The 72,089-nt window shown below is 43.2% G+C and overlaps 1 protein-coding gene across 2 annotated transcripts; it reads right to left on the minus strand.

Annotated features, from left to right (window-relative positions):
- Positions 1–2,494: 2,494 nt before the first annotated feature.
- fra10ac1 (FRA10A associated CGG repeat 1) lies at positions 2,495–55,856 on the minus strand. Of its 2 annotated transcripts, XR_015079228.1 has the most exons (16): positions 55,753–55,856; positions 50,894–50,967; positions 49,371–49,466; positions 46,278–46,323; positions 37,879–37,955; positions 34,150–34,233; positions 31,369–31,453; positions 30,503–30,548; positions 27,854–27,967; positions 26,354–26,396; positions 17,314–17,423; positions 16,403–16,453; positions 13,477–13,561; positions 10,268–10,336; positions 3,221–3,302; positions 2,495–2,657 (listed from the first exon to the last, which is right to left on the minus strand). XR_015079228.1 is itself a non-coding variant. In XM_085994804.1 (14 exons), exons 1-14 carry the CDS (start codon positions 55,786–55,788, stop codon positions 10,294–10,296), a joined length of 990 nt encoding a protein of 329 aa, XP_085850930.1. In that variant the 5' UTR covers positions 55,789–55,856; the 3' UTR covers positions 9,542–10,293. The 2 variants fall into 2 exon arrangements, 1 of the variants encoding a protein (XP_085850930.1); XM_085994804.1 differs by lacking the exons at positions 2,495–2,657; positions 3,221–3,302 and having other exon boundaries at positions 9,542–10,336.
- Positions 55,857–72,089: the final 16,233 nt, after the last annotated feature.

The raw sequence follows: 72,089 nt of genomic DNA on the forward strand, positions 1-72,089 counted from the left end.
TTCAGGTGAAACAGCGATTTACTTGTACTTCTTGCAATTTAGTATACTGTATTCGCTGCTCACGATGCGATCTCCTCTACATTGGGGAGGCCATACACAGATTGGGTGACCGCTTTGCAGAACACCTCCGTTCAGTCCATAAGAGTGTCCCTGAGCTTCTGGTCGCCTGTCACTTTAATTCTCCGCTCCACTCCCACTCTGACCTCTCCGTCCTTGGCCTCTTACACTGTTCCAGTGAAGCTCAACGTAAGCTCGAGGAATAGCACATCTTTCGATTAGGCACTTTACAGCCTTCTGGACTCAACATCAAGTTCAACAATTTCAGACCATAACCTCGGCCCCTATCATTTTTTTTCTCTCTCTCACATGGCAGCTGTCGATCATTCTGCCAGTGCCATTTACACTTCATCTAGAGTCATCTTTTGTTTCTTAACTTGTCCCATTACCATCTCCTTTTGCCTTGCACCATCATCTCTTTTGTCTCTTAATCACTCCTGCCTTCCATCTTATCACAGATCTTCCCTTTTGTTCTTTCCTCCCCTCCCCCTGCCCCTATACTTGCTTAAAAACCTGTTACATCTCCAACTTGTTCCAGTTCTGACAAAAATCATCGACCTGAAATGTGAACTGTTCCTCTCTCTACAGATGCTGCCTGACATGCTGAGTATTTCCAGCATTTTCTGTTTTTATTTCAGATTTCCAGCATCCGCAGTATTTTGCTTTTGTACCAATGTAATAATGACGGAGTGTAGATCTGTTAGATTAAAATAGCATTGACTTCATCCCTCTGATTTGATGACACTATTAGTATTGCTGCTTAGATATTGTAATTTTGCAAGTGTGGACAATACAGAGGAATATGATGTTGCAAAGCCATTGAGACACACATGCGTGGGTATAAGCAGATTGCTTTGAATTGGATTGGGAATTTAACCAAGCTTTAAAGATGGACTTAGATTTAACTTTTAAATCTTCTGCTTATCCAAAGTATACTATATATGGTTGGTGATATTTATTCTTCAAGGATATTTGCGAAAACACGTTTCACAGTTGTCACAAAATTCTAACTATTAAAGAGTTCAATGAATGTTTGGCTTATATATTTCATGCCACACTCCCTAATGAAGTATATGGCAAGAGATTAATTCCAAGAGATTGCTTCATTCTAAGAGACTGTTCGAAGGAACAGAGAGGAATGCGATCTAATGGATATTCTGTGAAGCATGTAGTTTAAAATACTGTTTGGGCTTTATAGTATATGTCTGGTAATTTTGTTGTTATATATTAAAGTGCAAATACATGTGATTTATGATTTTAGCCTGAATTAATCTAGTTTGCTTGCTGGTATTTTCTTATATAGGAAACTTTGTTATATCCGGCACCGATGGGACCGAGCTGTTGCCGATCTATCAAAACTGCCGGACATACAAAGTTAATGTTAAAGCATACGGAGGTTTTCATCTCCGTATCTGACAACAAACACTGTTGCTTAGCAACAGCTTCTAAACAGTCGGCTGCAGCTGCAAGCGTCTCTAGCTGAAGTTGTTGCTATAGCTACAGACCTTGCAGTGCCTGACTGGGGAAAAAAAGCAACGAGAACTAAAAAAACTTATAGAAAACGGCTCCTGATTTTTGCCGTTAGATCGAGTATTCCGGACATATAACCTCCGGATAAACCAAAGTTTCCTGTAAAGTGAAGACAATTTGGGAACCTTGCGTAAATTACAGTACACAATTTACAGCTGTCAGAGTTAATTACTACACCTGGCCTACTTTACTGTATGGAAGGACAGAAATACACGGATACCGTTATCAGATCATAAGGGGCACAGCACACTTTCAGAAATGGTCATTAGCATTTGAACAGGAAAAGTGAGAGTCTGAACAATAACAACTGTACGCTTCTGATGTTCTAGCTTTTGTTGGTAACGCATGACAACTGTATTATTTTATAACTGTATTTGAAACCCAATGAAGCAGTGTTAATTTTGGCTAGAAAGGCAGGGTTAATTTTCTTTTTTTTTAAGTTTATGTTCCCAGTCTAAAATGTGCATAAATAAAAAGATCAGCAGTGCAGTAGAACATGGGTCATCATGATTACACTTGGGTCCCGAAGAATGTTTACGTAGAGGAAAGAAGTTAGTACCGATCCCAACAGCCAGCACATTGGATTGCTGAGATTTTATAGTCTCACTGTTTTAAATTACAACATATATGAGCAAATTGATATGATTGCTCTAATTTATGATTATTCTGAGTTCAAGACATGCAGTCCAAGTTTACTTATAAGATGCAAAACTGAGGTGCTACAGTACCACCGGTGGCAGGAAAGAGTAATTACAGCATAACAAATTTATATTGTTATTAGTTTCCTTTATAAATGTAGAAATAGGAATTTATAATGGAAGTTGTCAGAAAGTGCGCAGAAATGTAATATTTTTTGAATATATTACTAGTCAATCTCCCATGGCATTTTAGACTTTGTCAGAATATGGTCTCTCTCTTACCTGTCTCTGCTGTCTTGCTATTTCTCTGTCTCATCTCTTCTGCTTCTCTGTTTTTCTTCTCTCTCTCCATAACTTTCATTTTTGCATCCATTTGTATTTTTCTTATTTTATTCCTTTTTGGGTGGGGAATGATGGATAGCATGACATGGTCTGGTGATTAAAGAAGCCACCAATGGCTACAGGTTACAACTGAGGTGGGTGTTGCTGGGAAAATATGGTCTTCAGTGACTCCCTTCCCATCTCACCTCAAGCATCCCAACCCCTTCGCCTCATCACCAACGCCTCTCACTGCCAGCAATTCCCCTACCTAATGCCCTTTCAACTACGTGTTCTACTCCTGTATTCTCCCCTTCCTCTGCTGTCCTTCACCTCAACCTTAACCCTCCATCCACTTCTCCACTCAATCCTCATCAAAGACAGGTGACAAGTGGCTAAAGGTCCCCTTATCCTTAACACGTTTCCCTTCCTCCTCCTATCCTCATTTTCTACATATTTTCCTCAAAGAGGCTTTGTTTGCTTTCGAAATTCAACTTGTGCTTACAAGGAAAGACTTGTTTGCCTCTTTCTATCTGCATCTAACACATAAGGTGTTAGAAGTTAAAATGTCTGTCTCACAGGTGTAAACAATTAGCATTTATCTGTCCTAAGTTTCACAGACAGGAATTTTAAGTCGATCTAGATAGATAATAGTTTGATTTTATATTAGTACTTACAGTTAAGAAGCAAAACTTTTGACAATTTGGGAAGCAGAGCTGGTTGGAGCATAGATGTTTCTCTGTAGTACGGGTTCAGGAGCTGGGAGATCCAATATTAGCGGGACGTGTAAATACAGTGTCACAAATTTACATAGGCAGTTTCTATTCTAAATGGGAACAGAGGAATTTGTAATGGAAAAAGTTGACGGGAAGTGTTCGCAGTCTAGGATTTCTAATATATTAGATATATAAAAAAACTGTTGAATGAATCATTGTATTTTGATGACTTCAATTTTATTACTTCAATACAATTTGCTCTTCAGAAATATATTTTATTTACTCAGTACTTTTTTTAGGGCTGCTGGATGGTTGCATTCAATTAATAAATGTGTTCCTTCTGATGTCAATCTTCTAGATAGGTTTATGAGGAAAATCCTATTAAGGAAACCAGTTCTCCAACTTGCTCTCCTTTAATTAAACATTTGGTGCATTCTTCACCTTAACAGACATAGAAATAAACCTAATCAAAGTAACTTTCTGAAAACCTGTCTAGTGACAATTCTACTCAATCTATACTAGTGAACACTGGGCCACACACCAAGGAATTCCAAAGGCTTGCAGTTACTGCAGAAACATGGCAATACTGTACCACAGCATGTTGTGCTTTTATGCTGCCTCTTCCACAATAGGATTACATTTTAAGAAGGGCCTAGTGAATTAGATTTACCTTTTTGTGCTAAGATGATCAGAAATCTTACAGCTGAGTATTAAGCCACATGCATTTTTACAGAACTTGTGGTCCAACAAGACGATAAAATATTGGGCCGGATTTTGCGACCCCTACGGGTGCACACAAGGTGTGTACGCGCCCGTAGGGGCTGCGCAAGTGCCGGTTTCAGGCATGCGAAGCGCATGCGCTGAAAACCGGCACTTGCGCTCATCCGCATGGCCAAAAAAAGTGCCTCTGCGGGTGGAGAGTTGCGCTTTTCCTGCTGAAAGGCCATAGAATTCTTACACCTGGTAAAAACAGGCATAAGGCCTGCATTTACCAGCATAAGAGTTTAAAATAACATTAAAATAATTTTTTTCAATCAGTTCAACATTAAAAAAATCTGTGCAATAAGGTAAGGTTATTTTCAGTCCCTTTACATTTATTTATTCAAAAAATTAAATTTTTGTTTAGAATATTTAATTAAATGGCATTTTAATTAATTTTAATTATGTAATTAAAAAAAAATTATTTAATGTTTTAGTGTGTTTTTAAATGTGATCCCCATTCATACTTCTGACAGTTCTGTTCGTACAGAACTGTCAAATGTATGAAGGGGGATTCCCTTCTTTCACTGGTTCGCTCAGCCCACGTGATCCCAGGGGTGCTTGCGAACCGCATGCATCCCTGGGATACCTGGGCCTCTGCGCATTTTGAAGTGGAGAGGCCCACGATCGTAAGCCTCGGGATCTACAGAACCAGAAGGTAAGTTCGTAGATTTTTTTTCGATCGGAGGCATCCGCCCGCAGGAAGCCTCCAATTGGAAATTCAGGGTCATTATTTAGAGAAGAAAATCTACAGGTTAGAATCAATTATCACTAACCATAATTAACTATTATGTTGGCAATAAAAGGTTATGGAAGACAGCACACGGACAGTAAAGTATAGACCAAGATTTGCATTATTTAACTGAATGATCAATTCAATTCAATTTTATTTGTCATATATGCAGCAGACGTGTGTACTGCACAATGAAATGTTGATTTTTACGAGTCCTCCCAACATTGGAATAAATATGGCATAACAATGATAAAAATACTAATAGAAATGCTAATAGAAAGACAGTAATAATAAATAAAACAGTAATAAATAATAAATTAATCGTTCATGAGTCTTATGGCCTGGGGGTAGAAGCTGTTTCGAAACCTGTTGGTACGAGACCGAATGCTTCGGCCATATGGCAGGTATTGACTTAAAAATTAGGCAATGCTTAGCACTTGTGTTATCATAAGTGGATTACAATTACTAAGTATTCCTAATTTTGAAAATATATATATTTTAATGTTCACTGAAAAATTAATGTGTATTTCTAATTGGTAATTTAAGCAGAACCAGAGAAATGTACAGAACTACATTACATCAATTTTTTTTCTTTTCAAGTGTTTATCGAATTCCCTCTTAAATGCCTTTGACAGCCATATGTAGTAAAGCATCCCATACCCCAACAACCGTGTGAAAATAGTCCTTCTAATACTCTTATGTATCTATACTAATACTGAATTTATGCTCCCTTGCTACCGATTCACCGACCCTATTTACCCTTTCAGAATTTTGAACACTTCTATTCAATCTCCCTTGCTGTAGTGAATACAGGAAACTTTGTGCTATCCGGAGGTCAGGAATCCAGCATTCTCGAGCTACCGGCAAAACCGCGCTCCGAAAACTGCACCTCAGTAACCGGCAATGTTGCCGGTTACGAGTCCGAGTCTCCAACAGTTGCCGAGTTCGTCAGTGGGGGTAGTTCTCCAAACTGCCACTACTCAGCCTCTTGGCGCTATCGGAAGTCGGAACACCTCAGAAACCCTGCATGTGGAGTCTCACTCTCCCATGCTGCCAGATAGCCTCTTCTGATCAGTCATTTTTCAGGGTTCCAGTACTGTTTCTCCAACGTTGTTACAACTCATTGGGTTGAATTATGGAAATCCCAAAAGATCATCCAACCAAAAGGAAGAGAGTGGTGTTAACTTTAAAGCAGAAAATCGATATATGTAAACAACTGGAATTGGGAGCGAAGCGTGCGCACATTATGAATGAATTCAAAATCGGTTCGTCAACAATGTACGACATCAAAGCGCAGAAGGATAAGCTGCTCAAGTTTTATGCAAGCTCGGAAACACCTAACAGTGTAGAGAAACGGCACACGCTTCATAAGCCTAAGCTTGAAGAGCTGGATACCGTGCTTCATGAGTGGTTTTGTCTGAAGCGTTCAGAGGGTGTTCCGATTTCCGGACCCATGCTAATCGAGGAAGGGAAGGATTTCTATGCAAAGATGGAGCTCACTGAGAAGTGTGCTTTCTCTGATGGATGGCTATCGTGCTTCAAGACACGGCATGGGATACGACGACTCGATGTTTCTGGGGAGAAATCAGCTGATCACGACGCCACAGAAGAATACTGCGAATATTTCAATCGGATTGTGAAGCAACATAATTTGTCGCCAGCACAGATATATAATGCCGATGAAACTGGCTTATTTTGGAGGTGTTTGCCAGAATCAACACTTGCTGGGGCTAGTGAGGCTAATGCTGCAGGTTACAAGAAAAATAAGGATCGTGTAACTGTGCTAACATGTGCGAACGCTGCAGGATCACACCGGGTTAAACTGCTCGTCATTGGGAAGTATAAAAATCCCCGTGCATTTAAGAATGTGAAGCACTTACCTGCGGAGTACAAATCTCAAATGAATGCTTGGATGGATAAAGAAATCTTTTCAAATTGGTTCCATCATACTTTTGTTCCATCTGTGAGGGGACATTTCCATAGAATAGGGAAACCTGAAGATAGCAAATGCATTTTATTGCTTGATAATTGTAGAGCCCATCCGCATGAATCAAAGTTGGTTTCGGGAAATATTTTCACCATTTATTTGCCACCAAATGTAACTTCTCTCATACAAGCCATGGACCAGGGCATTATCCAAATAATGAAGTGTCATTACAAGAAAGACTTCCTACGTAGACTGATAAACCAAGATGACAGTACAGGTATACAAGCATTTCAGAAGGCATACAATCTTAAAGATGCCATCTTTAATGTTGCATGTTCCTGGAAATTGGTGAAAGGTCACACTTTGAGACAAGCCTGGTGCAAATTGTTGCCTTCTGTAATGTTTGCTGAAGGTTCTTCTGCAGAGGAGGAATTTCATGGGTTCAATGTTCATCCGCGGAAGACTGCAGCAATGGAAATGGCTGGCATGCTGAAAAATGTAGGCCCAGCAAACCCTCTACGTTACCTCAGTGAATGTGATGTTCAGCAGTGGGTTGATGCAGATAGAGAAGTTGCTGTTGTGCATTTGCTAAGTGATGATGAAGTAATGGATAATGTTTTGAATCCAAAGAAAAAAAAGGAACGTGTGATGGAAACTGACGAGGATGAGATTTATGAAGTGAGGTTTCTTGGGCTAAAGCTGCAGAATATTTTGAAGGATTACTTATATTTGCTGAAAGCCATTCTTGCTATTCTGCCCAAGAACTTATGCAGCTCCATGTTCTGCATTCCAACTTTCTACAAAAAAGGCAAGCGTCCACAAAGCAAGCAGACATCCGGGACATGTTTAAGAAACCTTCCAAAAGAGTTGGAGCAGTGGAAGTGCCTGAAGAATCTGTTGAAGTGCATGATCCTGATGACCCAGCTGGCATGGATATTCCTGATGAAATAGTTCACAGAATCACAGAAACCCCACAGTGCAGATAGAGGCCATTTCGGCCCATCGAGCCTGCACCGACACATATCCCACCCAATCCCTGTAACCCCCACATATCCCACCCTATCCCCGTAACCCCACGTATTTAATCCCCCTAACACTAAGGGTCAATTTATCATAGCCAATCAACCTAACCCGCACATCTTTGGACTGTGGGAGGAAACCGGAGCACCCGGAGGAAACCCACGCAAACACGGGGAGAATGTGCAAACTCCACACAGACAGTCACCCGAGGCCGGATTCGAACCTGGGTCCCTGGCTGTGAGGCAACAGTGCTAACCACTATGCCACCGTGCCGCCCTGTTGTCTTGGAATAAGTATACAGTCAACCACCGTACAGTACTTTATACTGTACTGTACAGTCGTTTAAGTTTTGGTGCACTGCAGTCATTTATAAGTTTTGTTTTACAGTACTGTTAACAGTAAAACAAAACTTATAAACGACTTAAGTTAATAAAGAGTTATGGATTACCATCAACTGGCAGTACTGTACTTAATCAAGCATCTTTCACCATCCATTTAACACAACATTCTGTAGGTGAGTACAGTCCCCAATTACTGTATATTGCACATTTCTTGAATTTTACATTTTTCTTTGTTAAAAATAGCCTGGGTAGATAACCCCCGCTCAGGCATCCGGAGCTTTTCAAAAAAATGGCAGTAGCTCAGTCCCGTCGGTGCCGGATAGCACAAAGTTTCCTGCACAACACTTTTTAATTGGAAAAAAGTTTCTCATCAAAATGATATAATTTCCTGCCTGGCTTCATCCTATGTTGTTGCTCTTCCATGGCACCCACATCCTATCGTTAATGAGGTGCCCAAACTGCACACAATACTTCAAAACTGCGGCCTAATATCTCGTACAAATTCATTTTAACCTCCTTGTTGCAATATATGTAAGCTCCAGAATTACAAGTGCCCTTTTACACCTGTGTAATGAAACCCGTTTGTCTTGCCTGTATTCGTTTTGCACTCATGTATATTACCCTCCCCCACACGGTGTATAGTTTCACTTCCTCTTTCCTGACTAACCTGGAAGATTCCAGGTCTTGGCTCTGCCCCTGACTTCTCTTACATAAAGATCCCAGGATCTGTATAACTCATTCCTGCGAGCCAGTCGGTGTGTTGAGATGTTAGCTCTGATCTTAGTGATTAAAAGCCAACTTGTTAAAGTCTATAACTTCTAGTTTTGTGGTTATTGAAGGCACATCAACCTGCAATCCTGCTTTTAAAGATCTAATTCCACCCCCTTGATTACTCTGGTCCTCCACTACAATAAGAACAGTAGAACTCACGACACATTTTCATTCTATGCTCTTTTTCCCCAAAGCGTACTGCTTCACATTTGTCTATGTTTGAACTGCATTTGCCACATATTTGCCAAATCGTTTAAATTGTATGTATTCTGCTGAAATCTTCTGCATTTTGCCATGCCCTAATTTGGTACAGGAAACTTTGTGCTATCTGGAGGTGAGCTATCCGGCAATAATCAGCCGCCGTTTTTAATTCTTTGTTTGTTTTTTTTGCTTTGTTTGAACAGTCAAGCTGTGCAAGGTCTGTAGCTATAGCAACAGCTTCAGCTACAGAGCTTTAGGGCCACACCCGAGTGTTTAGAAGCTGTTGCTAAGCAACAGTGTTTGTTGTCAAATACGGAGATAAGAATCTCCGTATCTCTCAACATTAACTCTGGAGAGTACGGCACTTTTTAGGCAACGGCAGCAGCTCGGTCCCGTGGGTGCCGGATAGCACAAAAAGTTTCCTGTACTCAGTATTTCCCTCTATGATGCTCAAATCATCTGTGTATATAGAGAACAAAACAGTTTCGCCTCATGAGATTGTGGACAACAAATGAGAAAAAGATTAGCTATACCCTATGAAAAACTCATTTAATTAAAAAACTTAAATGTGCAGTTTATTTGAGGAAAATACAACAGCATAATAAAGGACATACTGTTCAAATCAAAAAGTTACAAAAGAAACAGAATTCTTGTATCTGAACAATTGGTTCTTCATTTATAAAACAGAAAATCTAATTTAATGCTACCTTCATACAATAAGCTGACAAGTCACTGGTTATATTATAGGATTTCATTGATAAATAATTCCCTTACCCACACACACCAGAACAACTAAAAACAGTAAATAAGTTAATAAGTAAAGCTTTGTGGTCTTGTTGCTGTGTTTAAGGAACAAATCTACCTTGAGTTATTAAAAGATATTTTCTGTTCATTTGGAGTATTCTTACCATTGAAACTTAACAATTCAAAATGGATTATTGAGAAGTTGGAGATGTTAGTGATTCCCCAAGATGATCCCAACATATTACTGTACATAGCAGGTAGCAGCTCTTCTGTGAAAATTACTGTGAAGTTAACTTCAGCAAAACATTTCTAGTTATGTTCACAACTCAGTGTTTTGGATTCTCAGTTTTCAAACTTAATTATATTCTGGGCTTTTCAATCTTTAGATTTAAATGTGAAAAATAAAATTTGTTGCCTGTAAAAAATTAAGTTTGAGTCCTAAAAGGTAAATTAAATATTTAAGTAATGATTGAGGAAGCTGCTTCTGGAATAAACTGAATGAAGCAATTAACCTTTGATATCCTCTTCAAAGCACATATCACAGAAACATGTCTTCAAAATATTCGTCAAATTCGTCCTCCCTGCAGATGAAGAACAGGGTTTAGTATAGTTTTCACTTCATAACTTCACCTCCTGTGGCATTGCTCACAAACAAGGAAACAGTCCCTCTCTTCCCGCAATTGTCGCTACTCACCTCCACTTTCTATTTCTGTCTCCAACTGCTTTTTTCTTGTCTTCTAATCTTTGACTGCCTTTTTCCATGCTTCTCTCACACTCTAGTCATCATGGCTGTACCTCTCTCCAACTCTTTTTCATGCTCTTTGAGGTTTCTCTTTCCTTTGGTCACCTCTCAGTCTCCAACTATCTGTTATATACTCTGTCTGCATGCCTCTCCTTTCCCATATTCCACTTTTTCTCTATATATATTTGCAGTCCCAGCCATTCTTTGCTCCTTTTTGAAAAACATTGAAAAATTCCTTGCACTTTCAGGGAGATCTGGAACCAGATTCACGTTTTGACTCGAATAGGTGCAGAAGTCATTTAATCTGTCCATAAGTAAGAGGAAGGGGAGCAAGAGGGCCAGGGTCTGTGATTGGGATGGAGGGGTAGCTCAGACAGGGAGAGCTGATGTGACACATCACCTCAGATTGGATGCTCTTCCGCTAGATATCATGCTGGATCTGGAGTCTTGGACCTGATCAGTATTAAGAGTGCTCAAAAAAAAAATGGTGTGAATACACAGATGAGGAAGAAACTGGTGGGTTGGGGTTGGCCTGGGTCTGCTACTGGATGTGGGAGGGATATGGTGGGGAGAAATAGAACCCATTCATCCACACCGACAAGGCTTGAAGGGAGAGGTCAGCGTCTGGAACTGCTGCGGACTCAAATATTGCTTTTGCCACCTTGCATCCACTTGAGGAACATGTGGCTTCACACTGAGACTGTCACTGCATTAGGACGGAGGTTGGCTCCATAAGCTGGCTGGGACTGCGAAGAAGCTGTATTTGTGCAAGGAGCGGCAGTACATAAGGCTCCTAGGCCAGCTACATGGGGAGAGGCTGACAGCAGAGACATTGGGCTGGCTTTTCTCAATGGGGGTGCATTGGGGGCAGGACTGCTGGTTATTGGGTTTCAGTCCCGCCCCCAACAATGTCCGGCCAACCCACGCTATTTTCCCTTGATTGACCTTGTTAAGCCCGCCCTGCGGGCTTAGCCAGCCAATTAAGGGAAAGCCGGTGACAGGACGTCAGCGTATGACATTTCATCTGTCGAGAATTTTTGACAGATGAATTGTCAGCGTTTGACAGCTTTGAGAAGCTGTCAAACACTGACAATCTCTGTTCTAAGGTGAGCCCTTGCACAAAGACTCACCAAAACCTCTTTCCTCAGCAGAAATCAGATGACTGTTGCATCGGAGAATGCAGCAGCCATTCTGTCATCTCTGCCGTTGAGATGAGGCACCTCTGGATCCCCAAGGGTTGAAGCCTGCAGGATGAAGCAAAGTAAATTTTTTCTAACACTTTACACTCGCCTCTCATACTTACCTCTCCACATTTGCACCCATCACTCACCTCCACAGCGGACTTTTCAATCCCGCTTACCCCGCAGACCCACTGCTCGCCTCGCTGACCCTGGTGAGGTACACAAGTGTCGGGAAGCCTGCACTTGCAGGGGTAAAATGGGGATAAGCCTCTTAACTGCCTGTTAGGCTGTAATCCCCTTCCCGCCTCGAGGAGACAGGTCCCTGTGAGAGTCGGGACCCGCCTCCCGGGAAGATGGCACAGAGGCGGGTTCGGTACCCGCTCCCAGTTTCTGCCATTTTCCCGACAGTCCCGCCTCCCAGGGCTGGGAAAATTCCCCCCACTGACCGCGAGTGGGAAATTCGCCCCAGTAACCACATGACCGATAATACATTAACAGTCGCATGGTTCCCACGATTCAATGTTTGGATGCAAAACACAATCTTTTTTAAGATGGGTACATATCAACTACAACAGTTTTCATTCAGTTTATTTTATTAATTTGTTTAGTAGGGATCAATGGGTTGATTCCTGTGGTTGGGATGGAGGGGGTGTAGAAAAATGTTGACTATGTTTTCGCCATTCATTACAATTTGCATACCTGGCTAGATCACCTACCAAACAGGAAGAAATTATAATTAAGCCTGTCTTTTGAAGACTTCTAAGGCAGAATTGCATGATTGTTGCCTTTCTGCACTATGCGTGTCCCTGGTCGGTTATTCTCAGTTTTTCTATCTCTCACTGATGTTAACAGTACATTGGGTGTTCTCTCCATCAGGACACATGCCTTTTTCAGCTAAAATAACAATTTTGATGTTTTTGGCACAAGTTACTCTCTGGACATGTTTTAAAATAAAAAGCATGGCAGGAATAAAACAGATGGCAATTATTTAAAAAAAAACTACAATCCTCACAGAAAAACAGTTAACAATTAGCAACAAAAAGTCTAAATGTCAAAGATTAATACAAGTTTTGCTACAGAAGGAGGATATTCAGCCCGCTGTGCCTGTGTCGATGGCAGCTATGCCACTAGAGTTATCTACTTCTGCTGGAACACAGACTCATTAAAACCAAGTGCAGTGAAGAAAACAAACAAGATCTCGGTGTATAACTAGGGAGTTAGAACACAAGTCCCAGTGAGTTAATAGTGTGCTTGTATACAAGCACCATTTCAGCTGCACATAAAGGACTGTGTACAATTCTGGTCACCATATTATAGTGGGGACTTCCTGGTTTGGGAGAAGATACAGAACAAAGTAGCTAAACTGATACCAGGGGTTGGGCATCTAGCTACATGAGACAAAGGAAACTGAAAATATTTACAGAAAAAGCAAGATCTTATTAACATTTTTAAGATTCAGTGGTAGATACAAGCTGAACCCTAATAAATCATTTGGCATAACCAAAAACTCCAAAGAGGGAAGATAAACAGACAGTTTAGATTTAATTCCTTCCTATACAGGGTGGTGAATGAGGGGAATAGAATGCCATGGGAGGCAGTGGAGACAGACAGTTTTGGTAAATTCATGCTTGTGTGATGATTCTGAATTGTTGTGCAGCTTACATCCTTTTTAATGATCATTGCCACTGGGCTTTTTGCATCAGCATTATTTTGCGTATACGCCATAGCAAAATCTAGAATGCTAGGCTAGTGCTAGTTCCTGGCTTTTTAAATATATAACTTAAATAGGAAAACATACCTGGTCTTATCTTCAACAACCTGAGCTGGCCCTTTCCAGTATTCAGCCTCTGAGGGATTATCTGCATCCGGTTTATCTTCTGACTCTGATTTAACAATTATATTTCAGAAATAAGTGCCATAACACTGAGCAATTACATTTCAAAAGTACATCATGACAGAAATACAAAATAAGCAAATAGTGACAGAATTTCACTAAACTGGCAGATTAATTTACGATTTTTTTTTTTTTTTTTTTTTTTTTTAAGTAACCCAGTAGCTGAAGTAAGAGCACCTGACTACATCCATTTGCTTAGCAGAGGTAAGGTGCTGAACTGTAACTGTGGTCTGACTCACTTCTGGGTACAATTGGTAAACACAGCTGAAGAACCTATTCATTGCGGAAGCACAGCTCACACAAGTTGCTGACTAGGCCAAGTTACTTAAAGAAAAGCACAACAATAGACATGCAATCAAGTGAATTACTCAAGCCAAGGAACAGAGTGACGTTGCAATGAAACTTGTTTGAAATTATATCTAGTCCACTGTAAAGAATTGTTAAAGTTCTTTATTAACATGAGAATTTTACTCAGCAGCAATTGGTTTAAATATCAATGGTCTATTTCTAACAGAATGTTTACTGTTCCAATCTTTGCTAAAAATTGTAGTGAGTCACAACATTCCATTTCAAAATGGACTGAAAACATTGTAAAAGGAGCAACATCTGCCTGCAGTACCAGTCCTGCCCATAGGTAGCGCTGTAAACAGATTTCCATTTTAAATCCGTCACAGTATCGTTAGTTGGAACTGCTGGTTTCAATATTGTAAACCGACTTTTGTAAAATGTCCTGAACTTCCACACAGTAGCCACCTGATGGTGCTGTAACAGCCTCTTCCAGTAACTTATCTCGGGAAAGCTGAATAGCAGCCACTCCCCTCGTCCGGACTTCAGAAAGCCAAATGGAGAATCTCTGCAAAGTTAAAAGACTTTCAACAACCCGTCTGAAAGAACCACCAACTCCAGAAAAATGTGAAGTAGATGTGCTTTATCTCTTTGTCCTTCCTAACCCCAATATTTCTTTCTTTTCAACTTTTGTAATGCCCTTGTCTAGCTGCCTCCACCGATGTGGCACATTGCAATTACTGTAGTTGAAAGAAACTTCACTCAGTGATCGGTATAACTATCGTCGATTGAACCTTGTGCTCAGTGCCAAGGACCACTCCCATAAGCAAGGCTTGCTCGAAATGAACAAAGTGTGATCCTATATGCACAATATCTGGCAACAGAGAGTTGCTCAGGGTCCAAACAGAACACTAATACAAAAGCAAAATACTGCGGATGCTGGAAATCTGAAATAAAAACAGAAAATGCTGGAAATACTCAGCAGGTCAGGCAGCATCTGTGGAAAGAGAAACAGAGTTAACGTTTCAGGTCGATGACCCTTCGTCAGAACTGAACAAAACACATTGGTTACTGTAATTTGCTTATTGGAAACAATACAGTTCTCCTTGTCTTCAGACAGATGAATAATCACTACCAGACCGTGTAAATTAGGCTATAATCTATGAATCAGCTTAATTTAGAAGTAAACAATAGCAAAAGAACGAAAGTGGATTTTATTTAAAGAATGTTGATCCATTGAACTTGTTACAAAACAAAAACAATTTTAAAATCCAGCAGGCTTTAAAAATAAAAACTGTAAAGGCTGAACATCGGAAAGAAAAATAGAAAATGTTGCCAATACATAAAAGGCCAGTAGGCATCTGTACAGACGAAAAACATTTCAGGTGTAAGACCCTTTGTCAGATTGAAAGTAAAGGTTTTCAAGCCCTTTTGTAGGGTGGGAGAGAGCAAAAATTGAAGGAGGGGGGAAGGAAGAATAGACAATAGAAGGCGAGGGGGAGAGAAGAGGAGAAGGAGGGGAAAGAGGAGGAGAAGGAGGGAAAAGAGGGGGAGGGAAAAGAGGAGGGGAAGAGGAGAAGGAGGGTAAGAGGAAGAGAAGGAGGAGCAGGAAAGAAAAGGGGAGGAGGAATGAGGAGGAGCGGCAGGAGAAAAGAGAACAGATACGCCAATCACAGAGAACTTAGTAAGTTGAACAGAAGAGCAGGAACCTATGAGATTGGATAAAATATCATCTCAGTGAATTACTGAAAATAAAATAAAAATATGTATAAATAGATGATGGAAAAAAGCAGGGGACAGGCCCATACATAAAATGCTAGAAGATAGGAGAAAAAAAATGCAGGAGGAAAAAAAGAGAAAGGATGTAGGAGATAAATTGCACTGATTTAAACATGGTACAAGAATTTTAACTGTAGATTTTCAAAGCTGCTTATGCATTGTGACTGGATTTAAAAGGCAAACCACCAAACCAAAACTGCACAAGCAAAAATACTTCAGTTCTGTCACACATCTGCGACAGTTTTTTGTAAAAATAAGATGCCAATGGGTAGAAAGTGACGGAAAGAAAGGGCTTGTATTTATATAGCTTCCATCATGTCCTCAGGTTTTCCCAAAGTGCTTTACAGCCAATCAAGCACTTATGAAGTGTAGTCACTGTTATATAAGCAAACATGGCAGCCAGTTTGTGCACAGCAAGGACCCACAAACAGCAGTGATATGAAGGACCACTTCATATGTTTTTGGAGATGTTGTTTCAGGAATAAATGCTAGCCAGAACACCAGGAGAAATCCCGCAAGATTTTGTGCTCAAGTCCTGCGGTGGGGCTTCAACTCATGACCTTCCGACTCAGAAGCGAGTGTGCTACCACTGAGCCAAAGCTGACATCCTATATACAAGTTAATTTAACAGATTAAACCTTTACAGGGTTCCATATAAGCAGGTAGGAACCATGAAATGCCAACTAAACAAAGATATGTAACACTAAAAGCAAAAAAATCCACAGAAACTATTGCTGCATAGCAGGCACTGTTTATGAAAAACTACCTTGGTCAGAATCATCATCACAGTTTTCTGTTCTGCTGCTGGAAGATTTGCCTGCATAAATAGAAAAAAAAATTTGTATCAATTGGTAATCAGTTAAATATAAGACTCAGTTAAATAATTTTAAACTGACAGATGGCAAAGCCTCTACCTATATAAATGGGGCACTGTGGGCACTTAACCAAGAAACCAGATCTTTAATCCCACTCTGAACTGCTGTTCATACTCAAGCTTCCCCTGAAGGAGATGCTTCAGTAGTCTTATGCTCTATAATAATCCTGGTAACTGCATGGACCTTGCTATATCTGTACTCTGCTCTCGTCAGTGACTGCTGTAAGAGAAGAGTAGCCTTGATCTCCTTGCAGTCTGCCTTTGTCTTCGAATAAGCTGGGCACAGTCCTAAAATGAAAGTATCTTGACTGCTGCCTGGGAACCAGGCATTGACCTGTATGATAGTGTTACTGGTCGATAACAAGTTTCAGATTGATGGAATGGACCCCCATTCTGCTCACATAGACCACAGCACTGTGCCTGGGGGCCCAGGTGGCCACATGGATATCAATGGTTCCTGGACTCTTAGAAATCCAACAATGTGGTAAAATTGCACAGCCCCATCAAACTGCTGTTGCTCGTGTATGGAAAAGGAGATGAAAGTGCTGGCTCTGCTGGACAATGAATCAGTCACCTGTTTGATACATTTTTGGACAGCAAATTACCTAATATTGCAAGGATCCAGAGGTCAGAGCCATGACTGCCACTGGCAGTTCCGTGTCCAGGGTGGGAATCGTCTGCAAATGGCACAGCTCAATAAATTGGAACCTCCAGCTCAGATATAAAATTCCAACCACTCTGCTTTTGTACAAAATTACCTTCAATTAAAATTGCTGACTCAGTATAATTTTCTTGTCACCTACCCTTGCTTTTAGAACTGTGCTTCTCTGTGGTCTTGGATCTTTTTTCTGCTGGGGCATCATGGTGGTGTTCCTCGCTGTGCTTCCTCTTTACGGCTTTCACTTCTTTCCTCCTTCATCAATTTTTAGTAATAATAGTACAATGTAAAAATACTGATTTCTGCAAACATCGCACTGTCTATATTTTACACATATAAATGGAACCCTTATTACCTCAGAGATGAGCCATGGTGGTAGCCCTCTCACCCGAGTCAAAAGGTCACGAGTTCAAGCCCCACTCCAGAGACTCGAGTGTATAATCTAGGCCAGCACTTTAGTTCAGTACTGTTGGAGGTGCCATCTTTTGGATGAGTCAATAAACCGCAGCCCCTTCTGCCCTCTCAGGTGGACAGAAATGATCCCCTGGCACTATTCCAAGAAGAGCAAGGGAGTTATCCCCAGTGTCCTGGCCAACATTTAACCCTCATAAAATTTATTATAACAAATTATCTGGTCATTTGTCTCATTGATGTTTGTGGGACCCTTGCTGTTTGCAAATTGCTCGACAAGTTTCCCTACAGTGACCACATTTCAAAAATTAATTAGCAGGCAGTGAAGCATTTTGAGAGAATGGCAGTGACTTTGCAGCACTAAGGAAGGGTGGTCCTGAAGTTTGGCAGTAGATTGGTGGGGCTTCAGTGATCTTGAAGCACCATGACGATGCTGGGATTTAGCAACAAGAGGGAGAGTTGTGTGCTTTGGCAGTATGGAGAAGATTTTTACCACTCTTAAGGGACAATCTGAAGTTCAGCAGAATATGTGTAACGTCCGTGTGTAATTGAGACACGGACTGCAGGAGTTGGTTATAACAGGTGTTTACTGAACGGAGACAAAACTGGAACTACTATGCAAGGTTACCGCACAGGCTTATATACCGGGGTGGTCACTACTGGTACTGCAGTATACAGGGGCTGCAGAATATAGTTCCTTCTTCAGGTTACATACACTACAATTCCTCCCCTTTTAGCTAAACAGTACATAACATTCGATTAATAATTAAATAACATATTTACAATTACAGTTGCTATATACATTAGCTGAAGTTAATCAATTATAAATTCAGTCTTTGAGGAGGCTTCCTGATTCTGTCCGGATAACGCCTCTTTGGGGCATCAGGTTCTTCTGGCAGTGTTGATTCGGGATCAACGTCGTTGTTTGGTTCGTCTGCTTCCAATATCGCCGATTATGAGGTAGATGCAATTGGTACTTTGGTTTCATCACCAGGTGTATAGGATCGCGGTGTAGATTTGACGTTTTCCAGTGACTCTAGAATCTGGTCAGCATGGCGTCTTACAATGCTCTCTCCAACGTCCACAGTATACATTAGAGGTCCTTGCCGTGTGCAGATCGTTCCTGGCTGCCATTTCTCTGTGCGGTAGTCCCGGGCCAAAACCGGTTGACCTATCTTGAAACCCCTGGTTGGCCTTCCATTCATATTCTGAAACTGCCTGTTCTCCACATCTCTTCTGATGTTTGGCTTAACCAAATCCAAGCGGCATCTTAGTCTTCGATTGAAGAACATCATGGCTGGAGTTTGGTTGGTAACCGCATGTGTCGCATTCCGGTAGGCAAACAAGAAGTTATCCACCTTGTGTTGTAGGGGTATGTCTTCATTACACATTGCCTTGATAGCCTTCTTGAATGTTTGAACGAACCTCTCAGCCAATCCATTGGTGGCTGGATGATATGGGGCGGATGTGTAATGCTTAACACCATTGTTCTTTAAGAAGCTCCGGAACTCTTCAGACACAAACTGTGGTCCATTGTCGGAGCAAATCTGTTCAGGCAGCCCATTTCTGGCGAATATGGTTTGTAAGACTGTGATAGTTTTTTCTGTGGTGGTTGAGGACATTTTTATTACCTCTGGCCACTTTGAATGTGCATCCACCGCAATTAAAAACATCGAGTCCATAAATGGACCAGCAAAATCAATGTGCACCCTTTGCCATGGAGATGAGGGCCACTCCCATGGATGTAGAGGGGCTTGTGGTGGGGCATTTTGGACCTTCTGGCATCCTGTACAGCTCTTGGTCATCTCTTCGATTTCTCTATCGATTCCCGGCCACCACACAAACGCTCTGGCTAAGTTCTTCATTTTTACCCCTCCCAGATGACCCTCATGAAGCTCATTGAGCACTCTATCCTTCAATTTGGGTGGAATTACTACTCTGGATCCACACAGCAAGGATCCTCGGCACACTGACAGCTGTTCTCTTCTCGGCAAGAATGCTGGCAACGGTGGTTCGCCATGTGCTGGCCATCCCTTCACCGTTAAATCATAGACCCTGGAGAGTGTCGGGTCATTTCGTGTTTCCTTTTCTATGTTTGCATTCATCACAGGTAGACATTTGACTATGGTCGAGTGGAATATCTCCACAGGATCCACTGCAGGTGCTTCTTCCACCGTCGGCAACGGTAGGCGCGACAATCCATCAGCATTCCCATACAGTTTAGTTCCTTTGTACTCGATGTCATATTGGTGTGCCCCTAGGAAAAGGGACCACCTCTAGCCGTTGTGCTGCCATTATCGGGACGCCCTTCTGAGGGTTGAAAATGGAGACAAGAGGTTGATGATCAGTTAGTAGAGTAAATTTCTGTCCGTGCAGGTAGTGATTGAACTTCTTCACCCCCCACACCAGGCGGAGGGCCTCTCTGTCAATCTGGGCGTAGTTACGCTCGGCTGAAGTTAACGAGCGTGATGCAAAAGCTATCGGCCTCTCTGAACCATCAAGGAATTTATGTGACAGTACCACTCCAATGCCGTAGGGAGACGCATCACACGCCAGTCTTATCGGTAGTGATGGGTTGTAGTGAGCCAATACTTCTCTTGAAGTGATCAGGTCTTTACAATTCTGAAAGACCCGCTTACATTCATCGCTCCATTTCCATGCTACTCCAGTTTGTAGTAGGGCGTTCAGTGGGTGCAGAATTGTGGACAAATTCAGCAAAAACTTATGGTAGTAATTCACCAATCCGAGGAATTACCTCAGTTGCGACACATTTTCAGGCGCTGGAGCCTTAACTACTGCTTCAATTTTGTCAGGGGACTTATGTAACCCCTCATCATCAATCACGTGGCCACAATACGGTATCGGTTTCTTAAAAAACTCGCACTTGGGGTGATTGGCTCGTAGCCCATGTTCTCTTAGTCTACTGAGCACCTGCTCTAGGTTGGCAAGGTGTTCACTGTCATTTTCACCTGTCACTAGGATGTCGTCCAAGTAACACCGAGTCCCCGGGATCCCTTGCAGGACTTGTTCCATCGCTCTTTGCCATATCGCCAGAGCTGATGCTACTCCGAATACCAGTCGATTATACTGGTAAAGACCTTTGTGAGTGTTTTTCATGAGATATTTCCTAGAGGATTCTTCAACCTCCATCTGCAAATATGCTTGTGCTAGGTCAATTTTTGTAAAATGCTTCCCTCCAGATAGTGAGGCGAAAATATCTTCTATCCTCGGAAGAGGATACTGTACTGTGTGAAGGACTGGGTTCACAGTCACCTTGAAGTCCCCACAGATGCGAACCTTCCTTGGCTCCTCAGACTTATTGTTTAACGTTTTCTTCATGACAGGAATGATGGGTGTCGCCCACTCGCTCCAGTCTACCTTAGATAACACGCCTGCATTCTCCAGATTCTCCAGCTCTGCCACGACGGCTGGGCGAATTGCATACGGTACCGGTCTTGCTTTGAAAAACTTGGGAATTGCATTCTCTTCTATTTTTATCGAGGCGGTTACGCCTTTAAGAGTTCCCAGTCCTTGTTGAAATACCTCTTTAGCGTTAGCTAAGATTTTTGACAATCGTCCAGGTGGGACGTCGTCATCCTTTTTACCAGCCACAGTCAGTGCCTGAATGGAGTGCCAGTCTAAACTTATCTTTCTGATCCATTCACGTCCCAATAACGGTGGTCCACCATCTTGCAGTATGTACGGATACAATTTCTGTATTTCCTTGCCATTGTATTCGACAGGCACCCTTATTTTCCCTCTGGGGTATACTTTCTGCCCCGTATACGTCTTCAAGACAATGGATGTGTCTTTCAAGGGTATGTGTGAGAATAGCCGCTCGTAGTCTCGTCGATTCATGACGGTCAGGGCTGATCCTGTATCCAATTCCATTTTGACTTGGGACCCTGCTATCGTGAGGGTGACCCAAATGGTTCGGTGATCCTCTTTTGCGATTACGTTGTGTAGTTTGAGACAGCTTAGTCTCTTGTTCCCGGATTCACTATCGCTCTTCTGGTCTTCGGAACTACTGTCCGTCATCTTTTGTACTTTCCTGTACTGTTCCTTAGTAGCCTTTTTGTTGTCGTTAGTCTTCTTCCCGGACCTGCAAACTCGTGCAATGTGTCCCATCTTTCCGCATTGCCTGCATATTTTGTCCTTGGACCAGCAGTCCTTCTGGTCATGGGTTGTTCTGCCGCAGCGATAACATTTTTCAAATTCCCGTGTCATTTCATGGGTGCCGTATTCCTGTGGCTTTTGCTGTATTTCCACAGCTCCCCTTGCTGCTGCTTCGTACGATACTGCCACGCTGAAAGCCTTATCTAGCGTCAGCTCTTTCTCTGAGAGTAACCTCTTCTGGGTTCCTTCACTCAGGAGTCCACAGACAAATTTGTCCCGTAGGGTATCTGCCAGTCCTGCTCCGAACTGGCAGTGCTTTGATAGCTTGCGTAGTTCCGTAAGGTAATCAGCATTGCTCTCATCTTTATGCTGATTTCTCTTGTGGAATTTAAATCTTTCTGCTATCAGCAGCGGTGTAGGATTTAGGTGTTCCTGTAGGATATCAACAATTTCGTTAAAACTCTTCGCCATCGGTTTGACTGGAGTGGTCAGGTTCCGCAATAGGCCGTACGTTCTTGCGCCCATTAAGTTTAGTAGTACCGATGCCTTTTTCTCATCGGCTACTTCATTTGCCTCGCAGTATACTTCGACTCTTTCCACATACGTGGTCCAGTCTTCTATTGCATTATCGAAGGCAGTGATATTGCCAGTCTTCGGCATCTTGGAGATCTAAGATGGCGCCTCCCGCGCTTTGCCTTCTTCCCCGCTGGATTAAGATGGCGCCTCCGGCGCTTTCTGCCTTCCCGCTGCTGCTAGCGCTGTTGCTGGCGTTTTTATGCCTTGATGGCGACGCCCTATGGTCTTCACGCGCTTCCCCCCGCGCTGCTGCCAACGCCGCTCTCCGTGGCAAACTGCAGCTCCTCGCGGCTTTCTGCGCTTCTAATTTCTTTTATTTTAATTACTGTTCCCGTCGTCAGAGCAGACCCTATGGGACACTTCCCTCCCACTTCTCGGGTCTGTACGCTGCCCGGCTTCGTAGCACCGGCCGCGCCCTGTGTGCTCCACCCTCTCTCTCTCTCTCTCTCTCTCTCTCCTCTTCCCGACAACGCTGCTCGGCCCCGTTGAAAAGCCACCCAATCGAGCTCTAGCCTGCCGCAGCCCAGGAAGGATCAGTGTACTACCTGCCACCAGCCCGATTAGCTGGAACACCATAGACTGGATAACCAAGCCCCGCTCTCGACAGCCTCCTACAAATCTTCTAATTCGATGAATCAGAGGGCGGTTGCCCACGGTCAACGCCTGATTCTGCTGTTTGTTTTTTTTTTTCTTTTTGGATTTCTTCCTTCTGGCCTCGACCTCCAATAACTTCGCTTCAGGGATGGATCCCCGTGAGGTGGTGCAGAACTGTAGGTAAGTTCGGATCTGTTCGTCGCCAGTGTAACGTCCGTGTGTAATTGAGACACGGACTGCAGGAGTTGGTTATAACAGGTGTTTACTGAACGGAGACAAAACTGGAACTACTATGCAAGGTTACTACACAGGCTTATATACCGGGGTGGTCACTACTGGTACTGCAGTATACAGGGGCTGCAGAATATAGTTCCTTCTTCAGGTTACATACACTACAATATGGAGTTGGAATGTGGGGTTTAGCTGACTCAGAGGTCCCTGGGTTTGGAAGTACTGGGGTAGGGTCCAAATGTGGTAGGGCTATCATGGCACGGTACCATAAGAACATAAGAAATAGGAACAGGAGTACGCTATACGGCCCCTCGAGCCTGCTCTGCCATTCAATAAGATCATGGCTGATCTTCAACGTCAACTCCACTTTCCCGCCTGATCCCCATATCCCTTGATTCCCTTAGAGTCCAAAAATCTATCAATCTCAGCCTTAAATATACTCAACAATTTGGCATCCACAGCCCTTTGAAGAATTCCAAAGATTCACAACCCTGAGTGAAGAAATTTCTCATCTCAGTCCTAAATGGCTGACCCCTTTATCCTGAGACTATGCCCCCTAGTTCTAGACACTCCAGCCAGGGGAAACAACCTCTCAGCATCTACCCTGTCAATCCCCTTCAGAATCTTGCAGGTTTCAATGAGATCACCTCTCATTCTTCTAAACTCCAGAGAGTATAGGCCCATTCTACACAATCTCTCATCATAGGTCAGCCCGCTCATCCCAGGAATCAATCTAGTGAACCTTCGTTGCACTGACTCCAAGGTAAGTATATCCTTCCTTAGACAAGGAGACAAAAACTGTACACCGTACTCCAGGTGTGGTCTCACCAAGGCCCTGTACAATTGTAGCAAGACTTCCTTACTCTTATACTCCAACCACCTTACAATAAAGGCCAACATGTAATTTGCCTTCCTTATTGCTAAGGTTACTTAGATTGTGACAGAATGGTGAGAGCTCAGGTTCTGGTATCACTGGGGAGAGTCATGGGGGGTGGTTGAATTGACGAGGGTGGTCTGAAGGCCTAGTGGTACTGGGAGAGGGGCCAGAAATTTGGTGGCACTGGAAAGTTCCTAGGGTATGATTAACTTGGCAGAGGGGTCTCAGAATTCAGCAGTACTTAGAAGGAGATCTCAGGATAAGCATGGGGTAGGGGAGGTATCTGGGGTCTGTCAGAATTGTTGAGAAGGGCCTCAGGATCTGGTAGTTCTAGGAGGACATTCCTGAAATTTGGCAACAATTCTTACCCTATAATTAGTACTGGACTGTGAGAATGTATTTTAAGGATATTAGGAAAATCAATAAGTTGTTGAGCGTATTTTTCTGGAACACATTTTACTTTACCCTTTCCAAAAGTGATGATTTATGGAGTTACAAATATGGATTAAAACCACAAATTGGCAAGATACGGATGCTTTAACGTATAACATGCCAGCACTGAATATACAAGTACTGGAAGAATGTGCTAACAGATGGGTGGGCTTGTTTTCTTTGTCTGTAGATTACTAACTTCATTTCTAAAGAATTCAGCCTACATAGGCTCTGGCAGTTTCTCAACATGACCTAGGTCCAAAGAAACAGAAGGTCTGTGATTTGGGGCATGTCAGTGTTTTAACTTTTGATGAATATTTCACTGCAAGGCAGGAGGGGAAAGCTTTAGGCAGTGGACTCGCGTGTGCTAGGGTTAGGTTTATCACTGTAATTTCTTAAGCTTGTGCCCACATTTGTTCCATGCCTTTAAACTAGATTTCAGTTTTACTTTGCAATCAACCTCACAATTACAGTAATCCTCTATTTGGGATATTCTCTTTAATGGCTATTTATGTGTTTAACATATGTGAAACCAGTTAGTTTCTCCTCCGCCACTTCAAAATGCATCTTTTGCCTGTAATGGGAAGAACATTAAACTCGGAGCAGGACCGGAGAGATTGGGCTTGGAATACAGCTGCAGGTAGTGGTCTGGGTTGGGGTCAGGGCCCAGGGCTTGGTTGGGAGGCAGAACTTTAAGAGGACATTTCCAGCCTTAACAGGAAAATGACAACTGGGAGCACAGTAAGTGAGTGGACTGGGCCAAGAGAGATGGGTCTGGGCTGGTATTGGAATGGGCTGGGAACAGAGATGTGGGTTGGAGTCTGCTTTGAGATTGAGTCCAGCGTTGAAACTTCAAGGCGGCATTTTTACCTTCAGTGGGGAGACTGCGCAGCTGGGAGGGCAGCAGGGGAGTGTGTGGGATGGAAACAGAAATGCGTGTCAGCATAGTGACCGGAAATTCAAGAGAGCACTTTCACCCTCAATAGGAAGAATGGACAGCCCGAAGCAGTGGGCGATAGTTGGCATTACAGGTTGCGGGATAAGAGGAACAGGACAGGAGAGAGCAGGCCTTACAGGCAGCTTTTCTTTAAATAATTTTAAAAGCAACTGAACAGAAGCTGCTAGAAGCCAAAGAAAAATGTCCCAGCAGCTTAGCTGACTGAATAGTACTGGTAAGAAATTAGATACATTGTACATATTCAAAGTTCATAATCTACATTCAGCGAACAGTGACAAGTCTAGGCAAAGCCCAGGCTTTTGGGAGAGATTTAGGCATTTTTAAGTAAATACTTTAATGAAGGTATTAAAAGGTAATTCAATGGAAAAAATAATTATATTGCGAAATATATAATTGTTCAAAAACCCCATTTTGTACATTAGAAATTTTAGTTACTGAAGAAAAAAATGGCAGATGAACAGTTTTCCAGGAAGCATTTTGAGTAATTTGTTGTGAAAAAAATATATAGCAGCAAGTATTGGTGTGACAGGCAATTGTTACAGGTCACTTGTCATTTATCATTGGCATTCCCATTAAAGCACCACCTAGTAGTGTGACAGTAATAGTTATAGGCAAGTGTTACAGCGAAGTGTGTTGATATTGTAAAACTGAAATTCCCATAGGAAATATTTACAGGTTTCAACGACTCGCATGACCTAACAAACAATTTTAATCTATTGTATAGATAGATGTAATTTTTAATGTTTTTGTTTACATACACAAAACACTGATTCGAGGATGTGGAAATAACTCTCTCCATTCATTTCAATTGAAGTTTCTTAATCACGTAACCCACTTATGCTTGTTTAAAAGTTAGCAATTCTGATCATTTGTAAGGAAGCAGCAGATATAGCATGACAACTATCATTAATATATAACCTGATATAAATATAGCCAATACATCTTTCTTTGCATTTATTTTAAGCAATAATGTAGAATAAGGTATGTTACCTGTGATGATAGTTCAGTTTATAGGAGCATTCTGGGCACATTCCTATAAAGAAAAGAAAATTTTCAATTTAAACACAACTTCAGAAAGATTGACATCATTGACTATCAATTAGAAAAATTAACAAATAAACGAATACTAAAATTTAGTCTGCATGGCTTGACTAGATTTTTTATTGCATTTTTGCTGAAGCACAATGGTTATACATTTGTACATTGCTGATGTAGTGTAGTGTACAGAGTACCTTGTTCAATGCACAAAAAGTACAGAGTGTGTTAGGATTTGAACCTTACAAACAGGTGTTTAGGTGGTCCAGGGGGCTGATATTGGTTAAGTACACTGCTGAATTGTCCATTAGAATGAAATTGACGATTCTTGGATTGTTTTGGTTGCATTGTTAGTACACGTGACAGCCTCGGAAGCAAGACGGTCACAAGTTCAAGCCCTACAACAGGACTTGAGTACATAATATAGGCTGACACTTCAGTGCAGCCTAAAGGAGTGCTGCATTGTTGGAGGTGCCGCTTTTCGGATGAGATGTTAAACCGAGGCTCTGTCTGTCAGTTCAGGTGGATGTAGAAAATCGCATGGCATTATTCAAAGAGAAGGGGAGGGAATATGGCCTGGCATCCTGACCAACATTAATCCCTCAACCAACACCGCTGCCAACAAGATTATCTCACTCCTGTTTGTGCGATCGTGTTGTGTGCAAATTGGCTGTTGTTTTTGTCTACATTACAAGAGTGACTTAAAGTAATGAATTAGCTGTGAAGCACTTTGGGACATTACAGTGACTTGAAAGTCAATATATAAAAGCAAGTTCTTTCTTTATTTCAGAAGTGTTTGTTCTATGTGGGATGCTGTTCATGTGCCAAGCAGCCTGAAGCAATAAGAATTTCTCCTTTTCAGCCTCAGCGATTAATTTATTTTTTCAGATTGGGCTATTTTCCATAGCCTTGACTGACATCGACTAAATAAGGAGTCTGCCTGCCACCACCAGTTAGGCTGTGGTTAGAGTTCAAAACTTGTCAAGTGTCGAGCTTTGATCCATACAACTGCAATATGAAGCATCAGCATTCTCATTACAACAGGTGAACATTGAATTACGTGTCGTGGTTCACTGTTGAATGTGTACAGCAGGAAAGCTGATCTTCATGAGCTCAATACGTAGTGCTAAATATTTGTCCTATAATTCACATGAACTTAGGAGCCAGGGAAGGCTATCTTGTTACCTTTTCCTGATACTGGGAGTCACAAGTCACACAGCTCAAGTATTTTTGCATTTTAAGTTTAAGCAAATAATGGTAAATCAGCACAATATGATGGTTAACAACACAAGATCAGCTGGTCAGGCAAATAACAGTATAAACAAGATATGACCACCTGGCCCCGCAGATTAACTAAGTGGATCAGCAGCAACAGATTTATTTCCAGATCTCAAAATAGACTAATAAACTCGTCACACCCAAATGTAGTAACAAGATGATAGAGATGTGACTTACTCAGTTTCACAAGGGCATTCCTTTTTTCCCCATGTTCAGTGTAACCAAAGTTAACCTCCCAACTTTTCAGTCCTTCTTTCACATCACAATATTTGTTTCCACAGCAAAACTGACCTGAAGTGGAAAAAATTATATTAACAAACTTGAACTCATTCACAAAAACATTGCCAATTGGTGGTATTCTCACTCTCTCTTGATTTTTCTTGTAGTCATGGGACAGTATTGGTATTTCAACTGTGTACAGGAAACTGTGTGTTATCCGGAGGCTAGATGTCCGGCAAGCTCGAGCCACCAGCAAAAATCAGGAGCAGTTTCGTTAGGTTTTTTTTCTTTTCGTTGCGTTGCTTTTTTCTCAACAGTCAAGCTCTGCAAGGTCTGTAGCTAAGCAACAGCTTCAGCTAGAGACGCTTGCCGACTGTTTAGAAGCTGTTGCTAAGCAACAGGGTTTGTTGATTCACACGGAGCTGAAAATCTCCGTTTCAACATCAGCGCTGGCGTGTCCGACAGTTTTGAGGGAACGGCAACAGCTCGGTCCCGTCGGTGCTGGATAGCACAAAGTTTCCTGTAGAATGAATGGGGTTTTTAGTACATGACATTACAATGGCAATAAATAAGTTGGAGGAACAGTATGATTTTTCTGTAATTGTAAGCTGTCAATTAATTTTAGGTGTTGTATGTAAAACAAATGGTAGAACGTCAATTTATACTATTTCTCTTTATAAAACGCATGTAACATTAATTTCTGTTAACATGCAATCGTTATCATTTGCTCAGAACACACATTTTACTATATGCGCAGGCCAAGTATCTCCCCGTCACTGAATTTTCCTATATTGTTACTCGAGATTTTTGAGAAAATTTGTAAAAGTGCATGAGATTTTATTAAGAATGCATTCACACTTTTTGTATCCCACAACTAGGTTTATATAGGTTAAATAAATATTTCTAATGACTAGTTTTTGGGCAAAAATGCAGTCATTTAACAGTATTTAGTAGGCTATATGTCATCATTTTTATGTAGCCCTCAACAATACAAACTGAATTTGTCCCAGATTGACTTTGCTGTGTTTATTTAAGCTGCCAATTAATGGCTTGTATTTGTCCTCGGATATCTCAGGCCTCTGCCGTAAATCTTCCTTTAATTCTAATGTCAGCACTAGTGTCAACACAATTACATTTTAATTCACTCTTGGGTTTATTATTGACTTTAACAGCACAGTCTTGTCCCCAAATCACAGAACAAGTAAGGCCACCATTGAATCTACCAATTTTATAAAAATATTAAGTTCAAAATTTGTGGCCACTTCAAGAAAATTCAAATGCAGGACTGGCTGAACAATGTGATATAATGCTGGAGTTATTTCTTTTTAAATTATGCAAAACAAAGAATTTTGGACTTGCAGAACACGTAACATGCGATAAATGCAGTGACATAAACTCACATTTCCTTGTCTAATAAGACTGTTATTTATAGATAGCTTACAATCAAGTTCACACAATTATAAACAGGAATATTTCTGAGAATCCAAAAAAAACTATAAAACAAAATTTTAGTTAAGTTTAACGCACGTAAAGGCAGTACCAGTTTTAATGGTAAATTAAATGGAAATAGGGTGGTGGCACGAGTGCATTGGGTACTCTGTCTGAAAGATCAGAACTATGTCCTGTTTAATTTCATAAGAATCTTTACACTAGGGAGGTTCTAGCTATGCCAATGATGTGGCCTCTTTAAATTGTTTACTGTATTGAGAGGTTCTCTGTTGTTCCTGTTTCTACATGGGGAAGTTGCGAATATGCAATAAAGACTGCAGGACAATATAGTTGATTACTACCAGACATATGAGGCTGGGTAAACAGCTGCTGTATCCACACACGTGCTAGATTGATCATCAGTCCATTAACTATTTATGTCTGTCTATGGCATTTGCAATTGTCCCATTGGAGGCATATTGTTGGAGAAGGGTAAGAAAGCTGTATTCTGCAACTAGTTGTGCTATACCCGAGCAGGACACCAGGATAACTCCCCAGCTCGTCTTCCAATAGTGCCATGGAATCTTTTACGTCCACCCGAGAGGGTAGATGGGACTTGGTTTAAATGTCTCATCCAAATGACAGCACCGCCAACAGTGCAGCACTTCCCCCAGTACATTAGAGTGCCAGCCTAGATTATGTGCTCAACTCTATGAAGTGGAGTTTGAACAATAGACCATCTGACTCAGAGGCGAGAGGGCTACCACGGAGCCAAGGCTGACATCTTAATTTGTACAATGCTGAAAGATCCAGATATAAGCACTATAGAAATTTAGATGGTTTTACCTGAATTTTGTGCTCACCAAAGTTGATAAATGCCAAGTATAGAAATAACAGTGGTACTGGTGCAACATTTCTCCATTTCCCTCTCTCAGATTGTCAACTTAGTGTCAATTATTGGCAATTTTGTGCTGTAGACTCATACCCCACAAAGAACTGGATTAAGACTGCCTAAACTCATTTATGTGGGACTCTTACAACCACCAAATAGAAGAGACTTTCATGGTCACTCCATCAACTTGGGATGAATTTGAATCAGGTCTCAGAAATGAAAGTCTGGTGTCTAACCCATTGCACCAACCAGTCTTATCGTTTGTTTTAACATTGGAAAAACATTACCTTTTCCTGAAATCACTTCTTTATCCACTCGCCATCGAAATCCAAACTGTCAGATGAAAAACTGATACTAGTAAATGGAAGATACTATAGTCAAGATAATTAAAATAGAATTAATAAGGAACATAGTGGTTAAGTAAAAAGTTACCGTAGAACCATTTGATGACTGATGTACATTTAAACAGCATTTACCTCCAATTAATTTTTGTATTTCTATTTGAAGTGTTACTTTTTAATTGTAACACTACTACGACTAGCTTTGCTGGGATAAGAAAAACATTCTCATTATAAAGTATAAAGGCTTGTATCACTAATACTATTAGATAGCTATCTTCTATAGTGGTAAAGGTCTTGCGTCTAGCACGCATCCAGAGAATGTAGGACAATGCTTGTAGTGTGGGTGTATTTTATGTTCTGCTAACATAGCTTCAGCCATTTTATTCCCTCCCAGTCACTTTCTGCCCTCAGTTTATCAAACAGTTCTACCATAACATCATTTCAGTGTGAAAATATTACTTTTGTTCCCTTGTATAAAATGATTGCCCTGGATTTTGCGGTTAGCAGCGAACAAATGGCACTAGCTGTCATTACATTTACACTTGCCCACAGACTTCTATGGGCTTTTGCACTGGAACTTGCAGTGATTAGAGAGCCAAAACAGCGCTGCACCCTCTACTGGGGATCTGGGACCTGTATGAACAAGGCAAGCAACTGTGTACCTCCTTAGCCAATCAGATTCAAGATGCCTTACTGAGGTACATTGATAGCATCACTGTTATTTCTACTGCAAAATCTGGGCCATTATCATCAAATGAACATTTTCACTCTATGTATATGTAAATAAAGTGTCACAGTTTTCAGATACATACCTTATTGTGTTTGTATCGACTCAAATCAGCAATACAATATTCTTTGAATAATTTATCATAGTATTTCTTTGCCAGTGTTTTCTCCCTAAAAGATGAAGAAACCTTGTTCAGATAAGGAAACCATTTTCGTTTATGTGCGCTTCAATGCAAAATTAAAATTTCCTTCAAATCAACATGCTTCCCCTCAGTTCCCTGGTCTAGAACAGGCAAATATCCAGCTATCCAAGTAGTTAAAATTCTGGCCTCCTTCTCCAGTGACGCCAGACTCAATCCACTGCAAACCAAGATCTGCCAGGTCCCAGACCTTCTGAGTGCTCGAGTGGTAAATACAAGATGCCACTGGCTATGTCTCCAGTTAATTCAGATCTACCATATTTCCAGTTCCTTGAGGCGAGGCACTGTCAAGGCAAACACTTGCGTAAAACCTCATCAAAAAACTCAGTTTGAAGATGGAGAATCTAAAAATAATTTGTGTTAGATTCAGAAAACAGTTTAAGGTACCAATGAAAGTTAGGTACCATACTGTTCATCTTAATTCCTGATTTATAAACCATTCCCAGCTTAGCATGAAACACGTGGCCAATCAGTGTGGTGTTTTCCCTGGTGTCTTTCCATTACTGTCAAGTCTGCACTGTGTACTAGGAGCTTGTTGAAGAGATCAGTAGACTACAATTCCAGTTACAGACAGCAGAACTGTCCAACAGCTCCGGTGGCAATACCAGATCTGATGGAACAGTATATCAAATCTTGCTAAATGATTAAAAATTCCACTATTTTGCTTTAGACTTCAAAACAAGATTTTTAAACACGATGGTAATTAATACTCATTACAAGAGTTAACATCAAGGAACTAAACAGTATGTTATTAAATACAAACACCTGACTAAATTAATAAAATCTTTGTAAGCGTTTCACTAAAAGGTTGTAAGATATCAAACCGATATACAATTCACTATTGGCGTGAATACATGAACTCATTTCTCTTATTTGGAAGGAGGAGTGCATGCCAGGGGATCTCAGACGCCGTAATCGCGACCATCTTCAAGAAAGGCGACAAGTCCGATTGAGAGAGGAGTCTCCCTGCTATCTGCCACAGGGAAAATCATCGCAAGAATCCTCCTCAATTGCCTTTTCCCAGTGGCTGAAGAGCTCCTCCCAGAGTCACAATGCAGATTCCGCCCACTAAGGGGCACAATGGACATGATCTTCACCGCGCGTCAACTACAAAAGAAATGCAGGTAACAGCACCAACCGCTGTACATGGCCTTCTTTGACCTCACAAAGGCCTTCGACACCGTCAACTGTGAGGGATTATGGCGTGTCCTCTTCACATTCGGCTGCCCTCAAAAGTTTGTCACCATCCTCCGCGTGCTTCACGACGACATACAAGCTGTGATCCTGACCAACAGATCCACCACAGACCTAATTCATGTACGGACCAGGGTCAAGCAAGGCTGTGTCATCGCACCAACGCTCTTCTCGATCTTCCTGGCTGCAATGCTCCATCTCACCCTCAGTAAGCTCCCCGCTGGAGTGGAGCTAATCTACAGAACAAACGGGAAACTGTTCAACCTCTGTCGCCTCCAGTCCAGATCCAAGGTCGTCCCATCCTCCGTCATCGAATTACAGTATGCAGACGACGTTTGCGTCTGCGCACGCTCTGAGGCCGAACTCCAAACTATCGTCAACACCTTCACCGAAGCGTGAGAGAGCATGGGCCTTACACTAAACATCCTAAGACAAAGGTCCTCTACCAACCTGCCCCCGCCACACAGTACTGCTCCCCGATTATCAAAATCCATGACGAGGCCTTGGACAACGTGGACCACTTTCCATACCTCGGGAGCCTACTGTCAACAAGGACAGACGTCGATGACAAAGTGCAACACCGCCTTCAGTGTGCCAGTGCAGCCTTCGGTCGCCTGAGGAAGAGAGTGTTTGAAGACCAGGAGCTCAAACCCAGCACCAAGCTCATGGTCTACAGAGCAGTAGTGATATCCACGCTCCTGTATGCTTCAGAGACATGGACCATGTACAGCAGGCACCTCAAAGCACTGGAGAGGTACCACCAACGCTGCCTCCGCAAGCTCCTGCAAATCGATTGGCAGGATAGGCGCACCGTCAGTGTTCTCGATCAGGCCAACATCCCCAGCATCGAAGCTTTGACCACGCTCGATCAGCTCCGATGGACATCGCCCGCACGCCGATACAAGACTTCCAAAACAAGCGCTCTACTCGGAGCTCCGACATGGCAAGAGAGCCCCAGGTGGGCAGAGGAAACGCTTCAAGGACACCCTCAAAGCCTCCTTGAAAAAGTGCAACATCCCCACCAACACCTGGGAATCCCTGGCCCAAGACTGCACAAAGTGGCATCCGGGGAGGCGCTGAACACCTCGAGTCTCTTCGCTGGGAGCAAGCGGAAGCTAAGCGCAAACAGCGGAAGAAGCGCACATCAACCCAAGCACCCCACCCACCCGTCCCTTCAACCACCATCTGCCCCACCTGTGACAGAGACTTTAGGTCCTGCATTGGACTCATCAGTCACCTGAGAACTCATTTTTAGTGTGGAAGCAAGTCATCCTCGGTTCCGAGGGACTGCCTAAGAAGATACAATTGAAGCAAAAATGGTACAAAATATTTGTTTTTCCCTTTACTCTTTGTTATCCCAAGCTTATGTTTTCTGCAGAAGGTTGGCAAATATAAGCAGTAACTTGAGCAGTAAATGTAAAAGATTAAAAGACAAAAATGATCCATAAGCATTTTGTAAAAAGCACTGATTACCATGTCATATCAGCTTCATCGTCTTCTGTCCATAAGAACCTATGGTTTTCTCTGATCACGTCCAGGTCTGTTTTATCATTCACCCTGCCAACAAAAATATTCAGCGAACTCGGTAATCATGGAGGCTTAAAATGCAAAAACAAAATAAAGTACATTGCAGGGTTCAAAAATAGCACTGGTACATTAAATCAAGGCCATGAGTGTTTGATTTGGACCAGCAATGTAGTAGGGAAACTGATTTAATTGTCGAGCAACACAAGTCAAGTGGAGTCCTGCAAGGTTTCTGGTATACCAACAAGTCTTTACAAGACATCAGCAGCTAAGGTTTCACACATTTTACCTCACTGGTAATATCAACTAGCTGTCAAGTGTTGAAGTTTGAAATTTACACTTCCATAGCCATTCCTCATTGGCTACAAATTCAAAGACAAAATTCAATTAAAACATTTTCCTTTCGTGGCCAATAATAGTAAACAGATGTTGAGTTGAAGCAGTACTACACCCCACAGACTGCTTTGGTGAGGTTTTATTTTAGAACTTGGTTTGCACAGACTGCTGTGATTGACATCAAGGTTTACATAATGTCTTAGTTTCTCCTCGGTAATTTTCTTTCATCCAGGTCAATTACACACTGTTATATTACTAAAAACAAATAAACTGCAGCATTATACATGATTGATTTTTTCCCCATTTTAATTTACTGGTGATCTAGTTGTTTTTGCTGCAGAGCAGTAGATGTACTGTATTTACTATTCAATAGATTTGAATTTCAAGCTCTGATGCAGCAAAAAATAATTTAAAAGGCGAACGTTGGTCTTTATCTCAAGGGGGCGGGAATGTAAAGGGGTAGAAGTTATGTTACAGTTAGACCTCATTTCGAGCACTGCGTTATTTTGGGCACCGCACCTCAGGAAGGATATATTGGCCTTGGAGGAGGTGCAGCGCAGATTCACCAGAATGATACCTGGGCTAAAAGGGTGAAATTTTGAGACGAGGTTGCATAGACTAGGGCCGTGATTTTCCCTACCTCAGTGGGTCCCGGCCTCGCTGTTGGCTCCATCCCGGCCTCCGACATGAATTTCCCCCGATTGGGCTTGTTAAGTCCGCCCAGCACGTTTCCCAGCCAACTGAAGCAAGCGGGTCTGATGACGTCATTTGACGACGCATCACCAGCCGGTTTCCTTAAAGGGACCATGCGCAAATTTACTTTGACATTTGTGCTGTCAGTGTTCTACAGCATTGAGGTGCTGCAAACACTGACAAGCGCAGCACAGAGGTGCAGGGCAGCACTCAGGCTCTCCCATGACTCCCTCCATATGCTTATAGAGGGGGTCACAGCACACAGGAAGGTTCTCTTCCCTTCCAATGGGCGGAAGACACCTCCCCAGGAGATCAACACAGCCTGGTTTACACATTGCACAGGAGGGCACAGCAGGGATGTCGTCAGGAGGGCCAGACTGTAATGGCACAAACCTTTCAATGATCTCAGTAGATCACGAAACGTTACTGCAAAGCCACACTCAACCTCATCCTGCTGTGCCACTCATCACATCCCCATCACTCTGCCTTCCCTACCCTATTTCTGCACACTCTTACGCAAAGCAACTTTCCTTGCACCTCCACTCATCCCTCTCTCTCTACATTATCACTTCCCCATCTCACTAGCCACCCCTCACACGCACCCTCATCCTAGTCCAATCATACTAACTAACAACACACAAGGGTAGGCACTTGTGTGTTTTAGCCAATGTTCATGTGAAGTTTCTGTTAATGTGCTGTCAAACACTGAAATCTTTATTTTCAACACTTTGCTTTCTTGGACAGATTTGTGGGCACCTTTGGAAGTGGCTTAGTGAGTTGCAGTGAATAGTACCCCACCCCGCAATACTGATGAGTGTGAAAGGAATGGCTTGGGCATTGCAGGGATACTTTATGTTGTTGGTGTGGGGTGGTGTCAACCTAGCACATCATGTGGCAGCCAGGGTGTAGTAGCCAGGTGAAGTAAATATAGCCATGGTGAGGCCATCCCTGGCGTCCCAGGCAGCAATGTGGTCGGGTGCTGATGCCCTCTGTCCTGTGCAGCATCAGGTGATTGCAGAGAAGGTTGGTGTGGTCATTGGTGCTGCTGGTGTGCCTGGTGATGCTGGTGTTGGGGCTGATCGTAGTCAGATTCTGAGGACCAAGGTGATAGGAGTATAAAGTGCACCCATGCTGATGGAATAGATGGCAGGTGAAGTAGAGATGACAGAAGCGATCTGTCAATGGTGGGAGAGGTAATGATGTCAGACTGCATGGAGACTTGTGTAAAGACTTGCAGCATCCTGAATCTGTAGTGGAAATGCAATTTAGAGATGTCAGTGTTTAAGGGAAGATATCTCAATCAGCTGGGAGCTTTGAGTTGACATTTGAAGCGGTCACCTCATCAGCTGATTCAATGGCCGCTGACCTCACGCCTCAGCTTCACTGACTAGATCTAGGCACAGCGGGAAACCCGTGGGAGACCTGAGGAAGTTAAAAAGTTGGGGGAAAAGCATTGTTAAGTGGCTGTAAACAAGCCACTAATGATTTGAATTGGGTCCCCCGCCACTGCCTGTCAGGTCTGCTCAGTGCTGGCAGACCTGACATTGGGAAATGCCGGTGTGCGCGTTTTGAGAGCGGGTTCCGGCCTGCTGTCAATCATTTTAAATTTCACAGCTGGCACGCCACCAATTGGGTCCGCTGAACGCCAGCAAAATCGTGGCCTAGGCTTCTATTCACTTGAATATAGAAGATTAATGGGTGATCTAAATGAGGTGTTTAAGATGATTAAAAGGAGTTGATAAGGTGGATAGAGAGAAACTATTTCCTCTGGTGGGGGAGTCCAGAAAAGCAGGCATAACCTTAAAATTAGAGCTAGGCCATTCAAGGGTAATGTAAGGAAGCACTTCTTCACACAAAGCGTAGTGGAAATCTGGAACTATTTTCCACAAAAAGCTGTTGAGGCTAGGTCAACTGAAAATGTCAAAACTGAGATTGAAAGATTTGTGTTAGGCAAGGGTATTAAGGGTTATAGAACTAAGGTGGGTAGATGGAGTTAAGATACAGATCAGTTATGATCTAATTGAATGGTGGAACTGGCTCAAGGGGTTGAATGGTCTACTCCTGTTCCTATGTTGCTAGCGTACTGAACATTCTTTTTATTTGTATTGTTCTGTTTTTTTTTTTAAAAAGGTTAATTATTGAAAGTTATACAGTAACAATATCATTTAGATTTTTAATATATTTTTTACAAAGTACCATTTTGCATTTTACTAAGCCAAATATTTAGCCAACTAGTGCTGGTAGTGTTTGTAATTCAAACCTAAATAAAAGTTTTCTACACCTTTTGGGCATGCATAATGCATATAAATAATATATTCCCTATAACTTGCAGTGAAATGATTCCTGATATGATGGCTGTTCAAATAACTATTCTATACAGTCTGCAATAACATCTCCAGCAGCAAAGAGCCAAAAATAAAAAACAGTGGTAAATAATGTCAAGTTTGTACAAATACTTAATAAAATGAAATGAATTCCAAGATAGTAACACAGTTAGAGGGCTGAGATGATGTTACTAAAGAGCTTGAATATTATTCTCACAATTGATATTATCTCGACCTGTTGATGTGTCGGTACCAGGGGACACATTGCAGATTGAGCATTATCACGTATGAATTAATTAGAGTTGTTTCATATTTGATTACTTACGTTGATCTCTTTAAGTCTTCTTTCGAGCCACCATAATATAGCAAATAATCATTGATGTATTTCTTGTGTCGTGCATACTTAAAAAAAAAGTTAAGAAAAATGCCACAATTCTGTAGATGGCAGCAAACGCCACACAGTATTACTCTGTCATTAGAATGCAACACACAGCAACAAGAATGAAGCACTGGAGCTTGAGCCCACAACCTTCTGACTCAGACATGAGAGTTCAACCACTGAGTCAAGGCTGGTACCTTATCAAGATGTATAATACCATTATACACAATCATTGGGTAATACAGTACATCTAGTAAACAATACTTTTCAAATTTTAACAATCTATCATAAAAGCCACCAAACAGAACACAGCTATTTTTTTCGGAAGCAGTATATAAACTCCTCAGAAAGCAGAGTTTCAAGTGTCTCATCACCAAAACGAGAACAGTGTTTTATAGAAATGATGATTCTAGCTGCGGAAAATGCATATTTGATCTATAGAATTGGAATTATGGACAGAAAACAATTTTACAATCTCTGTAGTCAAAATCCCCATGCACGCCCAAGGCTTGCTGCAAAAGGTTATATCTCTCACTCTACTACTGCCAGATTGTTAATGTTGTGCATGCAGAGGCAAATGATTGTGAAACAGATGTCTGTATTGCCAGCTTCACTTCCTGCGTCTGCCAGTATTTCCATCAGACTCACTTGTTGCAGCTGAAGTATCTGGACGTGTTGTTGTCCCAGTCATTTTCAAAGTCACAAGGACAACAGTTTTCCATCAACTGTTCCAACAATTTTCCCATGATAGCAATTGCAGGCATTAAGAAAGATATTATCTACATCTGTGTTTGAAAAACTCCTGGATTCTGCAGTATTTTACTTCAATTATTAAACAAGCGCTCCTTTATCCTACTTCTTATAACCAAAGCAAGGACTTTGAAAATAGACATATTCAGGGCATCCAACTAACTCTCCATAACCTTCATGGCAGCATCAACTGTGAGAAAGTTGGCATCTCTACACTGTAGAGCTTTTACAGCCAATTTGATTAGTTGAAATGCAGCCACTATCTGATTAATTGCTTCAGAAATAAGGACTATGTTGAAATGGCATTTCAGATCAATAACACTCTGAACTAGTATGCATTACAGTTTATGTTTCTTCGTAGCATATCTCTGAAGCATGTCATTTTTCCCACGAGAAAGTTGACAACATTTAATTGGCATCATGCACGAGTATGGTTATGTCATAAGTTGGAACTCGGGGATCAAAGGTATTTGATATTGATGGATATCCTGTATAGAAAACTTTAAGAACTGTAATACTGTAGCAAAGTTAAGATTTAAAAGTGAGATTCTCTGTTAAAAAGATCGTATTTTTTTCTCTTTTTAGAACTGTTAACATTGCGATTGACTGATTCACCAACTGTAAATTGCATGTCGGTTCTTTAATAAATCTCTATATATTTTTAGAATTGTCTCACATAAGTCTTCTGTATCAATAACTCGAGAACTCAATCTCTGTACACTCTTTGGTGAAGAGTTACATAATTCTGAAGGAGTTCCCCAGACCCTCAACTTTATCAATACCGGTATACTGATCCTCATCATATTTACAATGATTGCTGTCACGACTACCCCATTTGGCTTAATCATCTTCAGCTTTGGAGTTGGACTTATCGAACAACTTAGGAATGAAATGGTGTGAAGGAATATACTATATAAGGAACTCTACCGTATAAATTCTTTAAAACATGACAAACTGGGTTTGGAAATTTAGAAACCTAACTAAGAATGAATTCTGGCTATTGAGATAAGACAGTTGTGAACCCTGAATAAATAACCTTATTGACACAGAAGGTGCATGGCTCCGACAAGCTGACTTTTGGGAACAAAAACAATGGTCCACCCTGGATAAGGTGTTTTAATTTAAACTTTGTAAAGATGGCACATAAGATAAGGAACATCTGCCCTCGTAAAGATGACATAAAATAAGGGACACCTGCCCTTCACACCGTTTTATATGGTAAACCCAGAACACCTGGAGAGGAGACAAGATTCTGGAACATTACAAGTTGATGTAGCAGTAAAGAATTGCAGAGGTCAGCAGAAAGATGAATAGGGATAATTAACTTGCATCAGCAGAAAACCTTAAAGGAAATACAACTGGAAAAGGGTATAAATATTGAAGTTTCAAATGGGATATCAGTCGCTTTAAATCGGGCAAAGCGATTCTCGGCTTCAGAGGCGGCTCTGTGGTCTACCACTCTTCGTATCTCGGGGATCAAAAAGGTATTTGATATTGATGGATATCCTGTATAGAAAACTTTAAGAACTGTAATACTGTAGCGAAGTTAAGATTTAAAAGTAAGATTCTCTGTTAAAAAGATCGTATTTTTTCTCTTTTTAAAACTGTTAACGTTGCGATTGACTGATTCACCAACTGTAAATTGCATGTCGGTTCTTTAATTAATCTCTATATATTTTTAGATATTTAGTCAATAAAATTGATATACCTATCAATTCGTCCAATGAAAAGCGACGAGTTAGGAAAGTAACTATAGGTTTTTATTGACTAAATAACAGAGCCCACCCTCATGGGTGATCGGATCCAGCAAGGAGGAATACCAGCCAGTCGACTACCTTTATACCTGGGCAGGTAGGTGGAGCCATGGGCGGAGTCAGTGATGGTCAGCCCAGGTATAAGTGTGACAAGAGGCGACCTCGTATAGTGATACAACAGTGAGAACAGTGATAACAATATAACAGTGATAACTATAGTGTAACGATAGTGAACGATAAAAGTGGTTTACCACATGCCTCACATAAATCTTCTGTATCAATAACTCGTGAACTCAATCTCTGTACACTCTTTGGTGAAGAGTTACATAATTCTGAAGGAGTTCCCCGGACCCTCTCAATATCCGGGACATTACTGTCTAGCTAAACTTATTAAAAGTGCTATCTGGAGGACGGTAACATTCTCCGGTTGTTCCTTTCCTTTAGGGAGAGATAGCCCGGACCTTTAGACCCAATTAAGCGTCTTTAGGATTCAGCTACCTCAAACTTTAGTTGAAAGTGAACGTCTGAGAAATATGCCTGATTCGGGTCTTAGGACTAGTAAATATCCCTTCAGTTGGCAAACGACGTGTGTGTTAACGAGTTGATACAGAAGCCTATACTTATATTTATATCTACATCCATCTCGTAGATTGTTAAGTATAAAAGGATTGTTTTACTGAGTGGTGCTAAGACCCAGATTTAAGTCTCTAGAGACGACAAGTCCCTGATCAGGCCTTGTAGAACTTAAATCAGAACTCCCTCAATATATTATTGAGGTCTAGAAATTCCTTATAAAGTTCATATTAAATCCTAACTGAGGTTAGGTCCTGACGAAATGGCAAATCCTGTCGGAAACGGCCAAGTCTTTTTATTAGGAAATTCAAACGATTGCTACCATCAAGTCATTTACTGTGAGGGATTGTCATTGACGATTAAAAAAGAGACATCCCAACAATCCTCAGCTGGGATGGGGATAGTAGTAGGGACTCTTCGAGATTCCTATTCTTTTTATCCAGAAGAATTACTGTCCATACCCCTTAGCCATAAGCCGCAGTGCTATGGTATGCTTTAGAAAAGGCAGACCCTATTTAGTCACTATCTGTACAGATTAACGTGAGTTTTTGTAAAAGAGGATATAACCAAGATCTAGTTTTCTGGGAACAAACAAACTTTACCAATCATAAGGATAAACCCATAAAACATAAGTCATTGTGGGAAGACATTTTTCGTTCGAGGATGGAGAAACAGAATTGTCAGGTGATTCATGTAAACGGGCATACCACTGGGACAGTACACTCAAAAGGCAAGTCTTACAAACAAGCAAAACGTTCGGTCTGCATGACACCCCCTCGAGAGGGGCCTGCCAATATTAGTGTTATCACTAGGGCAGAACGGGCAGCGAATCAAGATGAGGAACTGATTCAGCTATTAGACCCAACAAAAGAGAATCCACCAGGATATCCATCAAAGTACTTTTACTCAGAAACCCCTACTGGTATTGTGCTAGTTAAGTTGCCCAAGGGAAATCAAGAAGTACCCCCGAGACACAGATGAGAACAGCTTGTAAAAGAAGTTCACAAGGGCATAGGTCAAGCACGTTGTGGTGCCAGAACAACATTCTGCAAATTGACTCCCTTATATTGGTGGCCAGGCATGCTTAAGGCCTGTAAAACATATGTGGCAAATTGTGAGCCATGCAATTTAACCAGTAAGTCATCACTAATTAAGCCACCACCATTGGCTCCTGTGAAAGCTGATGAACCAATGGGAAAATTCTTTATTGACTTCATTGGACCACTTCCCCCATCTTTGGGATACAGGCATGTTCTTGTTTGTATTGATGGATGCACTTCCTTCTGCTGGCTGGTCCCCACAAAAACTGTTTCGGAAAACGCAGTCGCCAATGCTATTACTGACATAATTACTGTAGCTGGTGCACCCAAAATCTTACACTCCGATCAAGGCGGAGCCTTTGGGCTCGAATTTCCAAGCCCCGTGGAGGCGGGTTTGGGGGGAAAATTGCAGAATCAGGGGGGGGGGGGGGGGGCACGAATCCGTCCCGCCCCCATGCCCGTTTCCCAGGAGGCGGGTACCCGACCTGTGCTGGGAGCCGCCTCCAAGGCGGGAAGGGGATTAGTGCCAATTATCAGGCAGTTTTTGGTCTAATCCCTATTTTTAGCCTTTAAGTGTGGGCTGCCCGACGGCTCCAAACCACGCCAAGTTAGCGAGGCGGACTGTCGGGTTCGAGATGTCTGGTGTTCAGGTGAGTGATGGGTGCAGAGGTAAGTGTGTTTGGCGTGTGTAAGGTGTTTAAATAAGTTTTACTTACCTTTACTTATGCAGGCTTCCTTCCTTCAGGTCTCGGGAGTCCCTCATCTCACCGGCACAGAAAGCAGAATGGCCGTGAGCTGTCAAAAGTTGCAGCATTGTGCTTTCTGTTCTGGAGAAATTTCTAACTGAGTCTGTGGAGAAGGACTCAAATTAGAAGTCAGATTGTCGGCGTTTGACAGCTTCACAGAGCTGTCAAACGCTGATATTTCATCTGTCAAAAGTTCTTGACAGATGAAATGTCAATCCCTGACGTCACCTGTAACTGGGTGTCCCTTAATTGGCCTGCTGAGCCCGCTGGGCGGGCTCAACAAGGTCAATCAAGGGAAAATCGCGTGAGTTGGCCACAAACCGATGGAGGCATAACTACAACCCAAAAAGTGGGAGTCCCACCTCCATCGCGTCCCCATTGACAAAATCCAGCCCTTTGTCTCCAAGGTCTTCAAAGACTACTGCGAACAAAGGGGGATTGGGTTAGAGCACAGCATGCCGCGTCATCTGCAATCAGCGGGGCTGGTGGAACGTAAAAACCAGGAAGTAAAAAAGCTATTGGTCAAACTGTTGAGAATCAGGGGAAATAAGTGGACCGCCGTCATACCGGAAGTGCAGCTATCACTTAATAATGTGCCCGCATCGGCATCAGGGACAGAGTCTGCTAAAACTCCATATTATTTAATGTATGGGGTTGAGATGCATACACCGCTTACCCATGGTTCTTTTATTGCCTCTACACTCTCTGATTCCTTGACCCGACAGCGACAGTTAGCTTTTAAAAAAGTAAGAGGAGATACATCAAATTGATCAGAGGATAAGGGAGACAAATAGGCAGAAAAAATTGACAAACAAAGCATGGCAACCCCTAGCAGGAGAATGGGTACAGGAAAAAAAGTTTGAGTAAAAACCTGGTTTAAGACCTAAGTGGAAAAAACCTGTTCAAATACGTTCCATTATTAACAAAAGAACTGCTGAAATACATATTAATCTGCCGAATGGCAAGCACATTCTTAAAACTGTCTCCATAGAAAACCGAAATGGAGGAACAATACAAGGTGCAGTCGTACACTGTCTTCCAAGACCCAGCTTGATGCACGACACAGGAAATGGATGCGATTAAACTACTGACGGCGGGTCAGCCAGACGGTGTCGCCGACTCCTCCACACGATGTTTGGCAACGCCTCAGAAATTGGATTTTGCAAAAAGCCACAACCAAAACAAGTAAAGACCAACAAGTTACTTCAACGAAAGAGGAAAACACTAATACTGGGGGCTGGGAGGGAAGGGGAGGGCTACCAGGCTTGTTGCTGTTGTACAGTATGTCTAGCACTACAAGTTGCTTTACATGTGCATGAGTTGTTGTATAGCTTTTAGAAGTCTACCAACTTTTACCATCGTACTGCAAATGTAAATTGTGATGCATACATTTCCAATTGACAGAGGCCAGATAATTTGAGCTTCACTTCTAGTAGCTGGATGCATTTTTGATTTCATAAAACCATTAACATTCATATATCTTCCATGTTTCATATATCTTCCCTTTTGTGTTAAAGTCCATTCACCTAAAGTCAGGTTGAACTTTCCACCTTTTTCCACTGTGAGCCAGTATATCAATTGTAGTGTATGTACCTTGAAGAAGGAACTATATTCTGCAGCCCCTGTATAATGCAGTACCAGTAGTGACCACCCCTGTATATAAGCCTGTGTAGTAACTTTGTATAGTAGTTCCAGTTTTGTCTCCATTCAGTAAACACCTGTTATAACGAACTTCTGCAGTCCGTGTCTCAATTACACACGGACATTACATCAATTATTACAGGAAAATCCATTCACAATTTTCTTCATAATGTGCACTAACTTTTGCAAAATTAATCTTTTACTTGTAACATTGCTGGAAGGTAGGCGAGGAACAGAACAACCTTAATGGCAAACCATCTCTTGCAATCATGTGCTCAAGTGTTGATTGAAAACTTATTTTATAAGTTATGCACTTTATCTTTGCAACATACGGTGGAGCCTCCAGAGTAGTAATCAACAAGATTAGTACAGATAGGCGTGTTCTTTTGCATACGAATCGCCACTGATCTTCAAGATTTGTTGGCATATTTTCCCTTTGTTCAATTTACACAAGGCTAGCTGGCCATTCTTTTTTCTTAAAGTGCTATATTCCTCATGACTTACATTCTTCAAAGAGAGCAGCCATCAATAATCTTTTAAATATCTGCATTCTATATACTTTTACTATCTGCATCGCTCAATTTTACACACCAAAACGGCACCAATTGTTGTTGTTGAGAGAAACGCTACAGTAGGTAGCAAAGCCACCACAGTCCAAAGTGCAGTTGTTTTTCCTTCAATAAACTTTGTTCCGTGTTGCATCACTTCCATAATCTCAAAGCCTTGGGATCTGAAGCTATAAACCCCAGGATCTGAAGCTGCAAACCCCAGGATCTGAAGCTGCAAACCCCAGGATCTGAAGCTGCAAACCCCAGGATCTGAAGCTGCAAACCCCAGGAGCTTGGGTCCATAAAATTGACTAAGATCCAAGGATTGCAAATCTTAATCTTCTCCATGGTCTGCAATGAGGCAAAGTAGTATTGTTTATTTCAATTCTTACACAAATCTAACCAATAGCTACCATCTCTTATCCTTGATGAGTCCACTCTCTGCCTTCTTCATTTATTGGCATTCTTGACCTCACTATCTCCTCTGACCTTAATTGGGACGCCCACATCTCTTCCATTGCTGAAGTTGTCTCCGAGGTGTGCAGTTTTCTGCTTTATTTCAAATGCCTCTTTTCCCCTCAGCAACTCCTGACTCTATAAAGCTTAAGCACATCCAAGACGTAACTACTACTCTTATATCTGTGACAACTCTTATAGTACCTGTCTTGCCTGGACAAGATACAAGAAAAAACTGGTCATCAGACAGGCAATTTCTCATCTCCATTCTCCCACTTTTCTCTGTCGCAATCTTTCTTGTCTTATCAATACTACTATAGTCAGTAAATGCATCTCTGAACTGTCTTCTTTTGTTCCTTCTTAGATGCAAAGATGCTACCCTAAATGCTGTTTCTCCTCTCCATATTCCCAGTCGTTTTTACTTATTCTTTTCCAGGACCTCAAAATTATCAATCGCCTTATCTCTCTTCAACTCACAATCTCTGGGTTTTGAAAAACTCAAGCTTGGCATAATCAAATCTCATTATTTCCTGATGTCTCATTTCCTTTATTCTTTTCAACTTTGCTGGTGTCCTGCAATAAGGCCTTGATCTTTCACTGTGGTTTCTCAAAATAAAATGCATTGAAGCAGTTGCCTATCTATTTCACAAACTCATTTTTTGGCCCGGTCTCATTTTTATGGCACCTATAGTCGAATTACAATGCCTATGTTTATAGAAATATATGTGAGATCAATATATTTTTGTTAGTTTTCTGTTGAGGGCAAGGCTCCTTCTTAAGCTGTTTCTCCATACCCCTCCTTGTATTCGGACAAGTTACCTCTGATTTCAAGGATACAGCATCCATAGCAATAAGATGGAAACGCCGGTTTCTTGCTTCTTCCCTGTTAAATAAATAAAATTTTACAAATTACAGAAAGAAAACTTGGGTTTTTGTAACACCTTTCACATTCTCAGGACATCCCAAGCGCTTCATAGTCAATAAATTACTTTTGACGTGTAGTCCCTGTTGTTTTGTAGGCAAATGTGGCAGCTAATTTGTGTACAGCAACGTCCCACAAACAGCAATGAGTTCATCTGTTTTAATGGCTGAGATTTTTCTTACCTTGGCTGGTCCGATGCTGCTGGGATCGGTGGCGGGTCCTGACCCCACTGTGGAAAATGATTTTCCATTGATAGCGCTTGTTAAGCCACCCAGTGCGTTTCCTGGTCCAATTAGAGGAAGCCGGTCTGGTGACATCATTTATGACGCATCTTCAGCCGGTTTCTTTAAAGGGACCATGGCCAACTTTATTTTGACATTTGTGCTGTCAGTGTTCTACAGCACTGAAGTGCTGCAAACACTGACAATGACTGCACAGAGTTGCAGGGCTGCACCCAGGTGCTCCATATGCTTATGGAGGGAGTCAGAGCATGCAGGGAGGTCCTCTTCCCTTCCCATGGGCGGAAGACACCTCCCCATGAGACCAACACAGCCTGGTTGCACATTGCAGAGGAGATCACAAGCAGGGATGTGATCAGGAGGTCCTGGGTACAGTGGCGCAAACCTTTCAATGATCTCAGATCACGAAATGTTAGTACAAAGCCACACTCACTTCATCCTGCTGTGCCCATCACTCTGCCGTCCCTACCCGACTCCTGCACATCCTTACTCACACCAACATACCTCTCTATCTACATTATCACACCCCCATCTCACTAGCCACCCCTCACACTTACCCTCATCCTAGTACAATCACACCAACTAACAACACACAAGGGTAGCCACTTGGGTGTTTTTTGCAATGTTCATGTTAAGTTTCTGTTAATGTGCTGTCAAACATTGAAACATTTATTTTCAACACTTTCCGTTCTTGGACAGATTTATGTGCACCTCTGGGAGTGTCTTCGTGAGTTGTAGTGAATGGTGAGGCATAACGGTACCCCCCACAATGGTGGTGAGTGTGAAAGGAATGGCTTGGACATTGTAGGGAGGCTTTATGGTGTTGGTGTGGGGTAGTGCCAACCTGGCGCATCATGTGGCAGCCAGGTCGTACAGCATCAAGTGAAGTAAATGTGGCCATGGTGAGGCTACCCCTGGACTCCCGGGCAGCAATGCGCTCGGGTACTGATGCCCTCTGTCCTGTGCAGCATCAGGTGATTGTGGAGAAGGTTGGTGTTGTCATTGGTGGTGCTGCTGGTGTTGGGGCTGATCGTGTCAAAATCGGAGGACCAAGCTGAGACAGTATAAAGGGCACCCATGTTGATGGAGTAGATGGCAGGTGAAGTAGAGATGACAGAACCATTCTGTCAATGGTGAGAGAGTTCTTCCAATGAGGTGAGTGTGGTAAGTGGAAAGCCTGCGGAATCTGTGCTGGAAATGGACTAAGAAGCAGCTTGTGGCTGAGGAAAGTGATGATCTGTCAGGTGGGAGCTTTTACTGTACATCTGAAGCTGTAAAGTAATCAGCTGGAGCAATGGCTGCTGAACTCCCGCCTCAGGTTGACAGCCGTGGTCCCCGAACAGTGTGGTTCCCGTGGCCATGAAGTTAAAGTCAAATCTTAAGTTAAAAAAGCGTGTTAATGATCTGTCAAACTCGATGCTAATTAGTTTAATTGGGTCGCCCGCCGCTACCTGTCGGGTCTGCTCAGCGCTGACAGACCCGACATTGGGAAAGGCGCAATGCGGCAGGTGGACAGCGGGGCCCTGACCAGTTGTCAAAAAATCTAATTTTCCATCTGACCCGCCACCAAGCGCGCCTGCTGACACCCCCCCCGGAAAATTCCAGCCAGTGATGTTGATTGAGGGATGAATATTGGCCCAGACACAGGAAGAACGCACTGCTCTTTGATAAAGTGACACAGAATCATTCACATCTACCTGAACAGGCAGAGAGGGTCCAGAGCTTACCTCCAACAATGCAACACTGACGTGTCAGCTAGATGACGTGTTCAAGTCCTAAAGTCTGCAAGTCCTAAACTTCAGAAATACAGGCTGGAATTTTCCCCTAAAAAAGGGTGGATTTGGAGCATGGGGGCAGTTAAATTGTTAAAAATGGGATTCCTGACGTGATCACCTCCAACCCGCCCACTTCCGGTTTTATCAGAGGTGGGACGGGGTGGGGGGTGACCAACCCGCTCCCGGGGGGTGGGGGGGGGGGGGGGGTTACCTCAATTTAAATATTGTAACGAGGCTGGAAGCCTCTTTTCTTCCGCTCCATTTTGTGTTTAACTGCGTGGGGACAGGTTTCACACAATTCATGGTGGGGACAGCTGCATCCAGGAGGTAAGTGGCTTTATACCTACCTCCTGGATTCAGGGTCCCAACCATACCCACCACCCCCTGCGATTGTAGACCCCCCTGCCCACCAATCACATTCCCAGGCTCCCCCACCCCCAACGATGAAGAGGAGGCCAGCCCTGATCCTCTCTTTGCAACCCCCCACGATCCCTGGCCAACCAACCCCCACCCCATCCTGTCCCTGCTCTCTCCCCCGCCCACCCCCCCCCCCCACACAAATGATCCCCAGCCGATCACCCCCACCACCAATCCCTGACCGACCCACCCTCCCCCGCTGCTGAAGCTCTCTCCCCCCTTTTGATCCCAACCCCTGCCAATGTGCTCTCCCCTCTCCCGATCCGACGATTCTCCTCCCGCGATCCCTCCCCCAGACCGGCCCCTCGCTTTTGAGGCCTACCTGCTCGCAGCCAACCAGCCTCTCAAGCAGGCTGGCTGGGGGCGGGAATCCAGGGCCTCACATTCAAATCAGGCCCTGCCGTTAGTAGGCAGGGCCTGCAGGAATCCCGGCCTCCTGGGTTTCCCGCCTGCTTTGGAGGCCCCCAGCCCCCAAACCGCCTACCTGGGGAAAATTCCAGCCAAACTTACAAAATAAAAGCATACATTAAAAATATATGTATATTTTTTTTCTCCAAAATTCCCAAAACATTTTTACCTGTCCCATTCATGAGCTGCAACTTGCTTGTGAGCCACCTGGGCATATTTTTCCTTTTGGAATGGTTTTCTAAGTAGTGCAGCATCTTTACTTGTCCTAGAATGCAAACAGCAAATATGTCAAACTACTTAATACTCACATTGAATGATGATAAAGTACAGATGGAATGCAACTGAACAAATTACAAATCGACACTCTCATTAATAAACTTGGTTACTACAAATCTTCAGTAAGATTTAAGAAACATGCCTCAAGATAAATCCATCATAACCACTACTTTATATCCGCAGTCTTATAAAAATGAGAGCTAAACGTGTATAACTTAAAATCACTCTTTTTCTCCAGGTAATTAAAGCACTACAAATTCCAGGGTCTTAAATAGTATTCTGGCGGAAAAGTCACTTATTTTACAGGAAACTCTCGATTTACCGGCACCCAAACAACCGGAAATCTCGGTTAACCGGCAAAATTCAGGAGTAGGTTCAGGTAAGTTTTATTTCATATTACTTGCCTTCCTCGATCTGTTGCTGTGCAATCGGGTGTGGCTGCAGCTGTTGCTAAGCTACAGAGGCACTTGGAACTTGTGGCCATTGTTCTGCACCTGTTGCTAAGCAACAGGGTTTGTTGCTTTATACGGAGCTCTCAGCTCTCCATATCTTTTACTATAGCTCTCGGTTATCTGGAATTTTTAATGAACCGGCATCACGTCAGTCCCGGATAAAAAAAAGTTTCCTGTACTTAGAATCAGGTGTCAAATTTTGTCTGATAACGCTCCTGTGAAGCGCCTTGGGATGTTTAACTATGTTAAAAGTGCTATATATATATATACATTGCTGTATAGATAAATATGACCAAATATTGACTGTAGCAATCCTAAAAGATGAATGTATTCTATGAGGCATCATGCACTGAAACTCTTGGTAAGATATTGAAACCTTTGTGGTCACTCTTATAAAAGTATGGGTACTCAACTAATTTCAGCAGACAACAAAATCCAAAACTTCTGAAAGCGAATCCTTCCAAAATTATCCCTTTTACCATTATAGTAAAACTCTCAATTTTCAGGTGAAGTTTTAAATTCTGTAGAATAACTCCCTTAGCTCTCATAAATGTGATATATCTCACTCGTTTTCCCCCAACCCCAGCCATGTGCCAAAAAGGGATTTTTTCCCTCTCCCTTCTCGTCTTCGATAGCACCTGTCTGTCATTCTTTTCTCTCCCCATTCCCCAGGCACAGGTCATTCAAAAGAAACAGCCGCCTGCATATGTGCTCATCACTTTTCTTCACTTTTTTTCCTCCTTCACCTATCTATTTATTCCTCCTTACCTTTTTATTCTTCTCACTCTCTTTCAATCTCTTTCTTTGGTTTTTAAAAAGGAAAGGAGAGCATGGTCTTTCTTGCTATTTAACAGAAAATATGTTATAAACTACTATCCAGAAAGCTGGTATGGTTCTTTTGCACTCCTGGAAATTATATTTTTTTTAATAAAGTGTTTTTGGTCAAAAACCAATTGTATCATACCTTTTAGAGTTGGATGTCTCTGCTTCAGTTTCATCCTCACTGAATTCTGAATCATAGCCCCCAAGACCATGCTCCTGTTGACAAAAGAAAGCAGTAACATTTGAAGAAAGATGCAGTGTTGCGTAGTTTAACTTCACGTCTGCCTTTAGGACTTTAAAGCTTTGTTTATTATGTGCACTGATGTTTCAAAGCTTTATTACATGTGACTAATAAACCCCATCACCACCCATTAATACCAAATTAGATTTATCTTCAAAGTTTATGTAATAAATTACAACGATAAAGCTAGAAATATGTATTAGCTGAATATAAAGAATGTAACATCTAATTATAACCACATTTTCAGCATTCCCATATTTTATCCTAAGGATTTTTCTGTATAGATTGATGCTACTTTGCCCAAAAACTAGTTCATGTGTTAACTGTTTAAAAAAAAACACAACTTCACAGTGGATCAGATCTGAATAGGTTACAGCATTATAATGTTCATCCAAAACTCTGCTGGCCATATCCTAACTCGCACCAAGTCCCGTTCACCCATCACCCCTGTGCTCGCTGACCTACATTGGCTCCCAGTCTAGCAACGCCTCAATTTTAAAATCTTCATCCTGGTTTTAAAATCCCTCCATGGCCTCACTCCCTCCCTATCTCTGTAACGTCCTGCAGCACTACAACCCTCCGAGACCTCTGTGCTCCTCCAATTCCCTCTCAAAAAACAAACCCTTGACCGCTCCGTCCTTGCAAACTACCGCCCCATCTCCAACCTCCCTTTCCTCTCCAAAGTCCTCGAACGTGTTGTCACCTCCCAAATCCGTGCCCATCTTTCCCACAATTCCATGTTTGAATTCCTCCAATCAGGTTTCCACCCTTGCCACAATACCAAAATGGCTCTCATCAAAGTCACAAATGACATCCTTTGTGACTGTGACAAATGCATACTATCCCTCCTCGCCCTTCTAGGCCTGTCTGCAGCCTTTGACATGGTTGACCATCCTTCTCTAACGCCTCTCCACCATCGTCCAGCTGGGTGGGACTGCACTCGCCGAGTTCCATTCTTATCTATCTAATCGTAGCCAGAGAATCACCTGCAACGGCTTCTCTTCCCACTCCCGCATCGTTACCTCTGGTGTCCCCAAAGATCTACCCTTGGCCTCCTCCTATTTCTCATCTACATGTTGCCCCTTAGCGACATCATCCGAAAACACAGCGTCAGATGGCACATGTACGCTGGCGACACCCAGCTCTACCTCACTACCACTTCTCTCGGCCCCTCCATGGTCTCTAGATGGTCAGACTGCTTGTATGACATCCAGTTCTGGATGAGCAGAAATTTTCTCCAATTAAACATTGAGAAGACCGAAGCCAGTGTTTTTGGTCCCCACCACAAACTCCGTTCCCTAGCCACTGACTCCATCCCCCTCCCTAACATCTGTCTGAGGCTGAACCACACTGGTCGCAAACTTGGGTGTCATTATTTGACCCTGAAATGAGCTTCCGACCACATATCCACAGCATAACAAAGACCGCCTATTTCCATCTCTGCAACATCGCCCGTCTCCGCCTTTGCCTCAGCTCATCCGCCGCTGAAACTCTCATCCATGCCTTTGTTACCTCTAGACTTGACTATTCCAATGCACTCCTGGCTGGCCTCCCACATTCTACCTTACGTAAACTTGAGGTGATCCAAAACTCGGCTGCCCGTGTCCTAACTCGCACCAAGTCCCATTCACCTATCTCCCCTGTGCTCGCTGACCTACAATGGCTCCCGGTTAAGCAACACCTCGATTTCAAGATTCTCATCCTTGTTTTCAAATCTCTTCATGGCCTCACCCCTCCCTATCTCTAATCTCCTTCAGCCTCCACCCCCAAAGGTATCTGCGCTCCTCAAATTCTGCCCTCTTGAGCATCCCTGATTATAATCGCTCAACCATTGGTAAGCCGTGCGTTTTGTTGCCTAGGCCCTAAGCTCTGGAATTCCCTTCCTAAACCTCTCTGCCTCTCTTTCCTCCTTTAAGACGCTCCTTAAAACCTACCTCTTTGACCAAGCTTTTGGTCACCTGCCCTAATTTCTCCTTATGTGACTTGGTGTCAAAATTTTTTGTTCTTATAATGAAGCACCTTGGAACGTTTTACTATAAAAGGAGCTATATAAATACAAGTTGCTGTTGTTAAACTTGCTGTATAAATGCAAGTTGTTGTTGTTTCCGATATGAAAATTACTTATATTGTATAATATCTTGTCTAAAAATTAGAATCAAAATTACTTTCTGGTTGCTTTTCTAACGTCAGAGGAGAGAAGTTCCGCTTACGAGTGCAGAATAGGATGAAATGGACCAAGATTGAAGCTAGTTCAGAAAAAGATTGTGGTCTTAATTCTAATCAATTATTCTACTTAAACAAAAAGAGGCACCACCTTAAAGATGCATTTCAATTTTTGGGTGGCTGACTGGCAGAGTGCACAGGCAGCCTGCCCATTCCTTCAGCAAAGAGGCCAGAGCCATTTTAAGCCTCACATCTAACTTAAATGGCACCAGCAAACCAATCGCTCCAGGTGGACGTTCTGATGCAGTGTGCCAGATTCAAGCGGCCTGGACATCACATTGGCAGCACGGTAAGTCCTAGGGTGGGGGAAGAGACATATGCAGTGAGGGAGCCCATCAGCAGCAGCCCAGATTATTTCTGTGGGGCCTCCAACTCCTCCTGGCCATACAACAATAATTTTAAACTTGCATTTTCAGGGCCAGCATCACCAGTAAAACTGGTCAGAGAGTGCACGCTCCGACTAGTTCTCTCCTAATATGGCAATTGAGATCCTATTTATGTCACAGCACCCCAAATTGCATATTAAAAGGAGCCTGTCGTCTGCAACAGGTAAACACATCGGCCACCCAGAGGTGGGCCCTTGTAAAAGTGGCAGCATTGATGTGGAGCAAGTGGTAATTTCCCAACCCCAGTCGGAGGCCCCATTAACACTGATTTCAGCAAGTTAAAACAGACTCCACTTGAGAGAGAGCGCATGGGCCTGAATTTGCGGTCGGAGGCTTCCTGCGGGCGGAGGCCTCCGAACCACAATAGAACTACCAACCTACCTGATGGCCCTGGAGTCACGGAGACCCGCGCTCCTGGGCCTCTACTCGTAGGCCTGTGTATCCCAGGGGCGCATGCGGTTCGCAAGCATTCCTGGGATCACATGGGCCAGCCCAACCAATCAGAAAGAGGATTCCCATTATTCTCATGAGGATTCCCATTATTCTCATGGGGATTCCATTTACATACGGAATCCCCATAAGCTTAATAGGAATCATCCAAAAAATACATGTACACAACACTGAAATAAAACAATTACATATTTAAAATTAAATTAAAATACAATTTAATTAAACATTTAAAACAAAAATTTAATTTTTTGAAAAATATAACATTTTTCAAAAAATAACAACATTTTTCAAGGGGCCAAAAAGAATCTAAACTTACTTTATAATTTTATAAAATTATTTTAATATTTATTTAAACCCTTATGCTGGTAAAAGGCCTTACACCTGCTTTTGAGGATGTAAGGCCAGCTCCTTGCATCCTCAAGAGTGCTTACATTTCCCGATATCTAAATAATTTTCATAGCACTCCCAGGGTAATACAGAGAACCCTTTTTAGACTAGTTCAGTTCCTGATTCTAGACTAATATAAAAGCAAAATACTGCAGATGCTGAAAATCTGAAATAAAAACAAAATGCTGGAATTACTCAGCCGGTCAGGTAGCATCTGTAGAGAGAGAAACAGAGTTAACGTTTCAGGTCGATGACCCTTTGTCAGAACTGGAAAAAGCTGGAGATGTAACAGATGTCTCTTAATCTCTCCTGCCTTCCATCCTATCACAGACCTTCCCTTTTATTCTTTCCTCCCCTCCCACCTTTCCCTGCCCCAACACTTGCTTAAAATCTGTTACATCTCCAGCTTTTTCCAGTTCTGACAAAGGGTCATCAACCTGAAACGTTAACTCTGTTTCTCGCTCCACAGATGCTGCCTGACCTGCTGAGTACAGCATTTTCTGTTTTTATTCCTGATTCTATCAGCCATCTCCCATGGTCCTTCTGGTTTTCAAAAGGCCAGAGTAATTCTACACTAGACCTTATTTTATGCTTAAATGCCAAACAAATTTATTAAATAGTAATGGAGCAAGTGATTTATAGCAGTAATACAATATTTTTAAACTGTAGTTAAGCTTAGCTAGTCCACTCCTGATAATTCAGTCATTAAAAAAATTAGCCACTAATTGGAATTAAGCAACTTTTAATTTAAATTAAATGCAGTTTTCTTTTTTTTTTTAAATACACAATTGTCCTTTCGCTTCCTCGCCAACTATGGAAGTATCTACAAAAGCAAAATACTGTGGATGCTGGAAATCTGCAATAGAGCGAGAAACAGAGTTAACGTTTCAGGTCGATGACCCTTCGTCAGAACTGTTTCTCTCTCTATAGATGCTGCCTGACCTACTGAGTATTCCCAGCGTTTTCTGTTTTTATTTATGGAAGTATCTAGTTTAGCTAACACTCTTGAAAAATTACAGACGCATTTTCACTTCCAAGACCACGCAGCACCGTTACTCCTCGAAAGCCCCATACTAACTGAAAACAGGCAAATGCTTTCCAAACAGTAACCCACGCCGTGAATTTAAGAGAATTGGCTTGGCGAGGGGGGTACTACCAATTAGACGAACATGTAAACAAGTCACACAGAGCTGACAACCCTGCGCGGTTCTGCGCTGAACCTTCAAATTTCATGCCCTCTATCATGAAGGATTGCATTGCTTCCTCCCTCCCTTCAATCCAACGCTTCTGACGGTTTGTCTAAACCCTCCCAACCTGAACGAGATCGAATTTCGCCTCTCGGCCGCTCATCGCTCCCTCCGTTAAATGGCGGCGCGGCGGCTGATTGCGTCATCAAGCAATGACGGGGAGCGCGTGCGCCGCCATTTGTTGGTTGCTCGGTGACGGGGAGCGCGCGCGCGGTCAGTAATGGCCGCTCGGAGTATTGGAAGGCTGGGGAGGAGGGAGAGACGACACGTCGTCTTTCATTTAAAAGCAGACTTTTGGAGTCCATTTTTCTATCTGGAAATTCTGTCCCACTTCACTAGCCACACTTGTCTGCCACAGCATTGGAGAGGTGGCAACCCCGGGGCCACGCGGTTCATCTCAGTCTCATACAAAGTTCTGGCAGTTTTGCGGGGACTTCCTTTGCTCTGGTGCCTGGTACGGTGTAGGTGGGCAATGACGGGCTGTTCCATCTGCATTTCATGGGTCATTTCTGCCCCCCCCCCCCCCCCGAGTCCTAGCAATCAGGCTCATGAAACCAATATTTCTCCCCCCATTGGTTTGCCCAGTTTGAATTTCATAGGTCTGGATGTTTGGAAAGGGTTGTAACTGTAGTGTATGTAACCGTCTACCTTTAAGAGACTATTGTATGTAACCGTTCACCTTTAAGAGAACTATTTTAGGTGTGGCACTACTTGTTTGGCTTCTGTATATGGTAATACCGACGGTGACCACACCGGTATATAAGTGCTGTGGCATGATTTATAGGGCAGATTCGCCCTGACCTTCGAATAGTAAAGTCCTGTTGTATGTTACTCCTGAAGTCTGTGTCGTAATTAACTGCACAACCCACAGACTTTACAGTGGCGACGAGTCCGATCGTACCCTGCGGCAACAATATTTTCAAGCAACGAAAGAGCGTCGAAAAGAGGCAACCGCCCTCGTCATTCGGCTGGGAGAAAACTCAAGGCTGCAGCAATAGAAAGGAGGAAGACTTTAGCGACAAAAACTTCCATCAGCAACAGGCACTGACTGTCCCTTCTGCCACGGTGACTGTGAGTAAGGGAAAGTGAAAAGAATAGCCGGAGGATAAGGGCTGGGCACTCGACCACGGTCGAGGGGGAAAAGGAGCCGGACAAAAAGTCGGGTCCAACGGCGTCATGAGAGACCGCGACCGGCGGGAAAAGCCGGGCGGTGACCGAAGCCACGAAGCGCTGCGACCGGGAGCGTAGGCGCGGGAAGAGAGAAACTCAGCCGCAGCCGGGGAGAGAAGCACCGGACTGCGAGAGGGCTGGGAGGCGCGATTGGGGTCCGAGCGAGCGGGAGAGGCAGAGCCGACCAAGAGAGACTGCGCGAGAGCCAGTCCAGCGGCTGAACTGTCCTCCGTCAACGGGGTGTACCCAGCGCCGGTAGAGCCGAGCGAGCGGGAGAGAGGCAGAGCCGAGCAAGGGGAACTGTGCGAGAGCCAGTCCAGCGGCTGAACTGTCCTCCGTCAACGGGGTGTACCCAGCGCCGGTAGAGCCGAGCGAGCGGGAGAGAGACAGAGCCGAGCAAGGGGAACTGTGCGAGAGCCAGCCCAGCGGCTGAACCTGTTCGCCGTCAACGGGGTACCCAGAGCCGGTCGCCCTGCCATAAAATAAAAAAAAAGGGAAAGCCTTGAAGCCGACGCGCAGGCTGTGAACCTGAAAGCCAGCGGCCGTCGCCCGTGGGGAAAGTGTACCCCTCCCGCCAGGGAAGAAACGCGGGAAGCCGCCATTAGGCGGGGAAGAAGACAGAAGCGGGAAACCGCCATTGAAGTGGGCGGGGAGAGAAGATAAGAGCGGGAAACCGCCATTTTCGCGGGAAAACCGCCATCTTAGAAAAAGAAAAGAAATAATAATTTAAAGAAATACTTGTGTTGTTCCCAAAGAGAGGAAGATGCCTAAGCGTGGTAACATCAACGATTTTAATTCCGAGGTAGAAGACTGGGCCACGTACGTGGAACGCATTGAGATCTATTGTGAGGCCAATAAAATAGAAGAAGATGACAAAGCTATAACCTTGCTGAACTCGATGGGCGCAAAGACATACGGGCTCTTGAAGCATCTACTAGCACCAGCTAAACCGGCGGATCAGACTTTCGATGATATTGTGGCTGTCCTGAAGGACCACTTGAACCCTACACCGTTGATGTTGGCGGAACGATTCAAATTCTATGCGAGAACGCAACGGAAAGACGAAAGCAACGCAGAATACTTGGTCGAACTGTGTAGACTATCGAAATACTGCCAGTTTGGAGGGAATCTGACAGAGGCATTGCAAGACAAGTTCGTGTGCGGGTTGGCAAAGGAAGGAACGCAAAAGCGACTACTCGAAGAGAACGACCTTACACTTGACAGGGCTGTCCTTATTGCAGCATCGCACGAAGCCGCAGCGAAGGGAACTGCGGAAATGCAGCTAAAGACAGCAGCACTAAGTGTGGATCAAATTACCTCGACAACAACAAAATGCTATCGTTGTGGGAAGACAACACACGACCAGAACCAATGCTGGTTTAAGAACCAGGAATGTAGGAAATGTGGCAAACTGGGTCACATAGCTAAGGTATGCCGGTCAGGGAAGAAGACCAACAACCAAAGGACCAACAACCAAAGGAAGCCATCACAGGAAAAGTACAACAAGGTACACAAGGTGGCTGAGAAGAATTCAGACGAACAGAATTCAGACTCAGACCCAAACGGCCAGAAGCTGGGTAGTCTGAGAATTCACAATGTGAGTAAGGAAGCTGACCTACAAACTATCTGGGTCATGCTAAAAATAGCTGGAATCCAAGTGAAAATGGAGTTGGACACTGGATCAGCTCTATCAGTCATAAATCGAAGGGATTACCACCGGCTATTCTCACATATACCCTTAAGAGATACCAAGTTCGTATTGCAGACATACACGGGGCATAAAGTATACCCCATGGGAAAGATAAGAGTCAAAGTGAGAGATAGGGGTAAAGAACACCCAAGAATGAACTTATACATACTACATGAGGGAGGACCACCACTTCTAGGATGGGAGTGGATCAAGAAAATAGACATGGAATGGCACTATCTAAAAGCCATAACGAGTGAGGACTCGGTGCAGACAATCAGCTCAGATTCTGAAACGGATGACGATAAGACCAACCCAAATATGAAAGACAAGGCTGAAATGGACTTGCCGATGAAGGTTGGAAAAACGAAGGCATGCATAAAGGCTTATGCTCCAGAGAAGAACAAAGTTTCAGAACAGAACTCCACCGAACAACGACAACCTAGTTCGACAGAAAATTCTGAGCCTGTTCAAGTTACGGACATATCCATGACGGAAGAACACCGAGCTCGGACTCAAACTTATTTCAAATTACGACAACAATTAGAACAATTGAGTTACCGTCTCGTACAAGAGATGAAAACAATGAAAAAGTTCTATGACACCGAATGGGAGAATCTGGAAAGACAACAGAAGCAGCTAGCTCAAGCAGAGAGCGACCATAGAGCCATCGTGACCAATTACCGATCACATCTCCCTTATGCTGTTCAGGAGTTAGAATATTTGCAGGAAGAAGCAAATGAAGAGGAATCTTCAGGAAGCCAGGATTTTATTCCAGTTCTTCTCTACGACTCCTTACAAGCAGAGTGTGAGAAGTTGAAAGAACAGTATGAACAGGCCCAGGCTACAATTCTGGAAGGGGTTAACTCGGCAACCTCCGAAAAGCTAGTTTCAGTGGAAGCATATGAGCAACTGAAGGTTGAACATGAGCAAGAAATCCAAAGGCTGCAGGAAATTCTTGATGAGCTCAAGGCCAAGACAGACTCATCGGTAGAAGTTCCATCCATAGATGAGAAATTAGAGGTGAAAGACATGGCAGAACCTGAAAGACAAGATGTACAAGAACTCATAAAAATATTAAAGGAAACCCAAGACAAAAATGGGGCGGCAATGACCGAGATTCAACAACTTGAAGAACAGATTCAACTGGGAATCCGTTCAGTGGAAGAAAAGGGAACTGTAAGAAACACAGAGACTGTAAGAATGGCCTCTGAACATGAGCTAGAGAGCATCAAGGCGCAACTTCTCCGAGCGCTGGAAGCCAAAGTACAAGAGGAAAAGAAGGTGAAAGCATTGGAGGAAAAGGTGGATGAAATGGAGAAGACTCTGACCCACAGTGTTCCCGTGGAAGAGTTAACGGTCAGCCAGCTCCTTCATATGCTGAAGGACAAGACTCTACAATGGGAACAATCTGAACACGAGCTTCAATCTTCAAAGGGAAGGAGTTCGGAGCTCTCAAAAGTTATGGAAATAGCTGAGGTTGCAACACAGATTTTACAGGGATGCCAAAAGTACGCTGAATCACGTCAATGTGAACAGCAGAATGTTGAAACAGCTGCTCCAGTAGAAGGATTGAATAGCCTGATCAATCAATCCCCGAGGGAAGGGGAAGTATTGAAATCACAAACGAGGTCATTAGTGAAGGATTTGCAGGAAACCCAGGAAGAGCGGGATGAATATGAACGCATGAAGAAGTCTCTTCAGGAAAGATGTCTAGGGAGGGAACAACAGTCGGCTAACGTCCAGTTGGGTACGGAAGAAGTAGCAGGCCCTCTCGCTAGACTAGCTCCGGACGACACCGAATATTACCATGACCTGTTGAGTGACACTGAATATTACGAGGATCTGGTCTGCCCAGCTTGTGATGAAAACTCCCAAAGTGCAGAAATCAGGATGAAGCACTTAAAGTCTAAGGAACATAGAGAGATGGTGGCGCTACAGCTGGCAGCTGATAAGGGAGCCCCGAGAGTCTCCAAGAAGCAGAAAAGAAAAAGAAGAAGCAGAAGACGATAACCATCAAAATCATTATCACTCCTACCAGATCATGCACGTGGGCCCAACAAAGGGAGATAAATCAGTTGGAAAGTAAGGAAAATTACCAAGGCAATACAGCTGTTTGTAAAAGTCAGCATTGCTGGTTCAGCAGGACGGGAGTTCAAGCTGTTACGTCAAGGGGAAGACTAGTGGAGGAGTCACGCTAGCAATGTGAACCGGCTACACCACAGCGATGTTGTTCGGACCGAGTCAAGACTAGAGACTGAATCTATACACTGTTCCCACAGAGACTGAACCTGTGAACTGTTTCCCACAGAGACTATATCTGTAAATTGTTTACCTGAAGTTGAATATATGTATGTTAATGAGAAATAGTATGTTGTAAGCTAAAAAGGGAGGATTGTAGTGTATGTAACCGTCTACCTTTAAGAGACTATTGTATGTAACCGTTCACCTTTAAGAGAACTATTTTAGGTGTGGCACTACTTGTTTGGCTTCTGTATATGGTAATACCGACGGTGACCACACCGGTATATAAGTGCTGTGGCATGATTTATAGGGCAGATTCGCCCTGACCTTCGAATAGTAAAGTCCTGTTGTATGTTACTCCTGAAGTCTGTGTCGTAATTAACTGCACAACCCACAGACTTTACAGTAACTAATGCTGTTGCCTGATTAGTTGATAAATCCTACATCAGAACACCAACATCTGTTAGTATGAACAGTTTTCGTTCTGAGCAATTTAATGGGAACATGGGTCTAAACTTGATATGTGATCCATGAGGCTCAGTGCTACGCACCTAAGGGGCACATGGAGACCAAAAGCTTGAACCCTTCAATATGCGCTTATAATTAAATAGTATTTCAGGAGATAGAGGATATCAGGGGGAGTAAGTATTTCTTTATTCTGGCTGGATGAGTTCACCTGCATCTGTATCTTGTGAAAATAATTCAGACATCTATCCTAGTGGATCTTCCATGCGTGCTGTAATAAGAAAATGTGCGGTTCTATAAGGACAGGTGCATTATAGAATCATAGAATGGTTACAGCACAGAAGGAGGCCCGTCGAGCCCGTGCCGGCTCTGCAAGAACACTTCAGCTAGTCCCACTCCCCTGCCCTTTCCTCGTAGTCCTGCAAATGTTTTTCCTTCAGGTACTTATCCAATTCCCTTTTGAAAGCCACGATTGAATCTGCCTCCACCACCCTTTCTGCAGTACATTCCAGATCCTAACGTAAAAAAGTTTTTCCTGATGTCGCCTTTGGTTCTTCTGCCAATCACCTTAAATCTGTGTCCTCTTGTTCTCGATCCTTCTGCCAATGGGAACAGTTTCTTCCTATCTACTCTGTCTAGACCCCTCATGATTTTGAACACCTTTATCAAATCTCCTCTCAAACTTCTCTGCTCTAAGGAGAACAATTCCAGCTTCTCCAGTCTATCCACGTAACTGAAGTTCCTCATCCCTGGAACCATTCTTGTAAATCTTTTCTGCACCCTCTCTAAGGCCTTCACATCCTTCCTTAAGTGCGGTGCCCAGAATTGGACACAATACTCCAGGCTGAACCAGTGTTTTATAAAGGTTCATCATAACTTCCTTGCTTTTGTACTCTATGCTTCTATTTATGAAGCTCAAGATCCCATATGCTGTTTTAACCGCTTTCTCAACCTGTCTTGCCATCAATAACAATTTGTGCACATATACCCCCAGGCCTCTCTGTTCATGCACCCCCTTTAGGATTGTACCATTTAGACTATATTGCCTCTCCTCGTTCTTCCTACCAAAATGTATCACTTTGCGCTTTTCTGCATTAAACTTCATTTGCCACGCATCTGCCATTCCACCAGCCTGTCTATGTCCTCTTGAAGTCTATCACTATCCTCCTCACTGTTCGCTATACTTCCAAGTTTTGTGTCATTTGCAAATTTTGAAATTGTGCCCTGCCCTATGTCATTAATATACAGGAAACTGTGCTATCCGGCACCGACGGGACCGAGCTGTTGCCGTCCCATCAAAACTGCCGGACAAACCAGTGCTAATGTTGAAACATACGGAGATTTTGAGCTCCGTATCTGGCAACAAACCCTGTTGCTTAGCAACAGCTTCTAAACAGTCGGCCGTACCTTGCAAGCGTCTCTGTAGCTTAGCAACAGCTTCAGCGAGACCTTGCAGAGCCTGACTGGTGGAAAAAAAAGCAACGAAAAGAAAAAAAACCTAACGAAACGGCTCCTGATTTTTGCCGGTGGCTCGAGCATTCCGGACAGTTAACCTCCGGATAAACCAAAGTTTCCTGTATATCAAGAAAAGCAGTGGTCCTAGTACCGACCCCTGGGGAACATAACTATATCTTCCTCCAGTTTGATAACCGGTCACCACTACTCTCTGTGTCCTGTCACTTAGCCAATTTCGTATCCATGCTACCACTGTCCCTTTTATTCCATGGGCTTCAACTTTGCTGGCAAGCCTATTATGTGGTACTCTATTAAACGCCTTTTGGAAGTCTATGTACACCACATCAACCGCATTGTCCTCATCAACCCTCCCTGTTACCTCAACAATAAATTTGTTTGTCTTTAACAAATCCATGCTGGTTTTCTTTAATTAATCCACACTTGTCCAAGTGACTTAATTTTGTCCCAGATTATCATTTCTGAAAGCTTCCCCACTACCGAGTTTAAACTGACTGGCCTGTAGTTGCTGGGTTTATCCTTACACCCATTTTTGAACAAGGGTGTAACATTTGCAGTCCTCTGGCACTACCCCAGTATCCAAGGAGGATTGGATGATTATGGCCAGTACCTCTGCAATTTCCACCTTTACTTCCCTCAGCATCCTAGGATGCATCCCATCTTGTCCTGGTGACTTATCTAACTTAAGTACAGCCAGCCTTTCTAGTACCTCCTCTTTATCAATTTTTATCCCATCCAGTATCTCACTACCACCTCTTTCAGCATGACTTTGGCAGCATCTTCTTCCTGGGTAAAGACAGATGCAAAGTACTCATTTAGTCCCTCTGCCTCCATGTGTAGGTCTCCATTTTGGTCCCTAATCAGCCCCACCCCTCCTCTTACTACCTGTTTACTATTTATATACCTATAGAAGACTTTTGGATTCCCTTTTATGTTAGCTGCCAATCTATTCTCATACTCTCTTTTCCCCTCTTAATCTCTATCTCTTTCGTCATCCAGGGAGCTCTGGCTTTGGTTGCTCTACCTTTCCCCCTCGTAGGAATGTACCTCGACTGTACCCGAACCATCTCCTCTTTAAAGGCCACCCATTGTTCAATTACATTTAAAGGCAGCCCATTGTTCGATTAAACCATTGTAACAACAACAACTTGCATTTATATATCACCTTTAACGTAGCAAAACGTCTCAAGCTGGGGTATAGCACAGTGTTGTTGACCTATAGAAATTGCTGAATAGTCAAAGGTGTGGCTACGGCGACACCATCTTAGCATCGTATAAATTTTAAGTGTCAGCCGTGGCTCAGTTGGTAGCACCCTTGCCTCTGAGTCAGAAGGTTGTGGGTTCAAGACCCACTCCAGAGACGTGAGCACAAAAATCTAAGCGGACACTCCAGTGCAGTACTGAGGGAGTGCTGCACTGTCAGAAGTGCAGTCTTTTGGATGAGACATTAAATCGAGGCCCCGTCTGCCCTCTCAGGTGGATGTAAAAGATCATATGGCACGGTTTCAAAGAAGAGCAGGGGAGTTATCCCCGGTATACAAGCCAATATTTATCCCTCAATCAACATCACTAAAACAGATTATCTGGTCATTATCACACTGCTGTTTGTGGGAGCTTGCTGTGCGCAAATTGGCTGCTGCATTTTCCTACATTACAACAGAGAATACATTTTAAAACGTACTTCATTGGCTGTAAAGTGCTTTGGGACAACCGGTGGTCGTGAAAGGCGCTACATAAATGCAAGTCTTTTTCTCAAGGCGCTTAACAATTGTAACACGCAATGTACAATTCTGCTAAGGTACCCCACCTCTCTTATGAATCTCTGGGCGAATTAAGAAAAATGGATACTGCTACTATGCCATTCAGCAGAAACACTGTACCAGCTATAGCTACCTGAGAATGATAGAAGAAATTTGTCTTAAGGAGGCTAAGGTTTACCAGCAGACTGTGATGAACTGTGCCATCTTCTTTAGGAAGACCTCCAAACAACATCTAACACCTGTATGGTTCTACCAGAGATTACCAAAGTCACCACATGCCTTGTGTAGTGGCGCTTCTTAGTTTCCAAACAGGCAGCCACTGAGCTGTGGGGCTGTTAACAACGAGTAGACGCGTGTTGAAATAAAACGTTCCCAAACGTAGCTTTGTCCTTTAAACTGTTTACTATAACACTTTACGAACAGAATTACAAAGCAAACACGTATAAACGAACACGGTCAAAAACTGTATTGTTCCAAACCTCACAACTTCTGCCTCCTTCAGCTACGTGGAGTTTAAACTGTAAAATGGCTGCATACCATGTGTGGCTTAGGAACTGTACCATTGTGGCAAGAATGAAGGGGGTGTCTCGGACTATACTACTGGAGCAAGAAAATAGGGGGTTTCTTAATACAATAAGTCAATCAGGTAAATTAACTGTATTATGCTATTTAACCAATATTTTAAAGTATTTTCTTAAGCTTTTATGGCTCTTACATTCCGGCCCCTAATTGACTAGGCACATGAAGCGTATCAATTACTCAAACATTAAGAGTCATAAACTAATGAGTTCAACATATTTACAATATAAGTCCACTTTTTTCATTCAGGAACTTTTCACGCTGCTTCTTGTAGCAGGCAGAGCTTTGTGATCGGTCTTTCCAGGGTACTGGTCTTGGTTTGCAAACAAACGCGACGAACGACGCCTCTGGAGTCTGGCATGGTCTTAATTATTTTTCCCATCAACCAAGAATTTCTAGGGGCTGAATCATCCACGATTAAGACAATGTCTCCGACAATGAAGTTCCTCTTTATTTTGGACCATTTTTGACACTCCTGTAGCAGAGGTAAGTATTCTCTTGTCCATCTGGTCCAGAAAAGGTCTGACATATACTGAACTTGCCTCCACTTCCGACGGGCATACAGATCTTCCTTTTTGAAGACTCCCGGGGGCATGGCTGGCTGTGTTTTCAACAACAACAGGTGGTTCAGAGTCAGGGCTTCGAGGTCATTGGGATCATCTGATGTCTTAGTTATCGGTCGGTCATTAATGATGGCTTCGACCTCGCACAGAACGGTTTGGAGTCCCTCGTCGTCGAGCGCTTGCTGCTTCAGTACAGAACTGAGTAGTTTTCTTACGGTGCGTATCTGTCTTTCCCAGACACCTCCATGGTGGGATGCAGCCGGAGGATTGAAGATCCACTTAATTCCTGTTTGCATCATGGCTTCCTGTATTTTAAGCCGATTCCAACCTTCAATAGCTTCCCGTAGTTCTCTCTCTGCTCCGATGAAATTAGTGCCATTATCAGAACGCATAATGGACACCTGACCTCTTCTACAGACAAAGCGCCGCAAGGCGTTAATACAGGAATCAGTGTCAAGTGTGTGTGCCACCTCAATATGAACTGCTCTGATGGTCAAACGAGAGAAAAGCACACCATATCTCTTGACAAGGCTCCGTCCTTGCTTTACCTCGAAAGGCCAGAAATAGTCCACCCCTACGTTTGTAAATGGGGGCTTGTCTGGTAACAAACGGTCTTCAGGCAGGTCTGCCATTTTCTGCTCCCCAGCTCTAGCGTGTAACCGTCTGCAAACAATGCATTCAGAGAGTATTTTTCTTATTACAGAATTAGCTCCTGGAATCCAGTATCTTTGTCTTAGCTTCGCAAGCACGTGATTCCTCCCACTGTGTCCAATACTCTGGTGTATATGCTGAAGAATGAGAGTAGCGACCCGGAGGTCCTTAGAAAGGATAGCAGGATGCTTGGCCTCCTCTGGCATAGCAGATTTGTTTAGTCTCCCTCCCACCCTCAGTACTCCATCTTGCAGTGTAGGGTCCAGCTTGTAGATATGACTACCTTTCTTGATTGGAGTATTTCGTTGTAAAGCTTCGATTTCTTCTGGGTATCTTTGTCTTTGACTGAAGCAAACTATCTCCATCTCAGCCTTGGCCAAATCCTCCACGGTCAATGAATTCTTACCCAATGTGGTCTTGTGCTGATGCATATACTGCTGTAGGAGCATTCTCTGCTTATCGAGGTTACTTTCAGACTGACTGATAGTGGCTCGGTACTCTTTTCTCTTACCGCTCAGGTGTAGCAGCAACTCTTTCAACCTTAGAAACCATGCAACTGCTTTCCTCAACTGGTGCCATCCTGAGAAATGGTTAACAAGCTTGTTCACTGTGTCAAAGTTCTCTTTCGTAGTTATGAGATTTACTGTGACTGATCTCTTGACTTCGACGTCGTCTTCAGCAATCTGACTTGGCATGTCTGGTCTTTCTGGCCATGATCTCTCTGTTTCCAGCAGATAACTTGGGCCTTGTATCCAAGTTTCACTCCTCATGAAGTTTTCAGCCTTCAATCCCCGTGAGGCTTGATCTGCTGGGTTTAATGAGGTGTTTACATACCTCCATTGAGATGGTTGTGTAGCTTCTCTAATGGATGAGATTCTGTTTGCTACGAAGGTCTTGAAGCGTATCTTCTCATTCTCTATATACTTCAGCACCGTCGTGCTATCCGTCCAGAAGACAGATTCTTCTAGTGGGAGCTGTAACTCTTTCCGCATCGCCTGGTCAACTTTAACTGCAACAACCGCTGCCGTCAACTCCAGACTCGGGATGGTGACCTGCTTCAGCGGAGCCACCCTGGATTTCCCCATGAGGAAGGCACAATGTTTCTGGCCCTGTTGATTTGTCAGCAAGAGGTAAGTAGCCGTGCCATAGCCGTCCTCACTGGCGTCCGAGAAATGATGTAGTTGAGCCATCTTTGTAACTCCAAAACTCACGGGCTTGATGCATCTACTGACGTTGAAGCTAGAAAGTTGTTGCAAATCTGTCAACCATCTGTGCCATCTCTGAGCTTGACCTTCTGGGATATCTTCATCCCATCCTCTCTTGTCTCTACACAGCTCTCGTAGCATCAGCTTCACCGGCAGAATGAGTGGTGCCAGGAATCCAAGAGGGTCGTAGATGGAACTGACCACGGAGAGAATCCCTTGTCTTGTGGATGGTCTTTCGTTCACCATTATCCTGAAGTTGAACGTGTCTGACTCAATGCACCATTGTACACCAAGAGCTCTCTCGATAGGAAGGACATCGTGGCTCAGGTCCAGACCTTTGACTTCAGTGGCTCTTTCCTTTTCTGGGATAGAAGCTAGAACTGCTCTGCTGTTGCTTATCCACTTAGTCAGATGGAATCCTCCATTCGAACACAGAGTTCTAAGGTCTCTTGACAGTGCGATGGCATCGTCTTCTGTTGACACGGACTTCAGACAGTCATCGACATAAAAGTTTCTGAAGATTGTCTCCACAGCCTCTGATGGTGCTTTGCCTTTGCCATCTTCTGCAGTTTTTCTGAGAGCGTAGCTTGCACAGCTGGGAGATGATGTGGCTCCGAACAAGTGTACGGCCATTCTACATTCCACCATTGCTTGACTAACGTCGCCATCTGGCCACCAAAGGAAACGCAGAAGATCAGCATCTTCATCAGGGATTCTGACTTGGTAGAACATTGATTCTATGTCTGCCATCATGGCAACGAGCTCTTGTCTAAACCTAGTCAAGACGCCAATGAGGGTATTAGTAAGATCAGGACCTTGAAGCAGCTGGTCATTCAGTGAAGTTCCTCTGAATGAGGCGGCGCAGTCAAACACTACACGGATCTTTTTCTTCTTTGGGTGATACACACCGTGATGAGGAATGTACCAGACCCTTCCATCGTCTCTGTTCAACTGTTCCTCGGGCACTTTTACAGCATAGCCTTTCACTATGATGTTTCTCATGAAGCCTTTGTAGTCTTCGTGAAAGTCGGGGTTCTTGTTCAGCTTTCTCTTTAGACTGATGGCGCGTCGCTCTGCTATGCAGCGATTGTTCGGCATCTTCGCGGTCTGTCTTCTCAGTGGCAAACCAATGTGATAGTGGCCATCAATGAACTGTGTAGACCTTGTCATCAAATCCATGAACTGATGGTCTTCTTGTGACATCTCTGTCTTTTCCTCACAGCTGCGTTCTGAAGAGTTTGCGTTGAACTGCTGTATCAACAGCTCTTCAATGCTTGCGATAGAGATGCGATTAACTGTGACATTTTGTCGTTCCTCCTTGTTCGACTTGTTGCCATCATCTCTCCTTACCGGTCCATTGACTACCCATCCAAGGGCTGTCCTGACGGCGTAGGGTCCGTCATCCTTGCTGTTTATCACCTGCCATGGCTCCATAGTTTTGTAGGCATTGGTTCCAATTAATAGGCCAATTTCTGCTTCAATGTATGGGAGACGCACCTTTTCTAGGTAAGGCCATCTATCCACATCCTTCTGCAGGGCTAAGTTCCCTATTCTAACAGGAATCTCCCTCTGTGTGAAAACATTAGGCAGGTCTATGAAGTCCTTCTCTTCAAGTCCACACACTTCTAAGTCTGACAGGATATAACTTTGCATTGACTTCTCATGACCCATGGTGCGTAATAGGATTTCTGTTCTTCTGCCTCTAACGTTCAGCTGTCGCATGAGTGATTCTGTGCAGAACGTTGCTGAACTACCTGGATCCATGAAGGCGTAAGTCTCCACAAGCTTCTCGCTCCTCTTAGACTTGATCTTTACTGGTACAATGGCAAGAATACAATCACTGTCACCGGCCCCAGTGAGTCCACAAGTCTCTGGTTCTAGCGACACCAGAGCACTTGAAACAACCTTCTCGTCGGTATTGTTTTCTTCACTCTTCTTAGAGACTTGTTCTTCTTTATGGATATGCAGCAGACTGGGATGTTTCCGAGTGCACTCTCTGCATGTTGTTCTTTGCTTACAGTTTCTACTCAGGTGCCCCTGAGAGAGACATCCAAAACATAGGCCGTTGTACTTCAGGAATTCGATTCTGTCCTTATGTGGCTGTGCTTTGATGTCGCTGCAGAAATCCAATGTATGATTCTTCTGGCAGAATAAGCATGGCTTCTGAAAGGCATTAGCAGGTGTCACTGTGCTGCTCTTTTTGGGAGATGAGTTCTGGGGCCTTTCTTCCTCGGCCTGAGTGACGATAGTTGCAAAGCTGCTTCCCCTGGAACCACCTTTCCTGAGAGTCTTTGATTCAACAGGCTTGGCTTTCACTCTTCCATCGGTGGTCGGGCTGGCGTCCTGGATGTTTCCAAACAATGGGTCCCTAGCAATTTTAGCCTGTTTGTCTATGAAATTCACTAAGTCTGCAAACCTGGCTCTACTTTTCCGTCTCTCCGTTATCTCAAAGGCTGTTCTTCTCCATTGTTCTCTCATCCTGTAAGGAAGCTTAGAGATGATGATTCTCATAGTCATAGGATTGTCCATCTCTTCCATGAATTCAACATCCTCCATGGTGTTGCGACATCCTATGAGGAAAAGAACATATGCGTTCAATGCCTCTCCGTCCTCCGATCTGATCTGTGGCCACTTGGTAGCCTTTTCAATATATGCAGTGGCTATCTTCAGCTCATTACCATAGTGCTCCTGCAGCAACTTCCTGGCTTCTATGTATCCCCGGTCCGGCCTCATGTGTTCACAGCTTCTGACCAGGTCTTGTGGTTTACCACTGGTGTACTGTCCCAGGTAGTACAACTTATCACTGCTGCTCTCTGTTTTGGAGTCAATGGCTTGTTCAAAGGATCTGATGAAGGGCTTATACTTGAGTGGGTCGCCTTGGAACACTGGTATGTCTCATTGAGGGAGTCGAAACAGATTCTGTTGTTTTACAAGCATCTCTGTAATTTCGTTCTGACGTTGCATCACTCGGTATAGGCTTCTCCCTGTGTCTTCAGGCCTCTGGTGGTCATCAGCAGGGTCTAGTCTAGACCGTCTGACGTCTGGGGTAGCATCACGTGCTCCTGTTAGTGGAGAGGCCACTCTTCCATGCTGTAATGCCAGGGGATTGCCTTCGGACTCTCTTGTAACTCTTGAAGGTGCCCTGGATCCAACTCTATGTGACAACATTGACTGGCAGTATTCGCTCCCGCCGTCCCGTGAGCCTTCATAATCTTCATACGCACTCAACCTGGCGTCTGAGACCGCGATAGCTGTTTTTATCTCCAGCTGTTCTTTCTTTGCCTGCACCTGGGCCTGTTGGGCCTGCACTTGGGCCTGCAGTTGGGCCTGTTGGGCCTGCAGTTGGGCCTCTTGGACCTGCAGTTGGGCCTCTTCCCGTTCAAGAGCTTGCTTCTCCGCTAAAGATGCTGCGCGTGCCATCAATGCCGCCCGTTCAACCTCCTCTCTCATGCGTCGCGACGAGCTTGTGGTAGAAGCGACTGACCTGCATCCAGAAACAGAGCTACCTTCTTTTCGATTTTTGCTCGGTCTGGCAGAAGTCTCTGAAATGCTATCGTCTGGTCCGACTTCATCGTCAACTTTATCTTTCTCTGCTGTATCAGCATCTTGACGAATCTTTAACATCCACTGTTCTGTGGCCTTGATATAGTCCTTAATGCTGGTTGATTTAAGATCAAACCAGTTGTGCTGATCAGCGTTTCCCTCTTCTTCAGACAGAAGTGCTAATACATCTTCATTGAGTACATTAAATTCTTCATGCAGCTTGGAGAAGTCGTAATACATTATGTCTTCAGCTTTCTTAATATTAGCATTATCTTCCATGAGACGATCAATTATCTTCATTTTTCCAGTTATCTGAGCTAATTTAGCCTTCCTTGCACCTATGCTTCTATGTAACTTCTCTTCCATTGCCTTTGGGGGGAGCTTTATTTCCCTCTTTTGGCCAGCAATCCTTCTGGCTGGGGGAAGCTCCTGGCTCTGTAAGGCCTCGGCCATTTTACCCGCAGCTCTTATTTAGCTTCTCAATAGAATGAACAAAGCAAGTAACAGTCACTGTACCTTCGCTTTCTTATATTGTCGTCTGGCTCCGTGACCATTCATGTATACGTTCGCCGACGATTCCGTCCTTTCCTTCTTAGGGAGCAAGTTTTTGACTAATGTAGTGGCGCTTCTTAGTTTCCAAACAGGCAGCCACTGAGCTGTGGGACTGTTAACAACGAGTAGACGCGTGTCGAAATAAAACGTTCCCAAACGTAGCTTTGTCCTTTAAACTGTTTACTATAACGCTTTACGAACAGAATTACAAAGCAAACACGTATAAACGAATACGGTCAAAAACTGTATTGCTCCAAACCTCACAACTTCTGCCTCCTTCAGCCACGTGGAGTTTAAACTGTAAAATGGCTGCATACCATGTGTGGCTTAGGGACTGTACCATTGTGGCAAGAATGAAGGGGGTGTCTCGGACTATACTACTGGAGCAAGAAAATAGGGGGTTTCTTAATACAATAAGTCAATCAGGTAAATTAACTGTATTATGCTATTTAACCAATATTTTAAAGTATTTTCTTAAGCTTTTATGGCTCTTACACCTTGGTCTCCTTCCA

This window comes from Somniosus microcephalus, chromosome 8 (genome assembly GCF_052327205.1).
Source record: "Somniosus microcephalus isolate GS21.2 chromosome 8, FLI_Smic_1.0, whole genome shotgun sequence".
In the NCBI taxonomy this organism is placed as follows: domain Eukaryota; kingdom Metazoa; phylum Chordata; class Chondrichthyes; order Squaliformes; family Somniosidae; genus Somniosus; species Somniosus microcephalus.

Excerpts from the sequence above, each read along its gene's own strand:
- fra10ac1 (XM_085994804.1), bottom strand. The coding sequence starts at position 55,788 with ATGAGCGGCCGAGAGGCGAAATTCGATCTCGTTCAG. Across the intron at positions 26,397-27,853 it reads GAATGCCCTTGTGAAACTGA|GAATGTGCCCAGAATGCTCC; the intron begins GTAAGTCACATC and ends TTTTCTTTATAG. Across the intron at positions 17,424-26,353 it reads AAACTGAACTATCATCACAG|GAGGAAAGAAGTGAAAGCCG; the intron begins GTAACATACCTT and ends AAATTGATGAAG.